Consider the following 71,465-nt stretch of genomic DNA (forward strand, 5'->3'; position numbering starts at 1 on the left):
CACTCCTGCAGAACAAAACTCCCATGCAGGAGCTGTTTCTCATTCTTTCCATTTTTCTTCCTTTATGTACCAATAAGAGTACTGAGAACAGGTCTGTACTTCACAAAAGGATAAACCCTGCTAATCTACTGATTTGTCTGCCAGCATTGTGCTTATCGCAGCACTGTGTGCTGGCTGGGGCTGACGCAGTCCCAATGTGCACAGCTGTGCAATGAAAACCCTATCACGTCCCATGGGGCTGCGGGCAGGACCTGCCACTTTGTGGGGGGTGACAGTCCAAGGCACAGACTGCTGTGTTTGTGACCAGGCTGCCCACATCTACCTCTGACACCAGAAAATGCCATAGAATCATAGAATGGTTTAGGTTGGAAGGGACCTTGAAGATCATTGAGTTCCAACCCCCCTGCCATAATAATCAATCTCAGAATCAAAGTGTTAATCAACACTTCCAAAATCAATCGTGAAGATTAAACTTGGAGAATCAAGCCAACTTCAAATTAAACAAATCTGGTTTTGGTGACCCAGCTCGGAGCAGCCCTCCGTGGCTTTTCAAGCACAGCAAGTACCCAGACCTTTCAGTGGCATCAGCAGGAGCTGATGTATCCACCACCTCTCTCAAGCCAGGACTGCTACGAGGTGGGCCTGCTTGAAGACAAACACCATCAGACAGCCATGCTGAAGAACGTGTGAGCCAGAGCCAATGGTGGCAGGTGGCATGGAGCAGAGGAAAAGAAACAATAAGATGGTTTTGGTCAGGTTGACAGGCAGTGATGGCAGATGACCGTCTGATGGGGCATGAGCATGCTGTGACTGTCAGAGAGCTGTGACTGGCACAAAGGACCCTGAATGCAAACAGGATGACCAGTCAGGAGGCCAGCAGTGATGACACGGTCTAAAACACCAGAGAAGGGTGATAGAAGCCTAAAGGGAACACAAGGAACGAGAATAATTGAGGCAGATGGAGGAGAAAGGAATGCCATGGAAGGAAGGAGCATCATGGAGAGGCGGGCAGCGGGCCACCGAGTACTGGAGGTAAACGGGAGGAGGCAGAGACCTTGTGAGGGGTGACCAGCGGGTGCGGGGTGATGGCACTGACGCCTGAAGACAAAAATGAGACGGAGGAAGGTGGCCAGAGCCACCAGCTGTCACTTGAACATGACCACCCAGCAAAGTCCAGCTCCTACAGACAGCAAACATCCAGACACTTTAAAATGAAAAACCTGCAGCTGTTAATGTCCTCCTGAACATTTTTCCTTTTCAGAAAGCGCCCCTTTCTTCACTCAGACAGGGCGGAGCAGCTCAGCACAGACCTGCGCTGGGCAGGCCGATGGCACCCGCTCCCGCTGCAGAGGGGACGCTGCCCACCGGGGCGGGCTCCGGGACACGGGCACCGGGGGCGGACCGGGGACAAGCGCCCACCCGCGGCGTGCCGGAGGGGCGAGGCCCGGGGCGGGCAGAGAGCGGGGCAGGGCCGCGGAGCGGGCGGCGGGCTCGGCCCGGGCCTTCTCCAGGAGGCGGCCGCCGGCCCGCCTCGGGCGGCCCTGACCTCCCGGGCCCGGCACCCGCGGCCTCGGGGCAGCGCGGGACCCGCCGCCGCCGGCCCGGGCGCAGGCACCGATCCGCGGCAGGGCCCGGCCCGGACCCGCCGCGCCATCCTGCGCCGCGGCCGGTGGGGCTCAGCAGATCCATCCCCCGCCCCACACGGAGGAGAGCCCCCCCAGACACACTGCATGGAGCAGATTCCCCCCCCCACACACACACACCGCATGGAGCAGATTCCCCCCCCCACACACACACCGCATGGAGCAGATTCCCCCCAGCCCCCACCCCCCGCACGGAGCAGATGTCCGTGTGTCCCCCCCGCTGCATGGAGGTGGAGTAGGTCCCTACAGAAGACTCTCTCCGGTCCCCACAGCGCTGCCCGGGGGGGCTGCAGGGGCGGGGGAACAGGGCAGCTCCTCGCAGGCATTGTTGCAGCCTTACGGGGGCGGGGGGGGGGATCCTTTCTGTGTTTTTCCTACTTAACTCTTAGCTTCTCTCAAGCAGGAACTCTGAAACGGTGGAGTACAGCTGAGGAGCATGTTTCCACTGCCCTGGGACCCCTTTTCTCTGCACGGGACACATCCTGGACTTTGGGAAGCGGTGCCGTACCTGATAGACCCATTCACAGATGCTCACTGTCCATCTCATAACAAACTGATAGTCCTTACAGTCACCAGAGCGTTGCCCAGATTTATTTTTATTTCTCACAGCTTCTACTTAGGCTTGGCTAAATATGACCAGGTCAAAGACCAGTTATATGCACACCTAGTTACTTGAAGCAAGTCACAAATATATCTGTTGGATGCATAGAAGTCTATATTGTAAGAGAGCCTGCCGCAGCTCTGGTCAGGGACTTCATTCCTCTGATTTCTAAATATTAAAGAAAGGAAGATAATGTAGAAGTTATTGGAGCAGTTGAATTATTTGTGGTGTTGCTTCAGGTCTGTGGCTATTGCAAATGTTCTACCATATTACTGGCAAAGAACCAGTATCTCCCAGACCTGGATTCTTACAGTTGATCATATCTGGTCTGTCTCTTGAGATGCACCAAAAGGACTTTCAAAACTCACTGGTTTTGAATAAGTGCTGATTTTTGGCCTCCCTTTATGAGGGACACTCCAGTGCAAGAGTGAGAGGAATACAGCTGTGACTGCCAGGTGTTTCTCTGCAGCCCTCAAACTCACCTGTCCTCCAATGTCACGACTTTTGGCTCGCAACTTGTTAACCTGGCATTCAGCTATATCAGCTCGTTCTTCAGCCTCTTCCAGCTCGTGCTGGGTCTTGCGGCATCGTGAGAGATTGGCATTTGCCTGTTCTTCCTGAAAGTCACGCAGTGTTGTCAGTGACACAGGCACGAACGACATTGCCCTGTTACAATTAACTGAACACCGTACGGCTGCGCCGCAGTGACATCACATACTACAGTTAGCATCGCAGCTGCATCCCTGCATTGCCAGCACTCCAAGTGCTTCTATCTACTATTGTCAACAACAGGAGCACTCTGCTGGGGACAGAACAATTAGTCCTGCCCAGTTCCAGCTGGCAAAATTGGCTAGTGTGGCTCCAAAAGTGCAATGACTCCAGGGTAATTACAGCTGTGTCCGCTCTGTTTTGAGCCATAAGTCTTCACGAGGTAAGGACTCACGCCAAGGAGTTATGCCCAAAGGCAATGGCCATAGTTTCCCTATCAAACTGAGGGTTCAATTATTTTAATAAACTTGGGAGCCCAGATCTTTCGGAAATCTCCACCCTATGCCCACAAAGATTTAAAGAGGGTCCTGCACTCACAGCTTCCTCAGCCTGTTTCTTGTATCCTTTCACTTTTAGCTGCAGCTTGTCCACCAGGTCCTGGAGCCGGAGAATATTTTTCTTATCCTCTTCAGACTGTGGGAAGCGAAAATCAAGTCAGCCTTGGAAAATGGACTGAGGTGATACGCGTAAGAGGGCAGAGGATTTGAAATACCTGGTAAGAGAGCTCCTTTAGCCTTCGTTCATACTTGCGAGCACCTTTCAGTGACTCTATTCCCCGTTTCTGCTCAGCGTCAAGCTCGTTTTCTAACTCATTGATCTGAAACAGAGTATGATGGTGAAGACTGCAAGCTGATCCTGGCTGTAGGACCCAGGGGACTGAGGTTCTGTGGACTAAGGCTGCAGAGAAAGCGACAGCGCAGGGCAGGTTCCCGCAGCTGCTTCTTGGGGCTAGACTAGCTAAAAACTGCTCTCCATGCTATATTAGTAGTGACATAGTGTGTGAATCCATGGTTATATATAGAAGGAACATAGCTGTGCCTACCTGGGGCATTTATAACCAAAATTAGGTTTAAATCTGTCAGAGCAGAAGAAATTGACAGAGCCCTCCTTTCCCTGTTTCAATGTTCACCAGGTACATAGGGAAAATCTGTTTCATTTGTAATCTTTGAGTCCAGCTCACCCTCATTGATAGTCCTTAACAAGCTCCCATAGCTCCCTGCCTCTTCTGCAGTGGGTGTAAGTCAAACCTGGGCACCAGTGTTTTTATTTCTGCATAGATAGTTCCTTTCAAAACCAAGAGCACCCGTGTTCCAAAACACAGTTGTGCTGCGTTTTGGAAGAAGAACAGCTGAAGAGTGCAGTAAGCGGGTCAGGCTGGTCCACGTAAGCTGAATGCTCTGCCTCCGAGAGTGGCAGCAGCATATACTGTTTAGGGACAGCAGGTGGAACATCTGTGCCTGCTCCCTTAGGTATGTCTATAAACCTGCTGATTTCTGATCCCTTTTTGAACCTTCTACCAGCTGCCTCTACAGCCTCCCACTGCAGCAGGTTCCAGAATTTCAGTGCCCACTCTGTAAAGTACTTATTTTTATTTCTTTTAAGCTGATCTTCAGGTGAAGATGTCCTGATCTGCATTGTGTGTCCTTACTTCTCACATTGTGTGTCTTGATCAATAACCATTCAGAAAACCTCTCGGTTACTGCTCTCATGCTTCTATAAACTCTGATCACCTCCCTCTCAGCCATCTCCTCTCCAAATTAAAAGAGTCCTAGCCTTTTTTGTCTCTCCTCATAAGGCTCCAGCCTGGATGCCATTCCCTGGATGCGTCTCTAACTGTCAGGTCCTTCTTGAGTTGCAGAGACCTGAACTGTGCGTGGTACATTTAATATAGTCGCAAGTGATGCTCTCTGTCTGCTTCTCAGTGCCCTTCCTAATGAAGCCCAAATGTTTTCCTCTTTTGGGTTTTTGCTTCTACTGAACATTGAACAGTTTCTGAGGCCTGTCATGGATGAGACTGAGATCTCCTGACTGAGCTGTAATTGCCAGTTCCAAGTTCATCCCCAAGTAAGTACGTTTTAAATTATTTTTCCCTAGATAAGTTACATATATGCCTACCCTGATGTTTATCTGCCACCATTTTTGCCCACTCATTTTTTATAAGGTCATTCTTAAGTTCCTTACTCACAGTGCAACGTACAACTAGTCATCTAACCTGCTGGAGATACCTGGGGTTGTCCCTGTTGTAACCTTCTCAAGAGGTTCCAGCAAGCAAGGGCCCACTCAGGAACTTAACCTTAGCCTACCCTCGTCTTCACCATACCCTCGCCTCTAGTTTCTGGAGTTGCTTCTTTCCACCCTTCAGGGCCAGCTGCTCAGCTTCATCCAGACGAAGCTGCAGGTCCTTCACCGTCTGTTCCAGATTCCTCTTCATCCTCTCCAGGTGGGCGCTGGTGTCCTGCTCCTTCTTCAGCTCTTCTGCCATCATGGCTGCCTGGTTGTAGTGCACAGTTATGTTACAAATAGGCCTCCCTGTCCCTGGCAGTTCTGTGCTCTCGCTGGGAGCAATGCCCAGCTGCACGTTGGTGTATGGCTCTCCACGTTCTCAGTCAGTGCCCATGGCTGTGCTAAGGGTCTGTCATATAAAAAGGATCACTGTTTCTCAATATCTGTGTTTCTAAAACTACTCTGCCTTGGTGAACGGGCAGGGTTGATGACAAGAAAAAAGTAATTAAGGCATGCAAATGACTCAGTAGCAAAGTTTCATTTTTTAAGAGTCAGTGGAAGTTAGGGGCACCTTGAAGTATCACCAGCTAGCACTCTGCATCTCTGGGCTTCCAAATGATTTTGAATATCTGGCGATTTGGTGCCTAAATTTGCCGAAGGGTCAGACTCCTAAGCAGTTTTTGCCAATGAAATGACCCCCAGTATCTCGAACTACAATGAAAAGCTTGTGCCTGTTGGGGTCTTCAGAACCCAGGATGGATAGCTGTCACCACTGTGACAGGGCAGCGGGGAACCTGCAGTGCTGCTGCTGGTGGGCAACCAGAATTGGACACAGCACGTCAGGCCCGGGTGCACCATGACTTGATGCAGTAGTGTGACCATTTTCTGTTTCATTTTCATGTACACTTCCTAGATAGTTCTAAGATTTGTTTCTTCTGATGCTGTGGAACTCTAGCCTTGTTTAAATGAAACATTTCTATTCTCTCTTTATTTCTTACATGCCTAGTGTTTGTAAGATGTATGATTTTAGTCTCAATTTCTGTTTTTCTGGGGTGTGTCTAAACAGGACGTCGTTCAGACTACTCTTTTCCTATTACAATTTTGCCACCATCTGTTCTATCCTGTCTGTTACATTTATCCTGAAAGCAAAAGCGAATGTGTGAATGAGGAAGGAGAGATAGGATGCCTCTTCAATACAGACTGCTAGCAGAACATGAGTAGAGGACCTCGACTGAAGGGGTCTTCTGTGGCAAGCAGTAGGGCAGAGGCTCTGTGAGGCCCGTATGGGAGGGACTGTGTGTCACTGATATTTTCTGGTCCTATGTTGAAGACTTGTTTTTTCTCAACCTGATTGCTCCTTTCTAAAGTGTAAAAGGGACTGCAGTGGTATAAAGTGGAAGGGAGGCAAGCGAGAGGCATGCAAGAGGACTCACATCTGTGATCGCTTTCTTTGCTTTCTCCTCTGCGTTTCTGGCTTCCTGAATGCTGTCTTCAACTTCACTCTGTAAATGGGTCATGTCCGCTTCCATTCTCTTCTTGGTGTTGAGGAGGCTTGTGTTCTGTTGGGACAGCCAGAAGACCGGTCATTCCCACCCCATTTCATGCCACTCCTACATGCCTATTGTAAAGGAGATACCATATACCTGTGAATGGAGGAGCTGCACTCGCTCACTGGCATCTGTCAGCTCCTGCTCAGAAACCTTCCGGGCTCGCTCTGTCTGCTCCATAGCAGCTCGCATCTCCTCCATTTCTGTTGTCATCAGATTGTTCCTGCGCTCTACCATAGCAAGCTGCTCCTTCAGGTCCTCATTCTCTCTCAAAGCATCATCCAAATGGAGCTGGGAATCCTTTGAAGGTGAAAGCACCATGAGACTCAGAGGCAAGCAGAGTGAGTGGCAAAGACCTGCAGGACAGTAGCCCTCGTGGTCCCTACCTTGAGTTGCCCTTGCACAGCTTTGAGGTGCTTCTGTGTCTCTGCTACCTGGCAGTTGGCATGGCTCAGCTGTATTTCCATGTCATTCAGGTCTCCCTCCATCTTCTTTTTCAGCCTCAAAGCATCATTTCGGCTTCTGATCTCAGCATCCAGCGTGGTCTGCATAGACTCTAATAGCCTCTGGTGATTTCTCTTCAGCTGCTGAATTTCCTCATCTTTCTCTGCACTCCTTCTGTCAACATCTGACTTCACCTGGTTCAGCTCCAGCTGAACACGTAAGATTTTTCCCTCTTCATGTTCTAAAGAGCCCTGGCAGGGTTGAAATAATATCATTTGTCTCTGTAGTGTCTGTTATTGGGAAATGCCTATGCAGAGTTTCGACAGTTTTCAGTCAGTAATGCAGATATATTTGCCTTACTGTAGACCTTTAGAAAAGGCCTAGCACTGAAAAAACCAGCTGCTGTTCCCATACACAGGAGTCATTACACCTTAGCTGGATATTAATCAGTAATTTAGGAATAAGACTCCTTAGGAAAATGCCTCCAATCACAAGGTCTGTGCACTGAGGGCTATGTTGACACTGCAGAGATAACAAAACATGGGAAGACATGAAATAGGACAGCCAAGTCTCATGCGCAGAAGCAGCTTACCTTCTCTTGCATCTCCATGCTGAATTCTGCTAAGGGCCTCTACACTTAGTCCCACCCCAGTGGCTGTATGGGCATCTTCCTATTCCATACAGCCTTTTCCCTCTGATACTCATACCATCTGGCTTCTGATGTCTAGCAGTTAGGAGCCTGAGGATGGGTCTTTACAACAGGTGGACAGAAATGAGCACATCAAGGGAATAAAACAGTTGATGTAGCCTTGGCATCCCTTTTAAGAACAGACCCTCCAGAGATGCCCCTTTCTCCTTTTTGATTCCAGAATGAGCCTATGGTGACTAATTCAGGATTAGACTGATGACATTTAGATGCATAAATTAGAGCAGATGGATTTGCGCGGTCACTATAACTCTTGCTTCTACTGTCCACCCATCTAGTGACATCTAAAGATTAGAGATGTGTCAGTAATTTTTTACTTCTTTTCCTATCTAAGGGGAGTTACAGAGAAAATGAGGTGAGGCTCTTCTTGGTGGTGGACAGCAAAAAGACAAAAGGCAACAGCCAAAAGTTGATACAGGGGAAATCCTGACTGCATATAAGGATAAAAATATTTTCCAATGAGAATGATGCCTCACTGGAAAAAGTTGTCCAGCAGTACTGTGAAATCTCCATCCTTGGAAGTTAAAAAGAACAATTAGACAAGGCTTCAAGCAACCTCATGTAACTTTGAAGTCATAGCAGGAGGTTGGACTAAAGACCTCCAGAGATCCTTTCCAACCTAAGTTAATTCTGTGTCTCTGTGTTTGAGCTATGTCCTAGGTATACCATGGGCAGCTCCATGAAATGCTTTCAAAGGTGTTTTGTGGAGAATCAGATATGGTCATATGGAAGTACCAAAAGCTATTGCAAGAGACAGTCAGGGCAGATAGGGAAGACAAAGCAGAACCTAGACAAGAGGGAACTGAAAGACCTACAGTCTGGCATGGATTGGGAAAAAAGTAACATTTAAAGTTATGAAGAGCTGAGGGATAGCCAAAGGCAGTAAGGAAGACTGAGAGACCATGGAACTGTGGGATCTGGTATGCAGCCTGTGTCAGCAAAGCATGTCAGTGGACCAATGGCACCTCCAAGATTCAGCTGATCCCCAGCAACCTCTCCATGTTCATCAGAACCCATGTCCTGTGAACTGACTCAGCTTTGAATGTATTACTGACTCCCATTCATTGAAAGTGGAGGAACTGAAGAAATATAATCTTAATTCTCTTCAACATTCAGCTTTCTTTGAATAGGAGGTGATATCAAGAATATTTTTAAGCATAGATTGGACATGGTCTTCAAACATCATCAATTAATTTGACTAGAAAACAGAAATTGTCAGAGTTTTGAAACACAAATGACCTTTCTTTAGCCTTTCAGAGGAGCAAATTCAAACAGGTGGTGCAAAATGAGCTCAATTTTAGTCTGGGACTGAATTTTTTTGGGCATGATAGCACAGCAAGGAATGCCACGTTGGTATGTGAGAGGAACTGTCCCTATGCTATTTAGTCTGCTTGTGCTCTTATACTGCATTTTTGTGACAGTATCTGGATAACCAGGATTCTATAATCTCCAAATTTTCTCCATTCGTGACCTCTCTAAAAGCAAGCCCCCTTATTGAGGACACTTGCCTCTGCTTCTTCTAATGCTGCTTGGAGGTCACACTTTTCTTGCTCAATTTGCTTCTTTGCTTTCTCCAGTCCATGATTAGCTTTTCCACATTCAGCAATCTGCTCAGTCAGATCAGAAATTTCCTCTGCAACACACAAAAAACACACTCAACTCATCTTAGATAATGTTGTCAATGGACCTGCAATTGCTGTTTGACAGTGGGAGTGACGGAAGAGATAATGACGTAGTGTGATGCAGCAGTGAGAAGAAATAATAGGTCTTGTCTCGTGTGCAAATTTTATTCCTGATTACCTGCTATTTCCAGTTCAGCGTGCAATTTGAAAATGAGAGGGACCAACTGGCATGAGCTCAGAGAATAATGTCAACTGCCTCTGGACAGTGAAATTACATCTCCAGAGACAGTCCTGTCTGATTGCTCTCTTTATCCTCAGATACTCCCCAGGGATCATTCAGCTCACAAAAACGAATTGAGTTGTGTTTCCTTTATACAGTTAGTTGGCTTATTAAATGCCAATCCACTGTGCCACAGCTGCATGGTCCTCCAATAATCAGGAGATAGTCAACAGCCCTCCAGATTTTTTCTAATGGCAGTGACTGAAGTGATCTGAAAAAAATGACTATCTAGTTTCATCATAATTTTTGTCCATTCAGTTAAGTTGGTCCTTATCCATGAATGGGACTATGATGGTGCAAAGGAAGGGGAATACCATGAGGAAGCAGGATGCTGTAATGAGCTGTAGGCCTGTGCTTACAGGTAGCCCAGAAACATGGAAGCATCTTAGGATTTATGGTGGATTCTGATGGAGCTGATGGTGGATCGTGGTGGATCTTGAACTTACGCTGGAGGTTCTTGTTCTCCCGTCTGACAGTCTCAGCCTGGTCAAGCATTTCTTCATAGGCATTCTTCATCCGGAAGATCTCCGTGCTAAGAGAGCGAGACTCCTTCTGGGCAGCTTCCAGTTCAGCCTGACTCTCCTGGTACTTCTGCCTCCACTCAGCCAGGACCTGGAGTGACAGGAGCTATCAGAGCATAAGAATGACCCATTCTGCAACACTCCTCTTTCTGCATGTTTAAAGGACAAGAACCCAAGAGGCATGGCCTGTTTTACAGTCTTTGGCTTTGGACTGTTCTCTGCCTGTGACAATCAATTCACTGTGATACATACTCTTGTCTATTTTGGTGGAAGCTACTTAAATGATCCTCTTCAGCCAACACTAGTGCATACCCTAAGCTCTCAGGCAGGAGAGCTGGGCCAAGGCACAGGTCTGTGCAACATCTTTTGGGCAAACAGTGTTGATTCTGTTAAATGTTAAATGTTATTGAAGGTAGGGAAGGCTGGGACTGTGCAAAGGAGTCTGAGGCTCTGCCTAACCCAAATACAAGGCTGGCAGACTTACACCAAGCGAAAATCAGGGCTTGTTAGCTTGCATGTGAATACTTACTCAGTCTGCTTGATCAAAGACTAGATATGGATCCTTCTAATCTCCCTTGTGAATACTTCATGCTTTTTAAAACTGTCAGAAAGGTACTTTAGTGTTTGCTATGGTCATCTGGGATTACTCACACTGTGACATTATCATTACTGTATGTCACATTATGTCCTCCTTACCATAGCTTTGCTTTGGACAAAATGTAATTTATCTTACTGTGAGTGCAGAACTTTCATAATTTAAGAATTTGGCCTGGCCTATCTGGCAGGCTCTTTGAATGAACCTTGTCAAAATTCTTCTGTTTTTTGTCAAATGCTGCACAGGCTGCGTTTGACCTCTCCACGTCAATCATGAGGTCATCCACTTCCCCCTGCAGCCTCTGCTTTGTCTTCTCCAGTGAAGCACACTTTGAGTTGACAGCCTCGATCTGCTCCTCTGACTCCTGCAGGCGCTGAGCAAGCTTCTTTCTGCAGGATGAGACAATCAGCGCTGAGAGAAGGAAAATTCTGGTGTTCTCAGGCAAAAGACAGGAAGGGCGTTTGGCATGGGAGAAATGGGCAGAGAGAGCAACATAGAAATGTGTGATGGTGTGACCAGAGAGCATTGATGGGAGCCTGGGATGACACAGCACTCCAGAGTGATGCATAGGCTGGGAGAATACTTACCCAACAGGTAGACTATACCAACATGGAGAGGAACCAGAAACACACTTTCAATATTGGCAAAGAATGTGATTTCTCAACTACTGTGATTAACTCTGTAGTTAATGCACTGGAATTCTCCTTTCTGTAGACACACCCAAGCCTCTACTTCTCCTTTAAACCTCCACCCGCTCCCCTTTTCAATCCTAAAACATTACAAAGCACACTGCTCTGCATGTTCTTACTACAAGCATATTCTGGTTTCCTCCAGTTCCTTCTCACATTTATATTTAAATATCCTTCTACTTGCTCCAGACCATCCCTACACCTACTTGGCCTCCTCCAGCTCCTCTGTGCGCTGAATCGCGTCCGCCTCGTATTTGGTTCTCCACTGGGCCACTTCGCTGTTGGCCTTGGACAGGGCACGCTGCAGCTCCCCCTTGGCTTCCTGCTCCTCCTCATACTGCTCCCGGAGCAAGTCACAGTCGTGGCGAGCAGACTGCAAGGCGTGGGCCAGGGCATTCTTGGCCTGGGTAATTAAAAGTATTCAAACTGTCAAAACATTAACAATTTGTGACTGGATTTTTTTTCTGTATTTCGATCAAACCTCCACATCTCACTGCCCATGTGCAGCCGTTGCCAGAGCAACAGAAGGAGCAAAATGAATAACATCAGGGACTTTGTGTTTCAGACTTGAAGTTGTTAAACAAGATCAGGCGCTTGTCCATCTTATCTGGGATACAGCCTCTCAAATCATCTGCACCCAATGCTTCAGGCAAAGACACAAGAAACCCAGCAACAGTCAAGGTGGGAATTATCTCTGAGGAAGTTTCCCCACAAGCTTTTCAGGTAGAATTTGGTGTTTATCTGGAGGTGGAAGGAATTTTAAACTGTGTTGTCATATCTAACCCTGGGTATACCTGCATTTCTGCTGTCATTCTCTTTTTGGCTGTTGCTGTATTCTTTACCTCAGGAATTTCCCATAGTGGTAAAGTAAGCATACAGAGCTATTTCCATTCACTGCTCTCATAATTCTGAACTTCAGAAGACACGATAACAAGGGCTTAAACTGTCTTCTTTATTTAATTTCTAATGTCTCTTCTTTGTGTTTTACTCCAAGGCAATGTTCAAAAGTTTCACTGTTCTTATGTCTCCACCTTTCTCTGAGAAGAAATCTCATTGTTTTAGCTCACTGATTTATTTTAGAATTTATCGGTCCAAATTAAATCAAGTCACCTTATTTTCTTCCTCTAGTTGCCTTTTCAGCTCTTCAGTCTGCTGAGTGAAAGCGTGTTTGCCTCGAATCAACTGAGAAATCAAGGACTCCTTCTCCTCCAGTTGCCGAGTAAGTTCACCTAACAAGAAAATGTTTTTTTTTTTTTTTTTTTTTAAACAGGGATATGAGCCATAAAACATACAAATGAGAAGAGCTAGCCATATGGAAAGAGATTACAGGACATAATGTAGTAAAATGAAGGGAGAGGAGCAATTTCATTCCCACCAGTAGGACAAAGCTATCAAAGATAAATGTTGTGCTAGCCTCAAAGGGAAGGGGATGAACTGACCACAAACTCACGCATTCATTTTGATTGACAGAGCTGCTTTTGGTTTGGTTTTATGTTTCCTTGGGTGGAGTTTCTCTGACTGCCACCAGGAGGGAATTCTACAGTCAGAGTTTAGTTCAGATCACCCAGTGATGAATACGTTACAAAATACACAGGCATTCAGACAGCATATTTAAGTGGTTGGCACAGGACAATTGCATTTCATCTAGGGACACACCATTCTCAGTCTGTAGACGTGTTTTCTGCATGTTCAGTTCATTAATTAGTCGCATATGTTCATCATCTTTGGTTCTGACTTCACTGAACTGGTCTTCGAGAGCTCGGCACATCTTTTCCAAATTGCTCTGTTAAGAGATAAAAAGCATATCCTTCAGCTCATCAGAAGAACATTGTTCAGAAGAACATGGGTAGTGATGAGAAATGTTTCTTCCTGTGCGGTAACCTTGGCTTTGGAGACAGACTCCATGTTACTGGCCAAGTCGTCAATCTCCATCTTCAGCTCACTCTTCTCCTTCTCCAGCTTCTGCTTCACTCGTTGCAGGTTGTCGATCTGCTCCCCAAGCTCAGCCGTGCTGTCCGCGTGCTTCTTCCGCAGGGCGGCAGCCGTGGCTTCGTGCTGCAGCGTGGCCTCTTCGAGGTCGCGACGCATCTTCTGAAATTCTGCCTCACGCTTCTTGTTCATCTCAATCTGAGCTGCGGTAGCCCCTCCTGCTTCTTCCAGGCGCTCGCTGATCTCCTCAAGCTCTCTCGTGAGGTCAACGCGCTGCTTTTCAGTCTTTGCACGGATTGCACGTTCAGCCTCAATTTCTTCCTCCAGTTCCTCTATTCGAGCCTATGAAAGTTAATTGGCTAAATGAAGACTTCTGAATAGAGAGATTTGAAATTATCATCGAGGAATAAAAAACAAACTTTCACATCCATTTATATCAGTAGAGACAGTGAAGCACCACTAGAAAATTCACTGAATTGTGTCCTAGGACATGCAATATTTAGTTTTGGAACACTAGTAAAAGCAAAATCTGATATTTCATTTTATGTTATAGCTCAGAATGGATTTATTATGTTATAAAGGATATAGTATTGCACTTTTCTGAAGAAATAGGGGATGTGTCACTGGAAAATGTAAAGTTTCTTCAAAATTTCCCAAAGGTCAGGCCAAAACAAAGCAGTGTCCTCTCTCCATCAGCAAACAAGTTGGAAGGAACCTTGAGATGAGCAACCATGGGATAACAGCATTGAAAAGAACTGTCTTCCTGGCTCTGTATTTAAAAGGTGATCTCTGTCCTGCTCATGACAGATTATGTCACATCCTGTTGTTTTCTTAGAAAAGTAATTCTCAGTGGCTTCACTATTGTTGTAACTCAGTATCTGATACAATTTCAAAGCCTGCCACAAGCTTCGCTTAAGAAATTTCTTATGTAGTTATGTATAATTAGCGGCCAGAGCTTCTGTAAAAGCACCCTGAGATGGGAACAGCACCCAGAGTCCATTTTAATAGTTTTATTCATGTGTAGGAGAATTTTTTGTAGAACAGTCTAAGAATAAATATTATTTAATTATAAAGAAATTGTGCTTGGCTACTAAAAATATCAATAACTCTTAGACTTTACCTGAAGTTCCTTAATTTTCTTTTGCAGCTGAGAACTTTGAGCCTGCTCATCTTCAATTTTACTTTGCAACTGGCTAATTTCAAAATCCTTTCTGTTAAAAAACAAGAATGCAAATTCAATGTGGTTAAGATAAAATGTGAATTTTAGAATGCAGAGCATAAAAAGTCGGTGCAATACTTTTTTAGCCTGTCATCCATCTGTTGCTTATCATTTTCCAGATCCATGATGGAATCCTGAGACATTTTCAGATCACCCTCCAATTTTCTCTTTGCTCTCTCAAGGTCCATCCGCAGTTTCTTCTCTTGTTCCAGAGATCCTTCAAGCTAAAACACATAAAACATACTTTAAAACACATAAATTATACTTTAAAACACATAAATTATACTTTGAAAGTAACTATTATTGATTAAAAAACCTAACTAGAATTGGAAATTGATGAATAGAGAAAACAATCAGATCCTGTATATACTTCTCATCTCTATCTGTGCTATACTCTTGCTGCAAGATCAAAGCTGACATTATGATTTGGTTTCAGATATTAAGCTGTCCACAGCTTGGCCATGCACAGTTGAAATGCAAGTCTTTCTTTGAAAAGAAATAAAAATTTTCCAGTGGCGGCAGTTGCTAGCAGATAGACTGCTAAATATTGACAAATTCCCCATGTTCATAACTTCCTGGAGTATGTCTACACTGCACAATAAGAGACCACAAATAACTCTGCATCAAACTTCAAACTGCCACAGATATACTGCTCCAGCTAATTGGTTAAAACAGTGCACAAAAGTCTCCAATGATGAAATAACTAACGATGAACATACTTTAAATGGGCTGAGAAAGATGAAAGATGTACTGGACTCCAGAATATACTGTCAACTGGCAATGATTTATTAGCTGAAATATTGGAGCTGCCTTCGCTGCTTTACATGTTGCTTATACTTCCAACTACAGATTTCTATTCTTTTCTAATCCGTCAGAGCACCCACCTACACAGCCCCAAAACTTTTTCTTACATCGTCTACTTGCTGCTCCAATTTGGTCTTGGTTTTGGTGAGTGTGCTGACTTTGTCTTCCTCAACTTGCAAGTCATCCAGCGTCTGCTGGTGGGCTTCCTGGAGAGCCTTCTTCTCCTTAGTGAGTTTAGAAATATTTTCATCCAGAGCTGCCATCTCTTCAGTAAGATTCTTAACCTGTTAGACAGCCAGCATCCATACTATGAGAGGGTGCCTTGAGAAGTGACAGACTGAGAACACAGTGAGTGCACCCTTGCAAAATCTTGCATGGTTGTAGCCAAAATGCTCTCCACAGAAGGTCTATATTGATCATGATGAAAGTAGCAACAAGTGGCATGTCTGGCAATCAGACCTCTCTAGTCCTGCAGTGGTAGGAATTCTTGCTTTAGTTGTTTTTGACTACCAGCCCTATCCTGCTGAATTCTATAATGAAACATGTGCTAGATCTTCACTTCCCTCTGCAAGTTTTTCCCACTGGGATTTACAAAAGGCGTCTGAGTTGTTCTTGCTCAAAAGATTATTTCCTGTATGTGATGTATTTGCTAGGCAAACAGCTGTAATTTCTCAGCAAGTGAGTTTCTTTAAAAAGATATTATCAAATGCCAAGCAAAGCCTAAGATGTGTTAATTTTTCCACAAGTGAAAGAAATACAATAACATGACAAACAACCTTACGCCCGTGGAACAGGTGATCACAAATTTAGGGCAGGAACTTCTAAGTGGGCTGCTGGACATACCAGGTCTGCTAGCTTTATCTTGGAAACTTATTCCATGTACTTCAATGGAGCACTGCACACCAGCAACCGTATCTCAAACATATCGGGCGCTGTGCATTAGCCTGCCTCACCCTTGCTTCCCATTTGTCTTATTTGGATGGGAAAGCCTGACAGTAAGGATAAGGAAAGTTGATTCTGCTAAGTGCTTTAGCTATATGGCCCTGATATCTGATAGGGCACTCCATCATCCTAGTACCCAGCGCCAGCTAGATTTCCTCTAAGCATTGATATAGAAATGTCTAACATATCTGTAGTTGCAAACTTAGGATCCAGTACTGTTGTCAGTGATGGCAGTGAAGGGAACCTCAGGGTTGTAATTACATCTCTGCTAATATGGTTTCCGCAGTAAGACTGAACACTATCACCATAGATGTGGGCTTTTGAACTCTAACATATATATCTCCGTTCTGTCTCTTCACATAGATTGTTGAGATGTATGTGAAGAGACCTGGGCTTTTACTGGGAGATAAATGAGTTAATGACCACCTGATATATACTCTCCCTGCTACACTGACAGTCTGCACCTTAGAAGTCAGGAAGAACTCTCATCGTGTTGTCAAGTCAATGGAGGGAAAGGACGTCCATCCTAGTTGGGACCTGGGCTTCCTAAATATAAGAGAATTACAAGAAAATATTTGACATCTGCAAAATCAGTTCTCCTCAATGCATGTGAGAAAGGACCAGCAGAGCCATTCTGTGCGGAGCTACTCACAAGGATACTAGTCCTCCATTATCCACAGGAGACAGAAACATACTGGATCGTTATGACTCCAAATAGCCAAATATGGAAATTCTCTATCAAGAACCATAACAACCTCTTAACTCTTTTTGAACTGTTACAGGAAATATATTTTTCTGTAGAGAAAGTTATAATTTTAACAAAAAATTTTCTCTCACAGGTGATTAGGTGGCAATACCTCTCTCCCATGCCTTGGGCACATATTACTTCCTTTCAGAGTACTGCGGAATGACTGCAACTTTCCACAACAGTGAAAACTGTCTGGGAAAACTGTCTGGGGAAGAATAATACCCCGATTCCTCTGTCACCTTATTCTCTGTTGCATGCTTCTCCTTTTCTACTTTGGCCAGAGTCAGTTCAAGGTCATCAATATCTTTCTTCAGCTCGGAGCACTCATCTTCAAGTTTCCTCTTCTTTGCTGTCAGTTCAGCATTCATCTCCTCTTCATCCTCAATTCTTTCACTTAGTTCTTTAATTTTAGCTTCCAGCTGGATTTTACTTTTGATGAGTCCTTCACATCTCTCTTCAGCATCAGCTAGGTTTTCACTCTCCTGTCAGAACATATTGAAGGCATGTTATGTTTGTCATAATAATGACAAAGGCAACATATGTTGTTCAAGCGCCATCTTCAGGAAGTTGATTGCACAAGTCAGGGCAGAATTTGCTATGCAAATCACAGTAATGCACACGATTCAATCATGAGGAAATTGTCCTGCTCAGCCATAGCTTAGGAAAGGGAACCCTAATCCCATGGTAGAGACAGTTCCTTTCAGCTGGTCAGATGGTTTGACTACAATACCATGCAATAGACTCACAGGGTTTAGTCATAACAAGAAGCCTGCAAGCAGACAGTGAGATAAATAGGTGGGTGGCAAACTGGATTTCATGGAAGCATGAGCTTAGATGGGGATTTGTAAAATATATAGAATTTCAGAGTCATCTTTCATAGAGTGTTGGGTGAGTCTAACTTAATACGCTCCTCCAACAATAATGACACAGGTCAGACTGTCTCCCCAGGCTTCCTTTCCTACTTCATTCTCATGGGGCTAACCTTGCTCTGATCATTCCCTAACTCTGTCTCTCAGCCAAGATGGGGTCAGGCTTGACCTAAAGTTTAACCTACAACTTTTACTATAACTAACATTTTAAGACACATAAATTTTGTCTAAAGTAATGCTACTATGATGTGTTCTAGGCAGAATACCAGAAAAGGTATCTGTTGCGTCCGAGAAGATGCTGAAAACCATCACTGCAGTAACAGAAGATGGTATGTTTAATTCTGTCTCAGATTCTGACTGACACACATAGTGCACTGAAAATCACGGGTAGTATGCGTGCATCTTTCAGGACAAACTTGGAGAAGATGGTGCTTGAGAACTCTTTCAAGCAGGGTTGATAGAAATTCCCTCTGGAAAATGGGACTTAGTGAGAAGACAGAAAGGACTCTTCCAGTACTGAAACAGTGAGAAAATGGGAGTTGAGAAATAGTAAGACAGCACACTTAAGGGCAATGGTCATACCTTAGGAGTTCTTTTATGTTCTGAAACCTGAAATCTAAGTGCTTTGAAAGGCACCCTAACCTGGAAGTTAGTTAACCTAGTTAAACCTGGGCTTCTTGGATTTGTTGGCTTACCACCCACAAAAGTGAAGCCCCCAATGCTTGTAACTGGGTGAGTTCTGGAGAACAGAGCATTAAAGTACCAAGAAGCGTACGAAGAAACTCAGAAAACTGGGTGAAGTTAAGTTCTGAAGAAGGATTCAGGTAATTAATCTGACCTCCAGAATGCACAGTTACAGCCTTGGTGCTTGAAACAATACAGGACTCTTGTTGAAACTCAACTGATTTGAAAGCACATGGAAACAAGTGACAGGTCCACTTGCACCAGACTGCCCTTGGCCACATAATATCTTATCGCCTTAATACCTGACAATATTCCTGTCTTGTGCAATTTCAGTCTCTGCTCAACAGTATTCCAGTGAAGAGCATCCGTCTTTGTTCCACAGAAAAGCACCCCTGCCCTGGCTCCATATAATAACCATCGGCACACGCGGAAACAGCCTGTATTTCATCCAGAATCAGATACCATTGTTTGGACAACATTGTGTATACTGTGGAAAATCTGATTCTTCCACTGGTGATTGCTTAATAGAGAAGTGGGTTTACATGGGAGCCCAGTCAGAATTTCCTGTGTTCATACTGGTGGTAATGTTTTATATGTGGTTTGTGCTCACTTTGCTTAGGTGTAAATGACAAGACCAGATACAAAATGGTGGAGACAAGGACAATGGAAAAGAGAAGGGAAAGAGTACCAGAATAAGAGGACGTGAGGTTAATCCGAAAATGGGGGTTACTCACAGATTGAACCTGAAGCTGCAAGTCATTTTTCTCTTGCAGCAAGGTCACCATTTTCTCCTCCAGCTCTTTCGTTTTTGCCTCAGACTTTGCAAGCTCTTCCTTGGTTTTCTCAAACTCCTCCTTCATGTTGGCCATCTCCTTCTCAGATTCTGCACTCTTCAGCAAGGGCTTCATCTTGAAGTACAGCTTCATCCAGGGCCAGTGCTTGACATTCATGAATGCACGAATGTTGTACTGGATGATATAAATGGATTCCCTGAAAACATACGAAAACACAGTTTATGAGACTGGTGAGACTTGGGTTAGAAACAGACTCTGATTTTTGGCCATATGGCATCGGCATTTTCCTCAAAGAACGTCTGCTTTAGACTTTTTTTCCTCACCTCCCTTGCTTTTATTAAAGAGACATTTCTAGGCCCTTGATTGCAGAATGGCGGGTTCAGTAGCATGAACAAAAACTACATCTGGATATAAGAGGGGGAAACACTCCAAAACAGACAAACTCATCTAGCACGTTGCCTGGGAATCTCTGAGACTTTCCTCAGTCTCAAAGAAAGTGCAAGTGCTCAGGTGAATACCAGAGTGAAAACTGACATCCTTGAAGTACTGCTGCTGAGATTACAAATCTGGGAGTTACTGTCAGTTGTGGAAACACCAGCTTGATGCTTTTTGGGTCATTCCAAATAGCATATTAGAAATTATTAAGACAGAAACTGAAAACAAAAATTAAATATTTTTATGGTGCTGAATGCAAAAGGGTGTTGTTTATTCCCATAGTTCAAGAGGAGACCAAACAGTTCCTTGCAGAGAAATCCAGTAAGAGTTATTGAATTCTTAGAAACTATCCCTGGCTCAGGAAGCCTGAACTAAATATATACCACAGAGTATTACAAATAAAAGCAGCTGGTTGGCAGATCATCTTATACATTTATGCGATCCTTGCTCCCCCTAAAGCTTTCACTTGTCAACAACATTTGAGAAAGTTTTCTTGGCTCGCCCAGTGCTGCCACTCCTACACTCTAAATTTTGCATGATTCACCCCATCTCAAAGGGAGAGGGCTGAAATAGGAAGGGTATCTGAGATGGTCGAAAGTATGGAGAACCTTCTCTGTACAAGCTGGAATTGTTCATCTTAGGTGGTGGAGCCATGAAAGAAAATCAAAGAGGAAGTGAGCAGAGAGTGATTATATGGCTTTCCTTACAAAATTGATGTGATCCAATGAAATTATCAGACAACATGTTCAACACAGACAAACCTTAGCACTTGTTCAGTTGCCTGTCTCCATCACAGGGTTCTTTAAAGTTTGAAAATGGTAAGTGCATTCCTGGAGAAAAGGTTCACTGTTAAATACTAAATATCATGGTTCAGCTGCATGGTCCAATTGCTAAATAGCTATTGCCAGAATTTGGGAGGCTGTATCAAGGAAACTATTAGTTTGTGTTTGCTCTGTTTCCCCATAATCTTTCTGAGGGTCTTTCCCGAGGACAGTTTTTTGCCTGAGACAGTACACTACATTACTGCCTTTTGGTCTGACACAGTATGATTTTTCTTATATTTTATATATAAAGTATATATATTTATATATGTTTTCTTATATTACCTTCTTTCATTCATCTTTTTAAATTCAGTTCTCATGAGGAACCCTCTGCACATAGCTTGTGTATGAGTGATGAGGCTCACAAGCTTCTCATCTCTCATCTCTTCTAGGAGTCCCAGGAGACCTGCCTTGAAGAACACCTACAAAATAAAAGAGGGTGAAATAGTTAGAGGCTTAGGCAGATACACAACCATTGGCAGCTGATGCAGGGTAGTACAAGGCAGCCTTGGAAAAAAGCCTGCAGACTAAATGTTTAACAGCTAGAGAAATTTTGTGTCAGTATTCATACCTTCACTGTCCCTGTGATTCATGACAAGTTACTCGATGTATGATATAATCACATTATTGCAGTTTTACTTGATGCCTGCTCCAGAGTAGGTTGTGGAAGGTCTTAGCTCATCGGTAGTTATTAAAACAAAGAGTTAACTTTCAACTTAGTCCTATATCCTACTCTGTCTCTTCTCTGTACCCTTCTATGTCAGGCTCAAGATTTGCCCTGTGAACTGACTTAGAGATGGCCTCAGAAGTGTACATGCTGATGGCTGTTCAGTAGTGTACGTGACTGGGCTTTTGTCTAGAGATAATACTGCCTTGGTTGTGATGATCAGAGAATCAGTGTCCCACCTAATACTGCTTTGGATATGGAAGGCAGACTTGTGGGTATGCCTAAATCCCCCGAAAAGTCTGACTGTCCAAACTTGTCTGAGCCTGTCTAATATGCACTGATATACATGAGTTCACCTGGCAAGAGAAAGGGGCAGCACTAGTTCAAGTTGCAGCCACACTGGGTCATTCTGGCAGCGTGGTGTTCCCAGGGCTGCCAGTGTTACCCCTCACACATACCTCCAGAACCAGACAAGCTTTCTGTACTCCTTCTTGCTAGTGGTGTACTTCGTTTCTAGTCATTGAGAAGGCTGATTTCATATGCAAGAAATACTTCCAATGAACAATATTCTTTGCCATTAATTATACCCACTCTTCCACAAGGACATACCTTGGTGTGGCCAAATCTGTATTGGTTGTGGTCCACATCAATGGAGGAAAGAAGCTTTTCAGAAGCCTTTTTGCTGTCAATGAATTGGCCTTCTGGAATGGCTGAGGCATTAAGAATCTTATACCTGTGGTAAGACGGGTTGCAAGAACTGGTTGCAAACAGGGTGAGGAAAATAAGGTCCATTGTATATCATAAAATATATGGAAGCTGAGCTATCTGAAAGCAGCTGAATATACCATCTGAAATCTAGACAGTCTTGGCTCAACAGAGTGTGGTGACAAGGGGACACGTCTACTCTTCAGAGGAATTTGTTGGTTGTGTAACAACACAGTATGTTGTTACACATAAAATTAATGTGCATACTTAAGAGTGTCTGCAGGTCCAGGAATTAGGAAGAACATAGTGAGAACATGCCAACCTCTTCTCATCTCGTTTCATTGATCAGAGGAATACTACTCAAAATAAACTTGAAGATGAATTAAAACTACTAACAAAAATCAGCTATATTCTAAAGGGAATACAGTTCTTGCCCAGCTCACAGTCTCTACAAGTTGTACCACTGAATCCTTGAGTTTGGACTAAAAATGGCATGGTATTATTCTGTAAATGCTAAAAGCAGCCTTATCATTTTGCAAGGTAAATTAATGATTAAGGTAATCCTGTATGATGGACAGGACCACCTAATCCTTCTAAAGGGGTTTCTTCAGATACATCAATAAGGATGTGTGACTGTACCCTGAGCACTTATTCTCAAGTCTACCTTGAAAGAGAATATGTAAAATCAAGACAGTGATAAGGGTGCAGTGAATTTATTCTCTATTTTAGGCTTCCATTGTAGCTCCTCCTGAACTGCAGCACACTTCATTGGAACTATAAAGCAGTTTTTGGTTCTGGACCATGGCCATTATGGATGGATTCCTTCTTCTGTTACATCAAATTGTGATTTGACAAGTGAGACCAGCTAATGCCTTACTGAACATCAGGTTGCAGGGCATTTTCAGAGAGGTCTTGGGTCCTTTTCACACCAGTTCAGCACGGAAGATGCTACAGTCACATTTAGTTATAACTGCAGCCAGTTCTGATCCAGCACTTTATAGCAACTGAGCTCACATGAACCGGTTTAATTGTCTCTGTTTTAAAGATGAGGAAAACAAGGTACAGCATCCAGGCCAGTAACAGAGCACCAGAAAAGCCCGGGATTTCTGAATGCTTAGTCCGTGCACTGTAAGGAGACTGTGCTGACATGTATTGTTTTTCTATGTATACTCTGGAAGACTTACAAAGAGCAGCCTTTAATGCCACTTGATTCATTACACTACAAGTATTTTGCATCTCTTTGAATCATCGGGCATTGATTACAGTTTAGAAATGATACTGGTTCTGATGAATCAAGAAATCTCTGGTCTGATCAAAGAGGGAAAAGACTGGAGTGACCTAAGACAGTATTAATGAATTAGTTCCCTCAAATGCCACTAATCTAGTCTGATTCAGAGGGTGTATTTCCACGATGTCACCTGAGCGGTCGGTTTACTGAGCTTTTAACAGATAGTAATAACTGAAGACCTACCGTTGCTTAAAGTCTGCATAAATGATTCTGCTTGGAAACCCCTTCCTGCAAATTCGGATGCCTTCTAGAACCCCATTGCACCGCAGCTGATGCATCACCAAGTAATGGTCCATTTCACCTTAAACAAAATACATCCATCGTGTATGACTCTACTTTTCTTTCAAAGAATCTCCATAAAAGTATTAGCATTCCAGAATGACCTCCTTTTTTTTTTTTTTTTTTTTTTAATATAAAATTCAACCAGCTCTTGATTAAAGATGCAGGAAGTGAAGACAGAACATGCCTTCAATTCCTACAAGTTGCAGAGAGCTGTTTCAGTGGGCTGAGCCTTACTAAGAATGCTAGGGCTGGCAGTGCTTGTGAATCACCAATGGCCAAAAGACATAAGGCTACATTACTCAAAAATGGCAAGAGAGTGCTTAAGGAGACCAGCTGAAAAGTCTTCAATAGGATCAACATCACCATTGGATGTAGGTAGAGGCGACACAATGTAGAGTGTAGTAAGATCTAGACAAGCTGCTCTTCACGTTATGTAAGTTTTTACCTTGGATCTGCCATGCAAGTACTGACTGTACTTAAACTTGATTAGATTTGATAGTTAGATAGATTCCAACACAGGAGTGGATAAGCATATTGCTTAAAGCTCTCAATCTGCCTGTAGAGGACAGTTGATTAACACTGGAAGAATTATCTTTCTCCTCCTAAAATATCTATTGGATATAATAATCAACTGTATTACTAGGTCTTAATCTCAAGTATTACAGACAACCTACAACTGGTGGAACAAAACCCTCCTGGGTTTTATTGACCCACTTTGTCATGTAGAAATTTCCATCAGCTGCTAGAGGCATTAATTAGTGCAGAATGGTCCATACCCTTAACTTTATCTTTTCAGTGTAATCCATAAAGGTGTAACCAAATGAACTGTTAGAAAAGTCAAGCATAAGCAGCCTAAAACCAGCTAAAAATCAGAAAATGCCCAGTTTCTCTTCCTTCACTTCACCGTCCTTAATTTTGCTCACACAGTACTACTTTTCTTTTCTTAAAAGGCAAAAGTCAAGATTCCCTCTGAGTCACCTCTGTCAAAACAACCAACTGAACATTAAAATGACAGCCATATCTGGCTTTTCTATTTTAGTAGGTTTTCCTTAATTCCCCCCTTACACCTTCTCTACTGTCAAGACCCCAGTGGGATTCCTCTTTCTTCACCTTAGGATATGAAGTGTGGACATTTCCATTTGGGCTTCATTTATAGTCAGTGGGGTAAAACAGTTTCTTCTAGGACGTGACTCATCTCATCCTAAGATAGATGTATAAAAGGGGCCAGATGAGTCATACCTTAAAATGCCAGCTTCTCTCCACTGAATATAAAAGGAGTTTAGATGAATAGTTGAAATGTGAATGTCATACATGTGTGTTGCTTAAATCCTGCTTGTGGTCTTCAGGGTTACACAGAGAGACATAAACAAGAAAGGTAAGAAACGCTCTGAAATTGGTCTTTTGTTTCCCGAACAAATTAAACAGATGCTAACCTCCTATTTCCTGGTACGCCTGTTGCATCCACTACTTTCTACCAGTATCTACCTTATCATTCTACCATGACCTCATAATGATTAGATTCCTAAAACCCACACAGGCAAGTCTCTCCCCAGGTAGTTTAATTTAATGGCCACATGAAAATACTCTCAAACTTGACTGTTCTCAGAGACTAAACTCTTTGTGAGAGTTTAATATTTAATTAAATAAAGGGGAAAAAAAAAGTAACTTTATATCAAAATGCTTTCCAAGTGCTAGCAGCACCCAGCAGCTTGTACGCGGAATTCTGCAAATGAGATATGATTTCTTTGACAGTCCTCCAGCTCAGTGAATCAGATCCTGACACTGAATATATAGAAATTGGTAAGTGGTCTTGGGCTGAACCCAACAGTTCTGAATGACACAGTGGTCCTTAAAACTAGGCATCTGTTAGGGATTTGCTAATGCTGTTACCGACAGCAGACAATTTCATCAGCTGTAATCAATCCCATCTTTTTCATCTTCGGCTCCGTACACACATTAAGCAAAGATGGGTAAGTATTGTAGATCATGTAGTGCTCAAAAGTTTACAGTCATGGTAAATAATACAAGGTTTACTTGGGCACTGTCCCGCAGGCCAACACCCACAAGAACTTCACGTGCAATGGTAACTGTTCTGGAAGAAGTGCGTGTGGAAGATGAGCAGGCCAATTCCCGTCAGTCTCGTGTCTTCAGAGTAAAATGACGGACTTACCAGGTGTCTTGGTCTCATTAGGAATCAGGCAACGCACAAAGTGAGGATGGGTACTTCTCAGGTTAGTCATCAACTTGTTTAGATTTTCCTGTGATAGAACAAAACATGGTCTTGAGCTTTGGGCTACAAAGCCTTTGCATTTTTTTTCAAATGTCAAGGAGTTGTAGAATCACAGAATGATTTGGGTTGGAAGGGGCCTTTGAAGATCATTGAGTCCAACACCCCTGCCATGGGAAGGGATATCTTTCACTAGATCAGGTTGCTCAAAGGCCTGCCTAACTTGACCTTGAAAGCTTTGATGATGGAGCATCCACAACTTCTCTGGGCAACTTGTTCACATGTCTCACCACCCTCATCATAAATAAATTTCTTCCTTATATCCAATCCAAATCTACCCTCTTTCAGTTTAAAACCATTGCCCCTTGTCCGCTCACTACAGCCCCTGGTAATAAGTCTTTCTCCATCTTCTTGATATGACCTCTTTAAGTATTAACAGGCTGCAATAAGGTCTCCCCAGAGCCTTCTCTCTTCCAGGTTGAACAAGCCCAACTCTCTCAGCCTGTCCTCACAGCAGAGGTGTTTGAGCCCTCAGATCATTTTTGTGGAAGCATGGCTCATTTAAAAGGAAAGTCACATACCCTGAACACAGCAGACACCGTCTGGAAAGAGCCCCCCTTCTTCTTAGCACCTTTCTTGCCACCACCACTATCACCTTGGAAGAAGTAGATAGGGGGTGAATGGTTAGAGTAAGCAGTATGTTTTTTAGGCCTCACCTTCCTTTATTTGGTCACGGGCCAATAAAATAATTAACTTTTAGTTTTAAACACTGACCGACTGGTGCACGACAATTTTAATGAACTGCTGATAGCTGGTTGTTCATCAGTTTATGGTATATTTGGTCTCAGATGCATCATTTAGGTTGCATCATAATGTATATGTCTTTGGTAGTATGGAACACTGTGGCCTGACGTGAGTTTCATAGCAGTGTACTCTGCGACTAGTCACATTGCTTTTACTTATAGACATACCCCCCCCCTTTTTTTTTTTAACTTAGGTGAAAGGCCACAAGAATGTGGATATTCATTTATAAGTGCAGTGAAGTCTTCTTTAGAAAAATCTCCTAATCCAATGTTCCAGGTGAAGAATAGGGATCTATTCCAAGTTATGGCAGCCCCAAGTCAGGAAGAAAATTATAGTTTCAGAAATGCAAGTCCAAGCAGCTCAATGCCTTTTCATATTTGCTGCACTGTTGAAGCCAATTAAATTGAGACTTAAATGGAGACTTTGTGCTCCAAACTTCACACCCTATACAAAAGTTTATCCCCACAACCTTTTCTTCTCGCCTTCCTTATACTGATGATACCTGCAAGGACCACAGCTGACTCATCCCCAGTATTTCCTAGGAGCTTGCTCAGACGCATGGTTATGATAGCCAGACTGAACTGCAGGAAAGTCCCCATGCAGTACTCGCTTGAGCCTCTGTCCCTGCTGTCCATATGCCTGATGGCTGAGTTGAGTACTACTGTATACTGCCTCTCATTTTTGCCCAGCATCCAGGCTGCCAGAATATTGTGGTTTTTTGTAGAAATCTGTGTGGCCATTTTTGGTAAGGTCGACCTATTGACGGTCCAACTTGATGGTCTTCAGCCACAAAAAAGGGCAAGAGATTGGACTGCTCTTTGATGCCCTGAGAGGAGTTCTAAATTATATTCTCTCTCTCATTTTCCCTTGCAACAGCAGGACTGCTCAGCTGGACATGAAATAGTTCCATGTTCTCTTTTTAGTTCTTCTAGTTCACCTCAAGAAACAAAATTCTGTCCCCAAAGACTATAAAGTGCTGCACTTTGGATGTATATTTGGCACCTGTCTAGAGGATGAGTAAGCATGCACATAATTAACAACTCAGTAAATCAGGAAACATACACCTCCTTTCACTTTGTTTTGAACTTGCTGAGTTTTACTTCTCTGCACCACATGAATGTGGTGTTTTCAGCAGTTCTGCATGTTGGTATCTTAGTTTTGCAATATCTAGGTCCACACAAGAACAGGGTCACATTAGGGGATGATAGAGTCTAGAGTATACCACAGAGAGGAGAAGCAGAAATAGACTTTAGTTGATTCTTGTCTTATCAATTATCACTGAAAAAGCACTTACTTGTTTCTGCACCAGCATAGTTAGAGAAAAGGAAGGACAGCAGCTTCAGGGATGATTTCTGGTACAGCCCCACAACAGTTTCATTCAGGGGGTCCTTGTTCTTGTCAAGCCAGCCAGTGATGTTGTAGTCCACCGTGCCAGCATAGTGCACCAGGGAGAAGTGGGCCTCAGCCTTGCCTTTGGCAGGCTTGGGCTTCTGGAAGTTGTTGGACTTGCCCAGATGCTGGTCGTAGAGCTTGTTCTTGAAAGAGGTGTCAGTTGCCTTGGGGAACATGCACTCCTCTTCCAGGATGGAGAAGATGCCCATGGGCTGGGAGAAATACGAATACATGAAGAAGGTAAGTGGCAGGGAGAGAAAAAGTAAATAAAATGTCACCCTGCACATGATTTGTGGCTTGTTTCAGTGACTGTAATTTGTACTGCACAAGTTCTTAATAGATCACTAGTTACTATAATGATCAGGCAAACTATAACTAGTCCGTATTAATCAAGCTACTATCCTTAAACTACCCAACGCGACAGTACTGTTTACTTCCATCTTTGAATGACGGGCTAACTGCACATATTATAATAAATGGTTTCAATCATCTTTACCTTATATTGTTAGGAAGTAGGTTTGAGAGTCCTGTTTGCAGGACTGATGCTGTTGTGTATGTCTGTTACAAGCAAGGTTGCAATTGTCAACATGAACTTAATTTGATGGCTCCTCAGGAATGTGCATAGATAACTTAACCAATAACAACTCCTGCTCTGTCTCCAGTGAATGTGCATGATGGACCAGATTTTCCTCGCCTTATATGAAGTGCAAACAGCAATAATCTGGCACTTTAGAATACCCATAGACTTTTAATTTGTCTCAGAATTGTATTTAAAATTAGAAGTATTTCAATACATAGATGTAGGCACATTCTCAGTGACATCAGAGCTTTCACCTGAGCTACATTAAGTATCTTCTCATAGTGCAGATAAGCACATGTCCTCTGATTTTGCTGGAGACACTGACGTGACCTGCACTTTATTGGCCTAGGGAGAATTCTAGGAGTTCCTTCTTCGTATGAACCTTTTTTTAAATTTAATAAGATGCCATTAGATGCTTACAACTGATTTCAGCTAGGTAGCCACCAGAACTAGAATCAGGGATCCTCCAGAGCAGCAGCCATCACAGGAGGTCGATGCTGGGCCGCAGGAGGTGGATGCTGGGCAGGAATGTCGTGTTTTGAATTAAGATTTTGCCATCTAGGTGTGAACGCTGTGTGAGGGTTAGCATTCACCTTGCTTAACTGTAGGTGTTTCTAAAACAGAATCTAGATCTGAGTTAGCTATACAGATTGCTCTTCTATAATGGAAGCATAATAAAGATGTTTCACAGAATCACCAGTAGAACATACTTTATAAGGAGATGATTTGCATCGTTTTTTCCTGTCATTACAGAAGAGATTACAGTGTTAGATCAGTGTAGGCGTTCTGGTTCCCCTGGCTCTAATATTCTGTATTGCAAAGATATGGGACACAAAATGTGTGGACACTGCACAGCAAGTGTGGATTTTGGGTGTTAGATATAGAGATATGCAACAGGCACTAGCTGTGAATGGTAGCACTGGCTGTAGATGCTGCTTTGTGGTGGGAAGTATGGGAGGTTAGCAGGAAAGGTGAGGCTCATGTGTGCAAAGGCATGTCCCATGGGTATGAAAATCAGGCAGTGAACATGCGTGTGGGATGGCTGAATGAGTCACGGGGCACTGGGCATGAATGATAGTGCTGGGAGCAGATACCTGTATGCTCCTGAGGAGGAGGATGCTGTTTGGGTATGTGCATACTGGATTTGCACATGATGTGTAAGTGCTGTGCACAACCACTGGACACTGGTTTGTAACATAGCAGTGAGGGGTTAATCCCCCTTCAGATGTCCAGTGCAGTAGCAGTGGGCAGTGACAGAGGGGCCAGAAGGAGTTGTGTTGCTAGAACTAAGAACTTAATTCTATCCATTACTGCAAGGAGTAAGACTTGAGATTCACCTTACTGTTAAAGGCAGTCTTGTTAAAGGCACAAAATTAACATCATGTACTCCCTGTCCCTTCCACCCCAGCCATGTTGTTCAGTAAATCATTGTTTGTGCAGAGGCAGCCTGTCATTCCAAAAGCTTCTGTTTTATAAACTGACTCTTCTTCTGTGAGAGGGTCATTCAACAGTAATGTGTCAATTTATTAAAAGTGACTGGCCTAAAATAAACAACCATGGAAGTAATGTGCTCTTCTAAAATGAAAAGATTTCCTCTACCTTCTCAATGAGCTCAATGCAGGCAGCCAGGTCCATCCCAAAGTCAATGAACTCCCATTCAATGCCTTCCTTCTTGTACTCCTCCTGCTCCAGCACGAACATGTGGTGGTTGAAGAACTGTTGCAGTTTCTCATTGGTGAAGTTGATGCACAGCTGCTCCAGGCTGTTGAACTGCAAATTCAAATTATGAAAAAAAAAGCCATTTAGTTTGGAAAAGTTATCAATGGGCAAGCATACCTACTGTAACTCACATCAAAAATTTCAAAGCCAGCAATGTCCAGGACACCGATGAAATGCTGTCTGGGCTGCTTTGTATCCAGCTGTTGGTTGATTCGAGTAACCATCCACAGGAACATCTTTTCATAGACTGATTTAGCCAATGCACCCACTGAATTGTATACCTGTAAGAAACACAGCCATGAATGAAAGTTGAGTTAGCTTTAAAGTTGAAAGAAATGCCTGAACAAAATGAAAAGCTGATCAGCTGTCTAGGTACCTGTTGGACATTTTGTCCTTTAGTTACGTATTCATTCCCAACTTTCACCCTGGGATAGCATAAAGCCTTGAGCAAATCAGCAGAATTCAGACCCATCAGGTAGCCAGCTTTGTCAGCCACTAGGATCAGAGACAGCAAACAAGTTCAAAAGATGCAAATAAATGTTTCCTGGTCCTCTAGGATGTTTCTGTTACAAGGAGCCTACTTTTGGTGCTACTTAAATGCACCTATCATCAAGGGAAGCTCTTCTCCAGTCCGATGGAGAATGTTTTCCCACCAACACAGGTGGTATTTCAGCTGCAGCACACTCCTGTTGCATACCCGGAGGGCTGCAGCAATACTTTGTCTTTGTGTGTCTCTGTTTCCTTGTGGAGCATAAATTAAATCATCGACTTTGTGGAACTTGCAGCAAATTTAAAACATTTATTTTCTGGAAGGGAAAATCATTGTCAAAGTGTTGGACACTTTATGGGATGGGGTTGTTAACTTGTCTCCTGGTGCAGTTCACAAGCAAACTCTGCAGCAAACACTACCTTCTGTGCTGTCTGGCTCTGCCTGCTCCTCCCGCTGCTTCTGCTTGAACTTCATGTTCCCGTAGTGCATGACAGCTCCTGTCAGTTTGTACATCCCTACCTTCTCATCGGGGCTGAAGCCCAGGATGTCCACGGCGCTCTGCAGAGGCAAGCCAGGGAAAGTCAGAGAAGCACAAGGTGCTGTTGACAGGAGGTGTGCTGCGACTGGATGGTGGGGTTTCTCCCCCTGCCTCCCTCCCGCACCCAGCGTGTGGAGCTCCGGCGGCCCTGCGGTCAGCGGCAGAGCAGGTGCTTGGTGGGGTCCCCGGTTGCCCCTGGCCTATTGGCGGGGCACCTGCGGCCACTCAGCTGCACTCACATCAGTTGCAAGCAGCTCCTCGCTGTCATCAATGCTGGCAACAGTGACTTCTCCTTGGCTCACGTAGGGGAAGTCGTAGGGATTGGTGGAGATGAGGAGGAGATCTGCAGGTAATACAGGGCACCTTTGGTGGCACTGCGGCAGGTCACAGTGGAAAGAGAAAGCACTCGCGGAGCCAAGCCCAGCACCTCTGGCACTCACCAATCAGCTCTGGCTTCTTGTTGGACATTATCTGGTAAAAAATATGATAGCTCCTTTCACTGGCCAGCTGGAAGGTCACTCTTGATTTCTCCAGAAGATCTAAGCATAAGAAAGATGCCGTTAGTCTCCTGATAAACTTGAGATCTTAAATGTCCAAATTCTGCCTGCACTGACTTGCTGCAACTCACAGGTTTCGATATCTGCAGAGGCCAGCTTGCCAGTTGCTCCAAAGTGAATCCGGATGAATTTTCCCTATCAAGCAGTACAGAACAGCCTATTGGTTATAGCGATCAACAAATGAGACGTGTATTAGATGTCTGTATTCCAACAAATCTGAAATGAACTCACAAAGCGTGAGGAGTTGTCATTCCTCACAGTCTTGGCATTGCCAAAGGCCTCCAGCAGTGGGTTGGCTTGGATGATCTGATCCTCCAGAGTTCCCTAGTTACAGGAGAAAAAGCTTCTTACCAAACTTCACTACTGGTTAATAGCAGATATTGCAAAGGAGGTATTACAAACGAATCATTTTTACACTTCATATGGTTTTTTAACCTAGAATTTAGCAGAGTTTTTAAGCACTCATCAGCCGTCACGCGTGAATGTTGCCATTCGTTTCAAAGGGCAGAATGCTGAAAAGCATGTATGTATTTTGTTTCCTTGTACCTGCTATCATATATTGGGTATCTTATACAGAGTCACTACAGTAGAGCTCAGGGAGTTTGAAATCTGTATGGGAGAGGTGCTTCCCATTCACAAAGACCATGACAGCTAAAGAAAATGTGAAAATTCTGGGATTTTTTGTGGAGGTTACTCAAGCCCAGGACACACAGAAAGAGGTACAGCCTTTAGTAGGAGGCAAGGGAGAATGTAACGTTTTGCAATGGCATTCAAACAACCAGCAGCCTTTCAGAATGCAGAAATACATCTCCAGACATGTTTTGAAAAGAAGAGTGGGACACAGACAAAGCCTGAGACTCAAATACCAAATGTAAAAAAGCAGAGAACAGAAACTGAGTTTCTTTGCTGCATGAGTGCAGAAGGAATGATCAACATGTAAAGTTTTGATATTGTATTGAATCACTCTTTTTTAACTGTTATGGGAGGAAAGAAGCTTCTGTGACATTATGTCTCTTCTTTTCTGTGCAACACAGTCCAGGAAGCAGAGTCACTGTGTGCTTTTCTGGAGTGATATAGCAAAGCTTTTCTCAAGGTTTCTAGCAAAGTTATGATTGATCCCTACATACTCAGGGCATGATTGGCAGGGATAATTTCCAAGACAGAGATGGAAAACAAAGAATGAGAAAAAAGATGTCAGTTTTTCTCTAGATGAAAGATCAACGACACAGCTCAAGTTGCTGCATATGTGTATGTGGTGTTCAGTGCAGCCTTTAACGTCTTGCAGTGGCGAGGGAGCGCTATTCCCAACACTGTCTGCAGATGGCACAATGGGTTTAAATTAGTTTTTATTAGTCTATGGTGAAGGTGGACCCTATAAAATTAAGGCAACACAGTAGCATATGAAGCTCTGTATAATTTTTAAAAATCAAAAGTCCCAAGTCCTTAGAGTAATGCCCTCTCACGTGTATCTTTCAGATTTCTAAATGAACTTCCTTGTTAGAGAAGAGAAGAGAAGAGAAGAGAAGAGAAGAGAAGAGAAGAGAAGAGAAGAGAAGAGAAGAGAAGAGAAGAGAAGAGAAGAGAAGAGAAGAGAAGAGAAGAGAAGAGAAGAGAAGAGAAGAGGTGTGTCAGTGCAGCTGACTAGACCAACACCAAACTTCCTTTTAGTGTTCAACTCTGACCAGGGAACTCACAAGGGAGCATCGTGCATGAAGAACAACGTGGAAGAAGACATGGCAATTCTTTACACAAGTTCATTCTGGAATCCTGTCTACAGGCTTGGTGACAAAGTGATGGAGGCTGAGACAGTATTCTGGGGAAATGCTGGTCTAGACAGAACTATAACCTGAGTGTTTTATTTAATGTTCTTATGAAGAGGCACGTACTACTGTTACAGACATTGTGAATAATAAAAAAAATAGAGTATTCTGTGAATGAGCTCAAAAGAGGAAAGAACAGGTTGCTTCCCATCTGAGAGCTAGGTGACTTTCATTATATCAGACATGGTCAATACATCTCTCAGCTGTCTCAGTGTTTTTCTGAGATCAGTCCCAGCATAGTGAGCAGCTGGTGAAAGCTGAGCCCAGCAGATTCTGAAATGGTGCTGATGGAAAGAGTGTGATGAACTTGCCTTGGCCATAATAACCCATCAGTCACAGCCACCTGCCTCTGAGTGTGAAAAGTATATTCAACCTTGGAATCTCCTTAGGTTCTGCCATGTCCTTGGGTACTCAAATAACATGCTGACACGTGTCACCCACTTTGATGCACATACCATCTCACAGACTGGTGACACACGCTTGTGCCACAAGGATGTTTGTGGCTTGGTCTGTGCTAGGGAATGAAGCCCACGCCTTGCAAATGCACTAGTGGGCTCAGATTGCAGCAGCTGGGCAGCTCAGCAGAAAGGAGCATCAGAGCATGTGCTTTCTTCCCTGGAAGGACTCTTTTTGAGGTTACTTTCTAATGGCCAGGCAGGTGGTCCCAGCTGTCCCAAATCTACCCCTTTTCTTATGCTGGCCCTCAGGGCTGTTATGTTACCACAGGCAGGAGAACAAGTCAGTGGAAACTACTCCCTGATGCAATTTAAATGACTCTTAACTTCAGCACAACTGTTCTGGAGTTCAGAGTTCCTGCACTTCCCATGTCAATAGGAATGAAACAAGGAATAGGAATGGCACAATCTCGTGCAAGTGGGAATCAACTGCTGTCTTTGCGCTTGCAGCCACTCAGGTGCTATGGATGTGGCTGATCTCATAGAATACTAATGGATAGATACATGGACAGACAGTCAGAACAGAGAAAAATGCTCTTCTACATTATCTTCCTCTCCCTGGGGCAGACTTCCCCTGTGTAAATGGAGACTAGAGAGAATCATAGAATCATAGAATCATAGAATCAGTGAGGTTGGAAGGGACCTTTAAGATCATCAAGTCCAACCATTAACCTACCCTGATAAAAACACCACCACTTCTAAACCATGTCCCTAAGCACCTCATCTACCCTTTTCTTAAACACCTCCAGGGATGGTGAATCCACCACCTCTCTGGGCAGCTTATTCCCTTTCAGTGAAAAAATGCTTCCTAATATCCAATCTAAACCTGCCCTGACATAACTTGAACCCGTTTTCTCTTGTCCTATCACTTGTCACCAGGGAAAAGAGGTCAGCTCCCATCTCTCTAAAACCTCCTTTCAGGTAGTTGTAGAGGGTGATAAGGTCTCCCCTCAGCCTCCTCTTCTCCAGGCTAAACAACCCCAGATCCCTCAGTCGTTCCTCATAAGGTTTGTCCTCCAGACCCTTCACCAGCTTTGTAGCCCTTCTCTGGACACGCTCCAACACCTCAATGTCCTTCTTGTAGTGAGGGGCCCAAAACTGAACACAGTACTCGAGGTGAGGCCTCACCAGTGCCGAGTACAGGGGGATGATTACTTCCCTAGTCCGGCTCACCACACTATTCCTGATGCAGGCCAGGATGGTGTTGGCCTTCTTGGCTGCCTGGGCACACTGCTGGCTCATGCTCAGCCGGCTGTCCACCAACACCCCCAGGTCCTTTTCTGCCGGGCAGCTTTCGAGCCACTCCGCCCCCAGTCTGTAGCGCTGCATGGGGTTGTTGTGACCCAAGTGCAGGACCCGACACTTGGCCTTGTTGAACCTCATACCATTGGCCTCAGCCCATCTGTCCAGCCTGTCCAGATCCCTCTGCAGAGCCAATCTACCCTCAAGCAGATCAACACGCCCCCCTAGTTTAGTGTCGTCTGCGAACTTACTGAGGGTGCATTCGATCCCCTCATCCAGATCATTGATAAAGATATTAAAGAGAATGGGCCCCAGCACCGATCCCTGGGGGACACCACTCGTCACTGGACACCAACTGGATTTAACTCCATTTACCACCACTCTCTGGGCACAGCTATCCAGCCAGTTTTTTACCCAGTGAAGAGTATACCTGTCCAGGCCATGAGCAGCCAGTTTCTCCAGGAGAATGCTGTGGGAAACGGTGTCAAAAGCCTTGCAAACTGAGTCTTGGGCCTTTCCTACATTAAGAAAATGTTTCTTTAAGGAGAGTTCCACTAGCGTTCAGAGGGATGGAGGCCGGGTAGCAGGGGTAAATGAGCGTAGGCGTGCTCGACTGTCCTGAGAGACATCCTGACTGCCTCCTCAGTTGTGCTACACTTTCTGCCTTTTGATAGTCCTGAAACTCAAAAATATTCATTGGTAGTTTCTGCTCTGCAGGCACAGTCATGGGCAAACACTGGAAGGGAGAGGAAATGACATACCTGCATTTTGCCGGGCTGTTGGTCTTTCTTCTTCTCACCAGTAACTGCAATTGTTGCAAAGTACTGGATGACACGCTTTGTATTCACAGTCTTCCCTGCACCAGATTCTCCACTGTTGAAATGAAAATATTAATTCTTACAGGAAAGAGAAAACATTTCTACTTCTCTGTCAGCTTTGTCACACATATCAAAATGTACTCACGTGATAAGGATTGACTGATTGGTACGATCTGAAAACAAAGTCACAGAAAGAGCGGTTCAAATGAGATGTGAAGGGCTTCTGTTCCTCAGACATAACTAACTGACTTCAAGGGAAAGAACTGTGTTGTAACTGCATTTATCACTTTGTAACCAGATAAGGTAAAGTCTGCATTTGGATTTTTCTGTGCGCAGAGGGCTGGAGCAGCCCAAAATCTAACTCCAAGCCATGGTTCTTTGTAAAGCTTCCCACTTCATATTTGTTTACTTTTATGTATAAATCTTGGCTTAAATATTGTTTAATCAGAATCAGATTCTCTGCTGTGTTCCTTCCTTACTGTTTCTTTAAATTCCTTATTTGGAGAGTGGGCACAAAGCCGTATAGATAGCTACAGCCTTTCCTTCATTACTTGACAGCACGGAGGTCATTAAGGTGCCACAGGCAGTCTAATCTTGAGTTGTGCCTTAGGTCGGTGCCTCAGGCACTAAGTAGAAGAGTACCTGAGATGCCTGAACTGTCAAGTGTTCCTTGACTAACCAGCCAGCCCTGCATATATCAGGGTTTCCCATTCTTGCCAAATGACTCACCAGTCAGCATGGACTGATAGGCATTGTCAGAGATGGAGAAGATGTGTGGAGGGGCCTCCTGGCGCTTCTTGCCTCGGTAGCCAGCCACCACCTCCGGGTTGTACACCGGCAGCCACTTGTAGGGGTTGACAGTGACGCAGAAGAGACCCGAGTAGGTCTGCGAGGAAGGGAGACAGCACGTTGGCTTCCACTTAGCCTGGCACAGCAGTTCCTCCTCGCTACCCAACGGAAGACTGCTGCCGGTACTTACGTAGATCATCCAGGCTGCATAACGCTCTTTGAGGTTGTACAGCACAGCGGGTTCGTGGAGGTGGGTCATCATGGCCATGTCCTCAATTTTATCAAATTTGGGAGGATTCATGGGAAACACTTCATCATCCTTTACAGTCACAGTCTGACAAAACCAGAAGGGAACAGGAGAAGAAATCTAAGCCAGGGAACTGCCTCAACTGGGTGATCATGTATGAGTAACAGTTGGTATCACTTACTGTATCATCATGTGTTTTAACTGTGACTTTGCCACCTTCTCTACTCTGTATGGTACCTTTCACATACATTTGCTTTTCATCCACTACAAAACAGGCTGCCTTAGCATCAAATGGACGATTCTGGGCTTCAATTCTCTCTTTCTCAGGCTTTCGTAAATAGGGAGCAGCCTCTCCAAAGATTGCCATCTCTGCATCTGAACTCATGGCTGGACTTGCTCTGGAGGAATTCAGAAAAGTTTCAGAGAGAAAGTGGTCATGCTGAATGACTAAGAGGAAGAGGACTAATTGACATCAGGCACTTAACCTCTGCCTCAATTTTAAGTATCCACTGAAGAAGTGCTAATAAATTTCCTTTTTTACACTGAGATGTATTGTCTTTGAAGACATCCACCTTCAACAGGGTGCCTGCGTGCCCAAGTGAGGGCAGAGAGAATATCAAGCTACAAGTCTTCAAAAGCCTCTCCTGCTGTGTCTTCACCTGCTATTCACACAGCTGTACAGCCACATACTTCACAAAGACACATACACCTACCCACTCAGATAGATTGTTTCATTAGACATCCAAAAACGTAGACACAAATAAGATCCATAAATTAAGCAGATTGGCTCTCTCACATAATTTCTGAGTGGAGGTATACTCCGCACCCTTCTGTTTTCTATGTTTTAAAACTAAGCAGGGATAGTTCAGCTAGTCTCTGTCTGTACCAAGCACTGGAACAAATTGTGAGGGTCATTAACCTAGCTAAAGCCAAACCTGTTTATCGTATCTTATCGTATAAAAAGATCTTTTTAGATCTGTGGAAAAATTAGCTAATAAAGGAGTATAATGTATATTGAAGGTAATAATTAATAGCATAGTATTATCTGGCTAAATAAGTACTTGATATATCAAAAAATTTTAATTGCAAATTTGAATTATCTAGCTAAATAAGTACTTGATATTTCAAATAATTTTAATTGCAAAGTACCTTTTACCTTTAACATATTATATAGAGAAACATTGGTTATAAAACATTAAAAGACAATTAATGTGTACGAATATGTACCGGTCAGTTAGGGATTCGTCTAGTAGAAATATTTCAGAAAACTGTTTTATGCTTAGTTTTATTTTACATTTTTATCAATATCTAGTAAGAATTTTTCAACACAGACAGAATCTATTGGTTGCTACAGTTGGAAGGATGGATGTGGATAATTCAAGAGCATCTGGAGATAACACAAGCAGAAATAAGGTAGGCAGGAACTAGCACAAACAGGATGTTCTTCCCCAGTCAAGCTAACATACAGGCTAGCAAAAAAACGGCCAACCAATCAACATTCTGAACTCCCGCTACTTCACAGGCTGTCTGATGTGCTGTGGTACTAAAAAAGACAAAGGGACAGAACTGAACAACTCAGATGTATGCTTCCAAGGCATCACAATACTGAAACAGTCAACACGGAGTAATTCTATATGCAAGAAAATGATTAAAGGAGTCTGAAGGTATTTGTAATGCTGCTTTTGAACACATTGCCGTAGAAGTGCTGATCTCTCTCAGCAAAACCTTTCTGCTATGGGATATGCACCTTGCAGGACTCTGAGGGACTGCATCTCTCAAGAGACTTTAATACCCAGGAATTTCAAAGCACAAAATCCAGAATCTTTAACTTACTTTGGAAGTATTATTCTATGTATATAGAGCCCAGCATTTTTGCCTATGTCATCCTGCCTCTGAGCAACTCAAGGGAAGCAACATGAAAGAAAGAGAGAAATTATTTCACAGTGTCCATGGAAAGGTTAAGCAGAGCATCAGAAAATGCCAAGAGGTTATCAGAAAATTTCTCGAGAGGCATAGCCTGTTAAACTACTGAATGTCTTTGGTAGGAAATAGTGTAAAATTTAGATCTTTATGCATTCATGCACAAAGAAGAAGACATTCTCTGGGAGAATAACAGGTGCTTCCATCCCTTTCAGCTCCAATTTCAGTGAGCGTTTTTTGGTATTAGGATGGAAGGCACGTATGTGGAGGGTTCCTTCTGTTGCTCTGGTGAACTCTTACAGTCACTCAATCACTAACCTTCCCCAGCAAACTGAGAAAGGAAGGGTGCATATTAAGTTCTCCATGAAGGTGACTCTTTGGACATAAACAGATCTGTCTATCAGACAGGAGACAAGATTGCCCTGAACTTTGTTCTGGTTTCAGGACCTGTGTGATAATCCAAAGTCAGTTTATAAAGTTCTAGACTTTACCCCAGAGGAAACTAGCTCAAGGCAGGGTAAGCTTAGAACTTTCTTGAATTGTACCTTGAGCCTCCTCTCTGAACACAACCTCAGTTTCAGGCCTCCAGCAGTTGTGCAGATGGCAGGGAGGATTCCCTGCCAAGAACTGTGAATATGCTCATATTGATTAAAATAGCATAAATCCTTTTCAGTGAACCTCGTTCTACAACACAGTCTTTTGCCACCTGCCCTTGCCATTGTCTGGGTGAGCTTCAATCATTGCTCAGAATCAATCAGTAAAACTACATGTTATTTGTTAAACTCTTACCTTCAGAGAGCCCAGGAGGAAATCTGCTTTCAGTATCTGTGTGGAATGGTTAAAGGAAGGACAGAGAGAGTTAAATCAAAGACAGTCCACTGTTTTGAGCATATGCTCTATCAAACACGTTCTGTAGTATCTATACACCTTGTGTAGTCTCTCCAACAGCTGAACTGTACACAGAACCTTACAACTCTTGGCCTAGAGCCAAATCCCACAGAAAATCTTGTGTTCCTCCCCACATTGCCATGATCTGCAGAAAATAAATCTAATGCCTAGGAAAAGATCAGCTACATTACATATATTTTCCCAGTCAGTTTCAACTGCCTTCAGAGTCAGTTTTCCTGTGCCTTTCATAGGGCTTGGAGGCAGCAAAGTTTGTAGAAGGCCCCTCTGAGGAAGGGCATGGCACGGCTCTTCTGCTTCTGCTTGTGCCACCACACTGGAGTGGTTTGGGTCATATAACCTTGACACTACATGTAAAGCATGACCTGGAATGTTAAGAAGTGAGGAATGAGAGGAAAATGCCCTTACATATTCCACCTCTTTGCAGAGCTGTGGAGATACCATGGTCAGGATATGAAGCAAGCAGATGCGACTTACCGTGAGATGCTGAGGTAACAAAGAATAAGGTAGCCTTCAGCTGTGGCTCTTTATATGTAACCTCCTGCCCACACAGCATTCAAGCGCTCTATTTTTGGTCAATAATAATTTACTCTTTAGTTGTAAACGTGTTGAAGCTCTGATCTCTCTGCTAATTACTCAGAGACAGGACTGGTTTAAGGTTGTATGGAGTCAGCTGTACTGACCTCTTCTTATCACATTGGTCTGTGCCAGGATGGAGGAACCCAAAGACAGCTCTGATAAGGCCAAATAAGGCAACACTTGGCTCCTGAATTCAAGAACTTTCTTTAACCATCAAGATGTTTTTTTTCTAATTTTGCACAATTATTTTTTTATGGACTATGATTTTAGTAGATCCCATTCTATCCTCTCTGTCTATCTACACATGCTGATAGAGAAGACTTAGAGAGGCAGAATTTTTCTCATTAAATTTCTACATGTGCTGCTGGCAAGTCTGAAACCAGCCTCAAGCTTGGTACAGAGTAAGGCAATTGCCAGTTGGACCACAAGGCAGACTTGCAGTTCTGGCCTGTAGGTTTACAGTACCTGAGGCCTGCAGGCGTACTCAAGGTCTCAGCCTTGGGGAAGAAGCCTGGCTTCTGTGCCACTCCATTATCCTGCAGAGGATGTCATGGAGCAGGCTGAATGTTGAACGAGAATAACTTTGACTTGCTCTGTAAGGGTATGTGGAAGGACAGTGTCTACTCCTTGAAAAGTATCTGGTTAATGACCTTTTTCTACACCACAGAGGGCAGTAAGAAAGGGAGAAAGCCATAAACAAGAACATACCAGGACACAAACCTGACTGACAAATGTTAAGGGAGAAGGTGATGGGAACCAAACCTGGTCAGTCGCACTACTTGATGAAGGCATGTGAGAGTGTGAAAATGTTTCTTCCAGCAAGGTTACCAGATCAGGGACCTTGTCGGCTGGAAAACTAAGGTAAAAGGGAGAATCAGAAACAATATATACAGAGACACAGACCTGACAAAACAAACATGGAGACAATGAGAAGAAACCAACCTTGCCAGTCACACTAATTGATGGGCTATCAAGAAACTACAGGCACCACTTCCAGGAAGATCAACCTGGACTTCCCAACTGATAAGACTGTGAAGCAAGGGAGATCCCAGGCAGGGTTGGGGTGGGTGCAGGAACCAACAGAGCTGAACAAACCTGTGAAGGGACATGCAGGGGAAGGGGGACCAGGGAGGAATAAAGAGGGGGGTAAACAGAAAAAGGTATAAAGGGCTGGTCACATGTGAAACGGGGCCAGTCAGTGTGCTCGTCTGGCTGAGCCCTTTGCCTAATCACCACAGTGTTTCTTCTCTGCTTACATCATCTTATTAAATCTTTTCTTGACTATCTCATTGTGTAATCTCTATCCCGTGTATGCGTGTGCATGCATGGACTAAGTGCCAGCTACTGGTGAGGCCTCTGTGTGTGTGTGTGTGTGAGTAAAAATTGGTGCTGGCTACTGGAATCAGGCTGGGGACACCCCCGGCCTGTGGTGTCAGCATCAGCTACTGGAACGAGTGGGTGTCTGTAGCTTCCCGTCACTTGGGTGGGAATGGTGTGTGCTCCCAAAACCAGCTACTGGGGGACAGCAGGGTGAAGGAGGTGAGTGAGGGGCTCAGTGCCAGCGGCTGGAGTGGGACCAGAATTAACAGTCTGTGTGCCTGGTGCCAGCTGCTGGGGGGACCTGAGCATCTGTGTCTTCCCCTGTCCTGGTGTGGCGTGCGTGGTGTGTGCATGTGCATTCACCAGCAAACTTGAAGCTGGCCCAGCCAGTCAGCAGGGGACCTCATTCACAAAAAAAAGCTCTAGTTGGATGTAGTGAGGGCTTTTGAGTGCTACCTGCCAAGTCATGAGCATAGAGGAGGAAATTCCAGTCAGGAATGGAGGAATGTCCCCAGATAAGCACTAGAGGTGCTGTCCTCACAGCCACTCAGAGGTGGCTGTCCACAACTGACACTGTCACTACTGGGGGAACTTCTCACTTTACCACCTGTATGAGTAAGGTGTCACCAGTGGGAGCTCACTGTCATGCTTCCACTGCATCCTTGACCTCTTGAACCGCTATAACCATTTTTCACTGCAGCACACAGCGTTATCACCTCTGCCATCTCCCTCAGTGGGGATGTCTCACTGAGGTGGAACGCAAAAGTGTGAATGCTTGTTTTTTTCTTGTTGTTTCTGAAGTTTTGGTTCCTATATTGACTAAAAGTCCCTTTTCATCTTTTGCACAGACTTCCTATCCATACTGCACCTTCCAAAGACAGTCCACCATTGAACTCCCTGTTTGATGGCAGTCATTAGTAAGCCATGTGGCAAACAAGTGGTTACCAGTGTGATGGCAGCAGAGCCAACTCATATTTGAGGGAAATGGTGACACTGCATACTATGAACTGAGCCTGTCACAGGTGCAGAGGTATTGCATGGCAGTACCTGATCATAAATGCAACGCTGATTTGTTTGAAGAAGCTGTGGGGGCATAGAACATTATGGTAGAATGGTGTTCTCCAGTCCTCTCTTCACCCTCTCTAGTCATGGATGTACAATTCTCCAAACATGTTAGGATTTTTGCTATGCATAACTATCTGCAGCCACAGTCCTAGTTCATGTCCCTCCCCATGTTCACCTGCAGTCCTTCCATGCTTCCTAGCACAAGTCTGTCTCTAACTGTCTTTGGGTCCTTGACCCTGACCTATTTCTAACCCAAACTATCCATGTCTATGTGCTGCCCCTGATGTTCCTCAGGTTCTTAGTGCTGGGTACTATGTAGTTTCCAGCCTGGAGTCCCTACTTAATCTAGCCTATTTATTGCCCTAGATTAGCTTAAGGTTATGATTATAAATTACTATAAATATATAATGATTATAAATCATTATCTTAGCTTATGATTTATCAGTCATAAAGTTTGCTTGCTTTTTATCTCCTGTTGTCTCTGCTTAAACTATTGATTCCCAAGTCTGTGCGGGCTTGCCATCTGTGCAACAGCCTAATCACTCTCCCAAGATCTCTTGCTGGAGGTGTTCACTAGACTCATCCTTAACCTGGCAGGACTAGCGACAGTGACAGCTACTGGATATTAGTTATGAAGGTGGTGGTCAGTAGAAGTAACAGTGTCTTCTAAGTGTAGATATCTAAGTGGTGTTATGTTGGGTGTATAAATGTTGACACATGGAGGTGAAATTCAGCATTTCCTAAGAGCTTAGACTGGAGATGTTGTTGAGAGTAATTGTTGTCAAATACAGGGCTGTCTAAAATGGTGTCAGATGGCTACTTTTAATCACGTGAACTGTACCCATATTTCTGTTCTCTGTTCCTTTGTCTCAGTATATGAGCTATTAATCTGAAAAAAGACAAAATTGCCTTATACACCAAAGTGGGTGGGACTGAAAACTCCTAAAATCAGCTACTTTCTTCCTCCCACCTTCCTCTTCTTCATTGAGAGACCTAGATATAATTCCTTCCTCTGCCATGGGCCACTTCAACCCATAAAACCTTCAGACAAAAACATAAGAACAGCCATATTTTGTCCCTCAAACCCATTGTTCTGTTCCCAGCCATGGCCAAGACAAATGTACAGAAAAGAACATAAGAACATGGCACACATTTAGTGCTGCTTACACAAAGTGCTCTCCCAGCCTGGAAAAGCTAATAGTTCAAGGAATCCCTGATCCTGATGTTATGCCTTTAGATTAAGTAGTTCTTAATGGATTTTTTCTATGAAATTATTCACTCTTTTTTTGTACTTCTGTAAGCATTTAGCATTTACAACATCCTGTGTCAGTAAGTTAATCGCATGTATGAAGAGCAACCACTTTTATTTGTTCTGAGCCATCTGTCTGAAAAAGTAATTGGTGTCATACACAGTGAAACATTATTTCCTGTTTACTCTCTCTTTCCATCCATGCTTTTATACTCCTTAATAATTCCTAATTCAGAAGTGATCACGTTGCATTGTTCATATTATTGTCCTTCCCTGAGCCTTCCCCAGTTCATTCATTTCCTTTTGGGGTATGTGTATCTAGAACTGCATGCAGTATTCAAGCTGTGAATACATTGTGTATTTATACGCTCATGTACTGGTTTCTCTTTGTGCTCTGTACCTTTCCTAATAGTGTAAAACAATTGATTTGCCTTTTTGAACCATTACCAAGCATAGAAGCTAATGTTTTCAGAGGAATAGCTGTTGTGTCTGTGTGATCTGTTCTGAGTAGTGATAGTCATCTTCGAACCCATTTCTGTGTGTAAAAATGGGATTAATTTTTTCTCATGGGCACCATTTCACATTTATTATTATTAATTTAGTTTACAGATTTATCACTCAATTACAACATAGTTACAATGAGGAAAGCAAGGAATAAAACTCTCCATCCTTTCTCTTGAAGCTGCTCTGAAATGAAGAAAAAATTTGAAGTGTTATGAGTTCGAACAAATACGAGAGCCAGAGATAACTACAGCTCTGTAGGATCACCAGCAAGGAGGTGTCCATTTATACTATTGAATCAGTGGTTGCTTGCTATAAAATATATGGAGGTCTTTGAAGAAGAGTTAGCATGTAGAGCTAAACAGATGGATTTCATCTGGAAAGCATGGAAGTCATCCATGCTTTTCTGCCTGTGTCCCAAGCATTCCTGTAGACCTTTTTTTTTTTCTTGGAGAGTAGAACTTCAGAAGGAATGTTGAGAATGTTAATCCATCCCCACATGGGCCTATGCACATGCTGAGAGATTGCTGAGAGCCATATAGCTACAGGAATGTGAGCTTGGGATCCGAATTCCTCAAGTGACAGTAAGAGTTGATTTCAGGTCGCTCACAGTTTGGGTAAATGCTCTTACAATTAGATTATTTTGTACAGAAGATGAGGTGGCAAAGTATATTTGTCACCATTACCTCACCTTTTCATTATTTTAAAGGCAGAAGAAACATTTATCAGAAAATGATTTAAACTTAAGAGGCCATGAAATCTTATCACCTCTTTATAGAATTGACCCGGGTCCCTATCCGGAAAGAGATGGATTTTCAGATGCATTGTTGTCATCGCTTCATGTTGGCTCGATCTAGGGAACGTCCTTGGTGCATTTACACAGTTCTCATTGGCTGTTTGTTTTGGATTATGTTCATGATGCCTACTATTTGGGTACACTGTATAGGAAGTAAAGGCGTCTAAGAGGGTATATTGGATTTGGTTACAAAAAATAGACTCCTTCAAGTCTGGCACTGCAACATGCAATGTTGAGATGTGTCCTATTTAGGCCTTTTCTCTTGCTTCTTGAGTCTTTTTTAGTATGTTTTTCAATGCTTTTATTACTTTTTTTTTTTTTTTTTTTAAATCAGAGTTGTTGGCAGTCTGTCACAGTCTGGCCTGAAGTCTGAGAGCAGACACTGCGTGAAACGACAAGGATAGGTGCTCAGATGTGGAGACAATACTATTACTGTATTTTTCTTTGACCAGTTGCTGTGTAACAAAGATTCAAATTAGCTGTGCCAGTTGCAGCACCAAACTTGCACGCACTTTTTACATTTTAGCAGTCTCAAGACTTGATTTTGGTACCTTCCCACCCCACGCATCTGTATTACAGATTGCATTCTTCATTATTTGCTATATGCTCTTACATTTGCATTTTAATTGTGTGCATCTTTGGCTTAACCATAGGGATAATGGAACCATGACTACTTTTTGTCAGAGACTATCTTGTGTTTTATATCTGACTTATCTAATTATTTTGTAGTAAAAGTTTGCATTTTCTCCTTGATCATTTTTTTATTAAACCAGTATATGGTGAAGCACCAATCCTTTCCAAAGGCACACCCACCCACTGGGGACACCTGTCAACTGTGCAATTTTTAATCTGTGCATTGTGTATTGCTCTGGTTTTGTGGCGTTCTAGCTTACCAAAATATATACAAATGGAAACCAGTAAAAGACTTATGTGCTATTAGTATTACTACTTTTAACAAGAAATTATATAGACTCATAAATATCAACACAGTTTAAGCTACCTTAAATAGACAGTGCAAATTACTGCATTTATTTTGGCATATCAAGTATTCCAGTGTTTGCCTCAAATAAATGTCAATATGATTAGCCTATTATTTACAACACTGTTGTAAGTGTTACAAACATAATATTTACTGAATTTAAAATTACTACTTGCCCTCTGGGGGTTCTTCAATATTTCAAGAACTATTGAAAATCAGTATTAGTGATTCTTTTGGAATATAGTGTGTGCTTGCCCGATTGTCAGAACAAGTTACTTCAGAAGAGGCGTGCAGAAGAAAAGAGGAAAATGACTGGTATGGAATAAACTTTGCCTGAGGAATGGCTAAGTAGACTTTGATTCCCCAGCTTGAAATAGATTCAGTGGAGAAGTTAATATATCTATATTATCTAAAAAATCATGAGTGTCATGGATGTATTCAATGTCTCTTATGTAAGAACTATGCAATAGTATATGAAAATAGCAGGATGACAGTTCAGAACAGATGAAAGGAGATGTAATTCTTTGCCAGAAGGCATAAGGGATGGCACCTATGCAGGGCATCTGACTACAAGGGTCAATGAGAATGACTACCCCAAAGGACGACCTCTAGAATGAAGGAGAAGCAACAAGGATAATGCTCCAGCATGGCTCAGAATTCACAAGTAGGACCCACGCTCATGAGAAATAAGGGGCTGCAGGTGGTGCAGATCATGATTTTCAGGAATACTAGCAAACCATCTCCAGACTGTGCATATTTCCCCCAGCCAAAAGGAATTACCCTTATAGGTGGTGACAGTCCCAGATTAGAGATTGCTGCCAGAGATACAAAGAACTTTTAACCAGAACCTCTCTTTTATTTTGACAAAAATTCATTCTCTTTTCTTCACAGGTAATGATATCTGAAACTACTTCCCTCAGGAAACCTCAAATATCTATAAAGCAGCCTTAACCCTCTACACACCATTTATCATATGTCTGGAATACTGAAAATGAGACATCATTGCTTCCACCAAACTGGAATCACAGAATCACAGAATCACAGAATTATCAGAGTTGGAAGGGACCTCTAGAGATCATCTAGTCCAACTCCCCTGCTAGAGCAGGATTGCCTAGAGCACATTACTCAGGACTGCATCCAGGTGGGTCTTGAAAATCTCCAGAGAAGGGGACTCCACAACCTCCCTGGGCAGCCTGTGCCAGTGCTCTGTCACCCTCACCGTAAAGAAGTGTTTCCGTGTATTTGAACGGAACTTCCTGTGTTCTAACTTGTACCCATTGCCCCTCGTCCTGTCACTTGGAACCATTGAAAAGAGCCTGGCTCCATCCTCCTTCAACCCACCCTTTAGATACTTGTACGCCATAGTAAGGTCTCCCCTCAGCCTTCTCTTCTCCAGGCTAAAGAGTCCCAGCTCTCTCAGCCTTTCCTCATAAGACAGATGCTCCAAGCCTTTAATCATCTTAGTTGCTCTTCGCTGGACTTGCTCCAGCAGTCCCCTGTCCCTCTTGAACTGGGGAGCCCAAAACTGGACACAGTATTCCAGTTGTGGCCTCACCAGTGCCGAGTAGAGGGGGAGAATGACCTCCCTCGACCTACTGGCCACGCTCTTCCCTATGCAGCCCAGGATTCCATTGGCCTTTTTGGCAACAAGGGCACATTGCTGGGCCATGGATAATTTACTGTCTACCACGACCCCCACATCCTTTCCTCCAAGCTACTTCCCAGCAGGTCCGCCCCTAACCTGTACTGGTGCCCAGCATTCTTCCTCCCCAGGTGCAGGACCTTGCACTTGCTTTTGTTGAACCTCATTAGGTTCTTCTCTGCCCGGCTCTCCAGCCTGTCCAGGTCACGCTGGATGGCAGCGTGGCCCTCTGGGGTGTCAGCCACCCCACCCAGTTTGGTATCATCAGCAAACTTGCTGAGGATACACTCTGTCTCCTCATCCAGGTCATTAATGAATATATTAAACAAAATCGGACCGAGTATTGACCCCTGGGGGACACCACTGGTTACAGGCCTCCAACTAGACTCTGTGCCGCTGATCACAACCCTCTGAGTTCTGTCCCGCAGCCAACTCTCAATCCACCTCACTGTCACTTCAGTGACAGTGGAATGGTGGAGACAAGTCCATACTATCTTCAAGGCACATTTTATCTTCTCTATCTTTGTCTTAGGTACAGTATTCTCTAAAAACCTGCATGAGGAGCAGGGAAACCAGAAGAGCCCCTCTAGGAGAGAGAGAAGCAGCCAGAGTTGCAGAGGCATTTGTCCAAAATGGCCACAAGAGGGTAAGCTGTGATCTGGAGGCATTGTAGGTTACAGCGTCTGGAGAGTAGCGCTATGAAGTTCAGCAATGGAATTGCATGCGGTGCCCCAGAAAACGATTGGCAGCCCCAGTGCTCTTGTGACTCTTCTTGTGAGGGACTGTGTGATGGGACTGGTTTGCAGAGCATAAGCAGGGGTTCACAGCATTTCTCAATATCTGTAGTGACCCAAGTTTAGAGTTGTTGAGGTCCTACAGGAACTCTAATATGGTGATGCTGAGATGATGTGGGGAGGGAATGTACGTTTTGGGGGGTACCCTCCTTATACAGGACATTAGGAAGCAATAAAAAAATTCAGGAGCAGTCTGAGGAGTAACAATATCTTCTAGATAAGACACACAGATCCACAATTGCTGCTTCTTTTTGTTTTCCAGAGGATATAGTTGTCCCTTATGAGGGCTTACAAATTCCTGGATATATGTGGACATCTCCCAAAGGAGAGTGTCCCCTGATGATAACCATCCAATAGGCCTGCTTGCCTGTGATTGCAGGGCCATTACATTGAAAGAACAAGAGTATACAAAGATTAGGAAAGGTTGCATGCCTGTCCTTGAGCACGCTGACTTTCTGGGGCATCCCAGTGAGACACTGAGGAGCTAAATTACTCACGAGTCTCAACATCTACCTTGCTTCCCATTGTGTGAGTCAGAGAATAACGTCTCCTTGGGGCAAAAGAAATATAAAAGACTCCTTGTGGCCAAGTAAAAATTTCCAATTCTAGTTAGACAAACTGAACCTTCAAAGTTAATTTAAGTTGAAAAAAAAAATCAAAAAAACAGGTTGCATGTAAAGACTCAGAAAACATCATGTACCAGGAAAATTCGTTGAAAATACATTTTAAGTCAATTCAGGTAAACATATCAGCTAAGTTCCAGAAGTACCGTATATATCTATGTAGATATAGATATGATATACATGTGATGAGTCTGTTGTCCATATTGACTGACGTGTTGTTCAAACTGCTTATTTTCACATGATATATGCAGATGTGAATTTGTCAAAAGCATAAGCATGGCTGGAGACTTTTACAGCAATCTATTTGTCAAGAAAAGTGCCACATATTTATTGTGTCAATTTCTAAACATATATTGTACCAGCTGATTCACCTGCATGGTTTTTGTAAATTCTGCTATTCATGCAATTCTGTAAATTCTTCTGTTTACATGGGTTGATCAATCAAGACATCATCGTGCAAACAACATCTTCATGAGTTCTCATAATTCTGGCTTTGTCAAACAGTATATAAAATGTAAATGTAAGACTGTCTTGCTAGCTGAAAGGTTAAGTTGTCACACAAAGCACAACCTGCAAAATTTGTGCATGCCATTATCTTATAAATCCTTTGCTCTTTGTGGATAAAAGATTATTTGTTTTCTGCGTTCCTGTGCTTCTGGCAGGACTCTTCAGTTCCTTGCGTTTAGAGCGGGGTGCAACACCACACCTGTTCATAGCACTAGATAGCTTTGATCCTATTACAGTTACCCAGTATCTTTTCCATTGGATGCTCAAGAAGAGATAATTTTCCTAGGACAAGTGGCCAGTGAAGTAAGCCTGCCTATACTAAGTCCCCAAACCACTGATTCATAAGTTGCTATATCTGCAACTGTCTGACATGGTTGGGACAGATGGACGTTTTGGTCTGAACTAGTGCAGCTATTCTCCTGTTTCATACCCGACCCTCTTTTCCTAGGCCTTTAAACAGATATATATTTGTTCCTCATACCATCCACCTTTCAGACTTTTTCTCACTGCATCTGAACAGGTTGTTGTGTTGCTGTTATTGCAGTACATGGGGAAGAATGAAAGGGGAAGAGAGGCAACTAACTTCTTGTTGTCACACATCAATTTAAATGGCTTCTGAAAATACATTTTCTTGTGGCTTTAGCCTTCATGTAGGATTCTTCCATTACATCTCCAGTGACGCAAAGTTGCCTGGCCTTTAACATCATTAATCTGCACTAGTAATTCTGAGTTTGGACTATATCCTTAACTGTTCATGCAGGACTCTGAAAGCCACAAAGATACTCTATCATATACATTATTAGTGTTTATCATGGGATTAAGCCTGTGCTTTAAATTGTGTTTGCAAAGTTGGCACTGGTTCTGGGAAAAAGGAGAGAAAGAAATACCATCCACAAGACACAGGACTGGGACATGACTCACTGCAGTTAATGCCATGGTAAATTTAATGCCATTGATACCAGCACCCCCACTACCAATACAGGCTGGGGATGAAAGGATTGAGAGCAGCCCTGCTGGGAAGGACTTGGGCGTACTGGTGGATGAAAAGCTGCCCATGATCTGGCAATGTGCGCTGGCAGCCCAGAAAGCCCCCGGCAGCCCAGAAAGCACCCCCCCGGGCTGCATCCCCCGCAGCGTGGCCAGCAGGGCGAGGGGGGGATTGTGCCCTTCTGCTCCGCTCTGCTCTGGGGATACCCCCCTGCAGTGCTGTCTCCAGCTTGGAGGGTCCACACAGCAGAAGCATATAGACCTGTTGGAGTGGGGGCAGAGGAGGCCACGGAGATGATCAGAGGGATAGAACGCCTCTCCTGTGAGGACAGGCTGGGAGAGCTGGGCTTGTTCAGCTGGAGAGGAGAAGGCTGCAGGGGGGTGCAGAGGGGGCTTATAAGAAAGATGGGGATAAACTTTTTAGCAAGGCCTGTTCCAACAGGACAAGGGGTAATGGTTTTAAACTAAAAGAAGGAAGATTTAGACTAGATATAGGGAAGAAATTTTTTACAATGAGGGTGTTGAGACACTGGCCCAGGTTGCCCACAGAGGTAGGGGATGCCGCATCCCTGGAAACATTCAAGGTCAGGTTGGACGGGGCTCTGAGTCACCTGATCGAGTTGAAGATGTCCCTGCGCATGGCAGGGGGGGTGGATTAGATGACCTTTAAAGTTCCTTCCAACCCAGACTGTTCTATGATTCTAACCCCTCAGTTTCATTTGGTAATGTCCTGTTTGTTGAAAGATTTTTCGCATACAGTCTCCTATTCCATGGGCAGAAGAGTGAGAATTCCTCCATAGCTCTTAGATTAGACAGAATGATTTTTAGGCTCAAATGATCTGTGATGGCAGAATAAATGCATATTCGTGGAAAGATGTATCTTCAAGTACTTTTTTGAACTCAGCAAGGGTTCCTGCATTTAATAGAAACAAATGTATTGAGCTTTGAAAATATGTACTAAAAGATCATCTTCTCAGCCTAAGTTTACAAGACATTATTTGCTAATGAAAGTTGTGAGATAATTTATGTAAAGGGAAAAGAAAGTTAATCTAAACTTGTCAAAAGTGTATGATACTGCATGTTGATTTTCTGTATCACTGAGCATGATTTTGACACTGCACCAAGGCCAAATAGAATTAATGATAATCTTTGAGGAATTCCTTTCTAAAAATATACTTGCTAGGTTTTTTCACAGCTGTCAACAACCCCCAGTCTAGAAGAGCTTCTGTTGTAATACTGGAACATGGGCATTGAAGATGTCTTTCAGCAAACTACTGAACACTGCAAAATGGTCAATGATACACTTTGTGTATTTTGGGGGAAAGGTGATACATATCCTAAATTTACCTTTCCATCTTTTTTCCAGTGTAAAGCAGTGATATGATCATACCTTCAGGTTGTTTCAGTAGTTGTAAAGTTGCAACAATCTGTGCAAGTTACTGCCAAGAACCATTTATTACCCTGTGGACTGTGGGGCTTTTTCACCTTCAGCCCTTTCTGAGGCAACCAAACTAGAAAGCAATTAATTACCAGGCCATGATTTGTACCTTGGCATTGTGAAGGCAACAAAACACTTTTTTTTTTTTTTTTCCAGGCAATTCTGGCAGCAAAAGCATCAGAGGCAGGAGCAATTGAAACAATACAGATTGTTTGCTCCCACTTAGAGCTGGTCTCACACCTGTACCATCTCCTTGTACAAGAGCAACTTATATTGCTTATTTGGGTTGTTATCTAGTAGCAGCAGAGGAAAAAAAAAAAGGTGTTGGGAAAAAAATGGCTCAACTTCCATGCCAGAATTGTTCAACTAATAAAATGATGATGACTGTAAGTTCTGCCTGTTGCCAAATGGGCAAAATGAATAGACAAGTGGCCAAGACTAGATAGGATTTACACAAGATTTCCAAAAAGGTGTAGGGATAAAACAGCTGAACTATTGGCTGTGGTGTGTGAACTCTTACTAAAACTGCCTTGTTTTCGGAGATCTGGAAGTTGTCTAGTAGAATATTAATTTTTAAAAAGTGTGTCAGGGAACTGTGGCCCAGTAAATCTGGCCCCTCTACTGGGAAAAGAGTAGAAGCTGATATTGAGTAGAATTTGAGGACACACTGGTAAATATAACATACTGAGAAACATAGCATTTGTAAAGGGAAGTAATATTCCACAAACCTAGTGGAGAACCAAAAATAGGTGGATAGGTGGGAGAACCAGCTGGTGTTGCCTTAACGAATATCTAAAAGCCATGTGAGAAGATATATCACCTTTCTTAAAGAAGCTAAGTGTGTGTCTGTGTTGTTATATGAGATAGTTCTGAGAAGTAATCCTGGACAAGGACAGGCCGATAATCATTGCTGCAGACATATGAGTGTCCCTGGGGATGGTCTCTGAGTGTCCAAAGTGGCTTGATCTGAAGCAAATCCCATGAGCAGCCTGGGGGAAAGCTCACTCCAGCAGGTCTATTTATATAAATGTATTGCATTAGAGCCCAGCGCTGCCCTCCAGTACGGCCTCAACGGGCCTTGTGTCCTTACACTCCTCATGTAACCTCCCACTCCTCCTAAGTAATGTCCCATGTACCCCTTGCTGTCCTCTGTAGAGCCTGCTAGCAGATTATGAAACAGCTATCATTATTTTAAGTCATTAATGTACTGAGTAATGATTCCCAGGATGTCAGAAGGATCTTGCCTAATGCTAAGGACTTCCGATGCTTTTTGTAAACTAGCTTCTACATTTGGGACATTAACACTGGGCTTTGTTTGAGCTGTTTCCTATTCAAAGTAGACAGCAAAGATACAGTGGAGAAGTGACCTTCTGACAGAGCCAGGCTTGGTTTTCTCAGTTGCCCTGCCCACACCTGCCTCACCTTTCTCCTGTAGTCTTGGCAGCCATCAGCTGCAGAGCTGCACAGGTCACTGGGCAGACCCCAGGGCCCTGCTCTTCTGCCACTCATCCAGTCCAAAGCTGCTCTCCAAGACATCTTTGTAGGTCCAAGCTGAATACAGCTTCCTCAAGCACTGCTGCTCTCCTTGTTATGAAAATATCTGGGAGGATGGAAATAGGAAACAGTGGCATTTGTGAAATGTACTGTAAGTCTCTAGTTTTTAAAACAGACAAACAAAACTCTGTATTGTGCTTTACTTCCATATTTAACAGGGAAAACCCTTCACCATCTCTTTTTATCTCCCTCTTCTTCCCAGCTGAAGCCATTTGGAGGAACTTCTGGATACTCTTGTGACAGCAATTCAGCAAGCCCAAGATTTTAGTGGAAAACATAACATGTTGGATCCGGTAGCTTGAGATCGGCAAGACTGCTGCAGCTCCATGCCCTCAGGTTGAACCAGTGCCAAGGCTGTAGATGTATTCCCAGTGGGCAGATGCACACAGAGCACATGGATGCACCCCATGGGGGATCACAAATCTACACTCTGCACATTATTGACAGTGTTCACATATGCACTGTCCCCATACTTACAGTACTTAGAGCTACAAATTTCACTTTAAAAAAAGAACTAAAAAGGCAGAGTGTAGGGACAAAGGAGGTAGGGAAAGAGCAAAAAGCACAAAATCCTTAGTGGGAAGGTGAGGCTGAAATTTGCACCTTTTATCCCTCCCAAAGACCCATAGTGTTCCTGTGTGAACTGGAGCCCTATTACCAGACTTTATAAAATTAAAAACTGTTCTGTAAGTTGAGGACACACATTTGCAATTGTGAATACCTCTTTGTTACTCAACTTCCAACAAGTGGTTTGCAGAGAATGTGGCCTTAGCTTTTCAGTCTCTACCTGCTTCATGGTCAGTATAGTTAGGAGGCAGTTTACACTGGCTAACAGCTTTTCAGAAGAAACCAACTTTATTTTGCAAAGTGAATTTGCACACCAGTCTTCATATACACAATATTGTGTATGTATTTCTCAGCCCATCACCCTGGTTAGTCCAGGAGTTTCCCTCACAATATTCCAAAGGTTTGGTAAATAATTCTAACAGATAGAATACATTTGCAAAAGGATCAGTTCCCTCCCCATATTGGGAGCATTGAATCTGCTATTTTGGAATACTCACAGCCCAGCTGGCTCCTGCAGACTATTCCAGATGTTAAAGGAAAAAAAACCCAAACATGCTGGATCTGACAGCCTGGGAGAGGCAAGGCTGCTGTAGCTCTGTGCCTCCATGCCCCTGGTCTGTGCCCCCTGTAGCAAGGTTGAAGATGTATTCCCAAGAGGCAAAAACACACACAGAGCAAAAGTATATGCCCTCTATATGCATTTGCATACATGAATACATATATACATATATAAATTTAGGTTTACATACTGATATACATATATACACATCTATGAGACCTGTCCGAGAGATCCCAAACAGACACTCAGAGTGCTTACACAAACACAGACAGCACCAGCAGCCTCATCCTGCCCCCTCTCTGGCTGAGCAGGATGGGGTCTGCTAGAGAGGGTACAGATACTTGTGCCCAAGGTGGGTCCCTCCAGCAGCTGGGCTCAGGCGCTCGATCTCCCCAGTTGCTGGCAACTGGACACCCATGGCCCCAAGGCCACAGCCCCACTCCAGCTGCTGGTACAGACCGTCCCGTCCCTCCCATCCCCCCCCAGCCCCTGCAGCTGACCAGGACACCCCTGGCCCCATGGTGGATCCCCCATGCTCTTGCCCCTGGAGACACAAGCGCTGTCATGTCCAGGGCTGGCCCTTGGAGAGCCACTCAGCCCTCGCTGCCAGGCCACCTCACCTGCTCGACAGCTGCTCTGGCTTGATCTGCACAAGCAAATGCACACCCATACTCGGTCCAGTGGTTGTGCCGTGGGTGCACGGGCCCTCACACCCATGGTGTGGCTGCGGGGGCTGCACTCATTTCCCCCCCCCCCCCCCCCCCCCCCCCCCTTGGAGTAGGAAGCCCTCACCCAGGACCGAGCTAGAAAGTGGTTTAATAACAAAACAGGACAGACTGCAGTGATCAGGCTCAGGCCATGGCCAAACAAGGGTACTAACCAGCCACTATTTACACGCCATCAGCCTTTTTTATCTCCTTACCCCCCTATTTTCCTACGTTTGTTCCTGCCCAGATCACCTACCCCCTCCTCTTGCACACCTTGGGTTCCTCCCTTAAACATCCCATCACGAGCCCTGTGAGATCCCGACTGCTCTTCCTCTGCATCCCGCAACTTGCCCCACACCCCCCCTGCAGCAACCCTCCTCAGTTCAACAGCAGAGCTGCTCCCTGTGGCTCATGGCGGTGGGTTTCACAGCCAGGCCCTGGGCCTTGTGCTGCATCAGGACAGCCCTGGGAGGGGCCTGGCAAAGGTGCCTGTTCCTCCGAGGTCCCCACTGCACCCTGTGCTCCCCTGGGCTGGAGGACGAGTGCCTTTGACAGTCTGATGGTTCCTGTGATGGGCCTGGGAGTAGCTGGGTTGGTTGTTATTTGGGGTCCTCCTCCTGCCATCGTCTCTCTGTGCTCTATTGTGGGGGTGCAGACAAGTTTTTATCGCATAACCTAACACAAGCCACTCAGATGTTGCCTGCATGCCAGCTGGGCTTCCTCTGTGCGAACAACGTGGCTCCTGCGATAGGAAGTGGAAGAGGCACACAAGATGTTTTGGGATTCATTCCTGTGATTGTCCTTCTCCCAGAAGTTGCTGGTGTCAGCTATTCCAGGGGTGGGATCAGCTCCTCAGTCAATCCCAGTCTCTGCAGCTGATCATAACAGTGGGGAAGAATGAGGCTCTTCAGCCTCATGTCTAAAGAGGTTCAGCAGAAGTCATCCAGGCAGAGGCAATGTGATGGCTGAACCAGACTGAAGACTTGTTTTCTTCTTTCTGTAAAAGCATGTGTAGGACTAAGCCTTTTCCTCTTACTGCTTTTGCTTTCCTTCAGACTCAGCTGAGGCGTGATGGTTGTGAGTGAATGGTTTTAGCCATTTAATGTTTGTTGTTGGAAATGCTGGAAATGCCGGAAATGCCCACACCAGAGAGATTTTTCCTTATCGCTGTTGTGTTTTAAGACTTAGCTGCATCAAGGCACTGTTTTGTAATGGGCATGGTGTGATATTGCAATGGTCTCTTCAGGGGATATTATCCAGTATCCCCCTGTCAGACCAACCCTGATGCACAAAAGGCAGAACCAGGCTGATAGGGGTGTAGAGGCTTGGTAGCACTGCTCTGTGAACACAGAGAGTGAGCAAGCACAGACAAAGGGATGAGGGCAGAGCTGGTAACACACAGCTATGCTGTGATCACATGGATTTGGGTCAGACAGGGATGGCATAAATCACAGATGCATTTGGAGGGGAAGAGTCAACTTGGTGTATTTACTGGTGTTAGCATAGTGTCTGAGGCCTCACCAGCATGTGCCATTTGTGAGTGTTGTGATGCCAGATAGGGTAGGTGACAGCTTTAAAATTTTTTCTGGTGCCAGTGGTGTCACTTGAATGGCCCAATCCTGGACAGAACCTGAGGATACCAAGTCTGTTGCAACAGTTCTGGTTGGTATAGCTCACCAGTGTCTTTGCGCAGGGTCTGCAAGGTGTGGCAGGCTAACAAAGACAGGGAGAAGCTGTTGCCCAACTTCTTCAGGGTTTGGCTACACATAGTGACCCTGTTAGTCACAGCTGAAGTGTACATATGACCTGCGTTCCACAGCCAGTACAATGCTGTACTTGCCACAGCATTGAGCAGTCCCGTGACCACACCAGCTGATGTTCATGGGTGATGAGGTGTTGTCTGTCCCACAGGAATAATGTTATCTGCTGCTGCCAGTGGGCCTACAAACTCCCCCTCATGGCTGAGCTGCCCTGTTACGTTGATAAAATGGACCCGTCAGCCTTGGGGTCTGTAATGAACTGATGCACATCCCAGCGTTCGCAGAGATTTTGCATCCCACATCTTGTAATCCAGGGTTTCATCCTATGCATACACTGCAAAGTAGGCAGGAAAGAGCCTGTGTAAAAGCAAAATCCTGTCTTTACACTGGAATGCAAGCAAAGCTATTTTCACAGAAAGTAGCTGCCATCTATAAAGTTTGTATCTGTGGACAGTAACAGTTTGGGCTACAATCTGGTTAGAAGTCCACACACTTCCTCAAAGAAAAAGATGATCGATCGGCTTGAGTCAGAGGCATGAAAAAATAATGTAATAGAAAGTAGGAAGTGGGTCTTCCAAAAGCCTGATCAGTTCTTTGGCAGGTAAGGTTTTTTTTGAGCAAGGAGGCTTTCTACTGCTTTAGTTTCTGTGGCACACGTGAAAAGAGGGGCATCCATGTGGGGTAAGGGCTGCATGCCGATTGCTCATCTTTTTTCTTCCTCCGAAAGGAGCTTGGTAGCAATACTGTTCACAGGTGGAAATCAGTCCCACAGATTTCATTTCTCAGGTGTCTGACATGTGACTCTGGGAAAGGGTTTGGAGATCTGGTGACACTCAGCGAGGACTGCTGTCAGGGGAAGCTGTCCTGTAAAGCTGTAAAACGCTTAGCAAAGCCTTGAAATTGAATGCTAAAAATAGTGACTGCTTTTGACCTTGATTACATATCAGTGATGAAACAGTAACGTGCATCTTCATATTACTAGATTGCTGATGAAATAAAATAGCTTTGGAAACTTTATAGATGTGTGTGCGTGTACATGTATATATGTATGTGTATGTATTTATACACACATAGCTATATATGTATGTATAAATTGCATACAGTACATACAGGTAATGTAAATATGTAATGTTTCACGCATGTATCTTATAACCTTGGAAAACCCATGAGGAATTTAGTATTTCCACCTTCAAGCTTGATAAGAATAATACTCATCAATCAGAAACCAAAGGGGAAAAATTACTGAAAGCTCTCAGCCACTGAATGTTGTCTTTCATGTGTCTTAAATTAAGGATCAGACCTGTGGAAAACAACCAAAGGTCATATAACCTAATACATAATTAGAAGTGACTGTGGTAGACTGCACACCAGTCATAATTCTGTTTTTTCCTAATCACTCCATGGTTAGGAAGCTTAATATCTTTATTTTGTTTTAAAAGGAAACTGGAGGGTTGTGAATGGCTGGCAAACCAAGAGAATGATGATCAGTTCTGAGACCTGCAATACTGTTTATTCCCACCTGTTTTCACTGAGAAGTACAATGTCTGTAAGACTGGGCTGACAGAGTGATGTCTCAATGCCAAATGGCTGTTGTGGGCTAGATCACTCCTCTCAGAAGAAGCCAAATGAAGAAACTGGAAACAGAAATCTACTGTGAGAAAAGTGACTACATTGTGCTGTTTATCATAGCCTTCTGCTCTGGTCTTCTTCAAAACACAACAGATGATAGTACCACAGCCTCATTCTCCAGTTAACATCGGGGTATGAAAGGAAGAAGATGATATGAGACCCGAGGAGATGGGAGAGATGAGGAAGAAAGTTTTAGGGTATGGCCCAACTCAAAATGAAGATAATTGAATTTCCTTGGTGCTTGGGAACTCTGAGAAGTCATTAGGTTCATCACACCAACCGAAAAAGGAGTTCGACAGGCTCAGGTAACACTAGTGAGTTGCCAGCAATTCAGTAGTGCTGATGACTCTATCAAATGCAGTCATCCTTTTCCCAGATGAGTATTTTCTCTATTATCCTACAGAGGCTGTTTTAACATTTTTCATTGTGGATAATTATTTTTTATTGCTGAAGGCATAGCAGTGCATCTTCAGCAGGAATGGTTGATTTGGCTTCTCCAATTGTCTTATTTCCAGGTGGAATATGACACAATCCTGAGAATGTCTCAGTGGTTCAAATCCCTTCAGACTGTGGAATAACAGGTGCGCTGAGTATTATATTATGATGGAGAAAGCGACACCTATTTGTCCTTGTTTTGAAAGAGGTGACCATGAATTCTCTGATGTGTGCTGATATCTACAAAGCATGAAAACACACATTTTGAGTGGGGCCAACCTAGGCAAAGTTATATGGATTACTCTGGATTAGTACACAGGAGCTAACTGCCTGCCTGACCAGCTCAGAAGATTCAGGGGACTTTTGGGAACAGAATATAGACTGTGAATGACTATATGAGGTAGCTGGTTGTGCTGTCCTTGGAATGTTGGTTTGCACATCACCTTCATGAGTGAAAGTTAAAAGTAGATCTCATTTCAGGTTTAAATGTCCTCTATACTGTGTTTCAAAGTGGCTTTAAGGACTGAAGAGGTTTAACCTGAGCAAAGATCTTCTTGCAAATAAGATACGTGATTTAATAGAATAATCAATGATTAGACTGGATTACTGGAAGATGCAATAAACTCTTATTCTTTGGACAGAACCTTTGAGTTAGAATCTATTATATTCCTAAAACAGAAGTTACAAGGGATAATTACATTCTGATGCAAAGAAATAATGATTTTCTCCCTTAAAGAAGTCTTAAGACGAAATTCCATGGTAAGAATGAAGGAGGATGTCTAATTAGACCACCTTAACAGTGGCCAAAACACTTTGAAAATACCTGAAGCAAGATTTTTAATTGAATGAATTTAAATGAGTAAGGAAAAATGTAAAAAAGGATAAAGATTAAAATACAACAGTGAACTCACTATTTCCATGGGAAAATCTCTACAATTTTTATTGTCTAGGCATTCATTATCTACAGGTTGATGAAGGACTAAGCAGTGATTACAAAATCAAAGTGACAGAATTTCACATTTTGTGCAATTTTCTTTCACTTCGCACCACTGGAGGCATTTACTCTTCACTTTCTGCCTTCTTGCCAATTTCACGGCTCTTTGCTCGGAGCTTGTTGACCTGTGACTCTGCAATGTCAGCCCGCTCCTCGGCTTCCTCCAGCTCGTGCTGGATCTTGCGGAACTTTGTGAGATTGACATTAGACAGCTCCTCCTGGAGATAGGAAGAGAGATAAAATAGGTTTTAAAATGTTTAATAATGTTTCTGCTGTAGCACTGCACTGGACATGCTGTGGTATTCTGCCTTTACATAGTGAAAAAAAAAAAGAAAGAAAAGACTGTGAGTTAGTGTGTAATTCTTTTTAGTACTTCTAGGGGGAATCCAAAGAAATAGTTTTAATGCTGGATGGTTAATAAGATATACCAGGAATCCCTCTCTGGATTTGAAGTGCTAATGCACTTTGGATTTTTTGAATAATTATATATAATTAGACTTATTTTCATTAAATCCTTTCCCATTTATTTACTTCTTTAAAATTATGTATTACAATTTTTGAAGGTATTTTTTTTTGTGAAAGGAACCAGAAGCCTACTCCCACAATGTTGATCTGAGCCTTTGCTGCTTTTCCCAATGATGCAATAATGCTCACAGAAAATGCTGCTTTTCCCAATGATGCAATAATGCTCACAGAAAATGTATCCTACACCCTCCTAGACCCCTGAGTTATTCAGTCAGAACAGCTTTCATTCCTGAGTGCACAGTGAGAAAAAGGCAAAAAAGTTAAGGGTTTGAAAAGAGCTTTGTAGGGGAAAACACCAACACAGAATTCCGCCTTCACCTGGATGGAACCTGACTCTGCACACAGCAATACTCACAGCCTCCTCAGCTTGTCTCTTATAGGATTTCACTTTCATTTGAAGCTTGTCCACCAGATCCTGGAGCCTGAGAACGTTCTTCCTGTCTTCTTCAGACTAAATGACAAGAAAGAGAAGCACCTTTTTGCCCCTCTTCTTTAAATGTCCTCTACATGAAACAGAGAGTAATACTGCTTATATCCTATTCCTGTCCAGTAAGACAGATGTGATAAGCTGGATCTTCCTAACAAGACCAGAAAGATAATTTCTTCTGGTGTTGTCAGTCTACTCCTTTTTAACTACATGATTCAGGACAGAAAGAAATCCTTCAGGGCTACATTTTGGCTTCCTGCAAGAAAAGGTGTTTCAGGCCAAGGAGGCGTCCTGCCTTACCTGGTAGGTCAGCTCCTTCACCCTCCTCTCGTACTTGCGCACACCTTTCACGGCTTCAGCGCTGCGCTTCTGCTCAGCATCAACCTCCCCTTCCAGCTCCCGCACCTGCAACGAGAAGCCCATCTTTGGAGCTTCCCTGGTATCTCTCCAAGGGACATGCTCACTCACACACAAATACCAGCCCTACGCACTCTGGCCTCCAGCTTCTGGATTTGCTTCTTGCCTCCTTTCAGGGCCAGCTGCTCGGCCTCATCCAGACGGTGCTGCAGGTCCTTCACCGTCTGGTCCAGGTTCTTCTTCATCCTCTCCAGGTGGGCGCTGGTGTCCTGCTCCTTCTTCAGCTCTTCTGCCATCATGGCTGCCTGATGAGAGCAAAGACTCAAAGATATTTTGGCGCTGGAGATATTTTGAGGGAGAATACATCCATACTGAAAGCAGCCCCCGACTCACATCTGTGATGGCCTTCTTGGCCTTCTCTTCAGCATTGCGGGCTTCCTGGATCGTATCCTCCATTTCACTCTGAATTTGGGAAATGTCTGTTTCCAGCTTCTTCTTGGTGTTGATCAAGCTGGTGTTCTGTTGAGCAGCATCAGAGGTTTATTTTTGTTAGCCCATTATTTCAAATCCAGAACATTACAGGATTTTGAATTATTTCAGACATTATATGAAAAATCAATACCACAGATTTTTCTGTAAAATTTTTTATCACTGGGGAACAAGGCTTTTTTGTTTTTCTCTCTAAGAATTAATTTTATTAATTTGAAAAAGAGTATTTAGAATGAGAAAGAGAAAAATTTCAGCACTTGACTGACTGCTGGGTGACTGCTATGACATGTAGATCATGTCAAAGTCTGCTTGACATGGGCCAAATCAGAGCGAGGATTTCATCCCCACTTCCTTGCCAGCGTGGACAAGCACATTTCTGAAGGAATATGAGGATTCCCTAGTGCTACATTTCAACTAAGCAAGGAATGAATATTGCTGTAGTCTCAGAGTTTCAGTGTGCTCAGATGGCAGACCGTTTGGCATGTCTGACTAAAAACATCTGGTCCCTGTGACTAAGTGTCTTTCCTCTGGAGATTATGAGAGGATGAAAAGAAGGTAGAACCATGGGTTTCATCAAATGCAACCTGTGAACACAGTCAGTGTGAACACACAGCTATTTTTTCTGCAAAGATCTCCTTTAGCATTATGATGATTACTTCAGAAAAGATAAACCTTATCTTTGAAGTTGAGCCTCCAATGGTGACTGGAATAAAACATACCAGTGTTTTCCTACTTACCAAGGGTGACATTTCTCACCAAGTGACCTCACCTGGGTATGGAGCAGCTGCACACGCTCACTTGCATCCATCAGTTCCTGCTCAGCCACCTTTCTACCTCTCTCTGTTTGTTCAAGTGCTGCCCGTAGCTCCTCAATTTCAGCCTGCAAGAGGTTTGCTCTGCGCTCCACCATGGCCACCTGCTCCTTCAGGTCCTCCTGTGTCCTGAGAGCATCATCCAAATGTATCTGGGTATCCTGTAGAGCCAGTGAAAGAAATTATAAGCACATTCAGAGCTATTTGGCACTGAAAATACCAGCTAAGATATTTCTCTGTAGGGAACTTTTGTTCAATGCACCTTGAGCACTCCCTGTGTGTTTCTCAGGTTCTTTTGTGCCTCTGCAGCCTGGCGGTTGGCATGGCTCAGCTGGATCTCTATTTCATTCAGGTCTCCCTCCATCTTCTTCTTCAGCCGCAGGGCTTCATTCCTGCTCCTGATCTCAGCGTCCAGGGTGCTCTGCATGGACTCCACTACTCGCAGGTGATTTCTCTTTAGCTGGTCAATCTCCTCATCTTTCTCTGCTACCTTCCTGTCAATCTCAGACTTCACCTGGTTGAGCTCAAGCTGGAGGCGCAGGATCTTCCCCTCTTCATGTTCCAGGGAGGCCTGGAAAAGAATAAATCAGAATACTTTTTATGTGACAAATGTTGAACCTGAAGATCTAAGTAAAATAGAGTGCCATGTTTAGCTAATATTACTACACTTTTATACAAACATTATTTTCCTCTGTGTCTGGGAAGGACTTCATGGAACTTATGAGATAGAGATCCAAAATATGTGAGAGAGCAAGAAGTAATGCTAGGTACCTCAGCTTCCTCCAGGGAGGCTTGCAGTTCAGATTTCTCCTGCTCAATCTGCTTCTTGATTTTCTCCAACTCATGAATTGCCTTTCCTCCCTCGGCAATCTGCTCCGTGAGGTCGGAAATCTCCTCTGTGGGAACAAACACCAATGGCATGGTCAGGCACAGACCCATGTGGAGCAGTGGGTAGTGGTGGGTGGGGAGAAAGCCCTGCCAGGAGCAGAGGGCCAGGGACTTACGCTGCAAGTTCTTGTTCTCACGCTTGAGCGTTTCCAGGTGGTCCAAGGACTCCTCATAGGCATTCTTCATCTTAAACAGCTCCGTGCTGAGAGAGCGAGACTCCTTCTGGGAGGCTTCCAGCTCAGCCTGCGTTTCCTCATACTTCTGCTTCCACTCTGCCAGGATCTGAAGAGAAACGGGGCGTGAGTATGCATGTGGCAACCAGGAGGGGACGCTCTGCCCTGGAGCCCCTGGCCTGGAACCCAAAAGACCTTGTCAAAGTTCTTCTGCTTCTTATCCAGAGCTGCGCAGGCAGCATTTGATCGCTCCACGTCAATCATCAGGTCCTCCACTTCATTCTGCAGCCTCTGCTTTGTCTTTTCCAGGGAGGCACATTTGGCATTCACAGCTTCCACGTGTTCCTCTGCATCCTGCAGGCGCTGTGCCAGCTTCTTCCTGGGAGGTGGTAAGCACAGGTCCAGGTGAGGAAGCAAACGGGAGCCTGTGGTGTGCAGCCAGCATGTTTTTCACTAGAGCACGCTTAGCCATTTGGTCGTGTGTGATCCCCATTTACACAGAGGTGTAGGACCTCTCCCAGCCAGCCACTGTATTTCTGTGTCTGAATCGGGGGCTACAGCTATTCACTCTCTGCTGTTCACACTAACATTTCTCTCCTCTTCTGCATCTGTAGAGCTTTGCTTCTTCTGCTTTTCCCCAATGCATACATGCTCTGGCTTATATATTCTCTCTTCCTGGCACCCCACCGCAAAGCAGAACATTGGCTTCTTCCTGACAATACCACAGCGGTCTCCTCAAATTTCTGTTCTTAGTCCCTGCCAGCCTTCCCCACATTCCTCACGTACTTGGCCTCCTCCAGCTCCTCCGTGCGCTGAATAGCGTCCGTCTCGTATTTGGTTCTCCACTGGGCCACTTCGCTGTTGGCCTTGGACAGGGCACGCTGCAGCTCCCCCTTTGCTTCCTGCTCCTCCTCATACTGTTCCCGGAGCAAGTCACAGTCGTGGCGAGCAGACTGCAAGGCGTGGGCCAGGGCGTTCTTGGCCTGGGGGAAAAAGAGTAGTGTGAAAATGAATGGAAATATTGTGGGAAATCTCCTGACTGAAATTTTGGTGGATGCTGGATTGTTCTTCTTTGAGTGATGGCAAGCTACTGAAAGCAAAAGGAAGGAAGATCTGTGAACCTGCAAAAGCATTAATGCATAGGCGGTAGGGAAGGTGGAGCATAGCTAAGATGGGAAAACTTGCACTTCATTACCTAAGTGTTTTTTTTTTCTCCCTGTCATCTTGTTGATTCTGTGAATTCATATGTTTATGATAAAGTGTTCTCACCTTTATCTCTTCCTCTAAGTGCCTCTTGAGTTCCTCAATCTGTTGGGTGAATGCCTGCTTGCCTCTTGACAGCTGAGAAATTAGGGCATCTTTCTCCTCCACCTGCCGTGAATATTCACCTGGAAAAGTTCAGATTATTAAAAGTCCCTTTTTCTGACTTATTTAAAAGTGTTAACCTTGATAATTAAATGTAAATAACAGTATTTTGAGTTAAACAAAATTTCATTTCTTTCATGGAATCCTAACCACTGACACCTATCCATATCTCTGTGTATGCCAAAGTATTCATCTTAGAGGCAAGAAATGAGATACATTATGCCCTCTTGGCCAACATCTGACTAGTCTGACTGTATATTTGCACTAAGTCCAGTGATCACTTCAAGGTTTGAGCTTACAGAATGGTGTATGTGCTCAGGTATATCACTGTCCTCTCCTGGATGTCTCCTGGGAAAGAGTAGGATGAAGTCCAACCTGTGTGATTGATGAATTCTTCTTTGAAACTCCAGTCATAGAACCATAAAACAGTCCAGGCTGGAAAGGACCTTGTAAGGTCACCCAGTCCAACATTTCATGGGAAAGGGAGCCTAGATGCAATCATCTAGCACCCTGTCCAGTTGTGTCTTGGCACCTCCAGTGGTGAGGGCGATACCACAACCCTAGGGAGGTCGTTCCAGTGACCAGTTGTTCCAGTCCCTTAATCACGTTATTGGTCCTGCTCCAGTATCTCTGTATCTCTCTGGTATTACGGAGCCTAGCGCTGCACACAGCACTCCCAGTGTGGCCTCACCAATGGTGAGTAGGGGGAAGGATCAACCTCTGCTAACCTGCTGGCAACACTTCTCCAAATACAGCTCAGGATTCTGTTGGCTGCCTTTGTCATAAGAGCACATTTCTGGCTCATGTTCGACATAGTTTCCACCAACACCCCCAGGACTTTTTGACCCTTTTATTGAAGTTACATACAGTGTTGTCTAAAAAAACCACAAATGTCTTACCGGATTCTGTTTGTAGCCGAGCTCTCTGAGCACTTATGTCATTAATTGTGCGCTGTTGTTCCTCCTCCTTTGTCTTAATCTCACTGAGTTGATCTTCTAGGGAACGGCACATCTTCTCCAGATTTGCCTATTTGCATGAGGAATGAAAGATGGTCAGTGGTTCAACACATAATTACCGAGAATCTGAAGCCTTGCTAAGGCCGAGAAAAGAAGCCAATAATTTAGAAGTCAAAATGTCTCAGTTAACTGACATATCATTCTATGAAATTGGCATTCCTAATTCCAAATTTTGTATTATTTATTAATGTACACTCAATTTTTCAATAGATAGGACACTAACATGAGGAATTATTTTAAATTTGAGTTTGTCTCTTAGTGATTAGTCATTGAAGTATTTAAGGAAGGAAAAGAAAAATAGGAATATAAAGGAAAGAGTAGGGTAGGAGTAAATTCTACTTTAGAAGAAACTAAAAAACTGACAAGGTCAGTATCTTTAATTTCACTGTCGTAATATTCTGAGCCAAGCAATGAGATCCTGTAGTTCCTTAGGCTAGGTGCTTCAGGGGAAGTACTATAGATCTTACCCAAAGGACACGATATATTATTACACAGATACTGAAATATATAAACTCAAATTCAAGTTGTAAAGTGCAACTATTTATCTTAAAGTATGACTAACTTAAATTTCTATGTTAAAATATAGATACTTGATTATGTTTGAATTACTACAAAGAGATATTTCAGTACCTTGGCTTTGGAGACAGACTCCATGTTACTGGCCAAGTCGTCAATCTCCATCTTCAGCTCACTCTTCTCCTTCTCCAGCTTCTGCTTCACTCGTTGCAGGTTGTCGATCTGCTCCCCAAGCTCAGCTGTGCTGTCCGCGTGCTTCTTCCGCAGGGCGGCAGCCGTGGCTTCGTGCTGCAGCGTGGCCTCTTCGAGGTCACGACGCATCTTCTGAAATTCTGCCTCACGCTTCTTGTTCATATCGATCTGAGCTGCAGTTGCCCCTCCTGCTTCTTCCAGGCGCTCGCTGATCTCCTCCAGCTCCCTCGAGAGGTCAGCCCGATGCTTCTCGGCTTTGGCCCGAGAGGTTCGCTCTGCCTCAATTTCCTCCTCCAGTTCCTCAATACGCGCCTGGGGAATATCAGGGACCCTTCACACCTATGTCCTCCTCCTTCCTGACCTGGGACTGGGTGAGAGAGGGGAAGGGGCAGAAACTTGCCTGCAGCTCCTTGATCTTCTTCTGTAATTGCATGCCCAGGGCTTGCTCATCCTCGATTTTGCTCTGGATCTGGCTGATTTCAAAGTCTTTCCTTTGGGCAAAGCAAACCGTGGTAGAGCTCACAGAGAAAAGACAAGTGCACCAGCCCAGCACTCAGGTGCCCCACAGCCACACTTACTTCTTCAATTTCTCATCCAGCTGCTGCTTGTCATTTTCCAAATCCATTATGGATTCCTGGTTCATCTTCAGGTCTCCTTCGAGTTTCCTCTTAGCTCTCTCCAGGTCCATGCGCAGTTTCTTCTCCTGCTCCAGGGACCCTTCCAGCTAAACACAACAAGACCATCAGTGCTCCACCAGTCAGGTCTAACACCATACCTGTCCTCTTCTTGCTCTATGACCATGGGCTTACATCATCCACTTGCTGCTCCAGCTTGGTCTTAGCTTTGGTCAGCGTATTGACTTTGTCCTCTTCTGCCTGCAGGTCATCCAGTGTCTGCTGATGGGCCTCTTGGAGGGCTTTCTTCTCTTTAGTCAGCTTGGCGATGGTCTCGTCCAGGGTTGCCATCTCCTCTGTGAGGTTTTTCACCTTTGAGAAGAAGAACACAACACTGTTACAGTAATTGAAATGGATCTCTTTTCCTTGCATGTGTGTCACAAGATCTGTTGTATACCTTGTTTTCAGTGGCATGTTTTTCCTTCTCAACCTTGGCCAGTGTTAACTCAAGATCATCAATATCTTTCTTCAGCTCTGAACATTCATCTTCCAGTTTCCTCTTCTTGGCTGTCAGTTCAGCATTCATCTCTTCTTCATCTTCTGCTCTCTCTGTCAGCTCCTTAATTTTGGCTTCCAGCTGGATTTTGGTTTTGATGAGCTGGTCACATCTTTCCTCAGCATCAGCCAAACCATCAGCTTCCTACACATGATTCATGATGATAACATATTAAAATTATATGGTATATAAAGATGTATAAAGATGTGGCTGCTGTAGGTTTCCAGATAAGATTTAAAATACTATAAACTGTAGTATGTACTGACTGGAAATTGATTACCCCTCTCGATATAAAAGTGTAAGGAACAAGCTGCAATAATTCATTGTAAATTTATTAATAATTGGAGATTTCAGTGTATCTTTTCTATGTGGTTTTCCTTCCTATTTTATGAAATACATGTATGTTTTTACAATAAATACTATTTTGGGACAATGTGTCTGTTACGGAGATATTTAGGATCATTGTACACAGGGCATTTCAAGCCAAAAACATTAACAATACTCACAGCCTGCACTTGGAGCTGGAGATCATTTTTCTCCTGCAGCAAAGAAACCATTTTCTCCTCCAGCTCCTTCCTCTTGGCCTCAGACTTTGCAAGCTCTTCCTTGGTTTTCTCAAACTCTTCCTTCATGTTGGCCATCTCCTTCTCAGATTCTGCACTCTTCAGCAAGGGCTTGATCTTGAAGAACAGCTTCATCCAGGGCCAGTGCTTGACATTCATGAATGCACGAACATTGTACTGGATACAGAAGATGGACTCTCTGAAAGGTAATAAAATATAATATGTTGCTTATTTTAAAATTTATAATACATATTTAATTATATTTATTGATATGTATAACAAAATTCTACATATAATACTATATAGTTATTGTTCTATATATCTTTGCATGTATAAAATATTTATTATATATTTAATATTTTTTATTAATAATCTTTAGTATATTTAATATAAATAATATATATATGAAGAAAGCTCCCTAGTTTGATGTAGATTGTCAACCTGTATGGATAGTTTTGAAGTCCAGATATTTAGCTCACTTTCGTAGCCAAAGAAAAGGAACACCTCCAGAAGCTAGTACGGTCCATTTCATGAAAGTTATCCAAGGGAAGAGGATACTTCTCTTGTATTAGAAGTATACGTGTTTCTCACTTTATGATTATAATGGTAACCTAAAATAATTAGCTTAGAGTAGATATCTGTTTTCTGGACATACTTATAATGCAGCCATTTACTGAATTTATCAAAAATTAGAACAAATAGTGATTTAAGTTAAAAATATTTTTTTTTTTTTAAATCAGGTTTTTGTACTGCTTCATCTGCAGCCAGGGTATACTCCCAAATACATCCATATTGGTGAACTGAATTAATGAGAAATAAATGAGATTTGGAAAGAAGCACCTTTTTTTCAGTTTTGTTCACGTCATTGGTATCTGACAAGGATTGGCCCAGGAGGCCAAATAAATATAAGTATCTACCTCCTCTCCATCATTTTCTTGAACTCCACTCTCATCAGGAAGCCCCTGCACATGGCTTGTGTGCGGGTGATGAGCTGTGCCAACTTCTCATCCCTCATCTCCTCTAGGAGTCCCAGCAGCCCAGCTTTGAAAAAGACCTTGAGAAAGAGAATGTTGCAGTACGTAATTATCAGGTATTGCAAGCACGGTACCTCAGTGAACCAGCATTTTTACCTTGGTGTGGCCAAATTTGTACTGGGTGTGGTCCACATCGATTGAGCCAAGAAGCTTCTCAGAAGCCTTCTTGCTATCAATGAACTGTCCCTCTGGGATGGCACTGGCATTAAGCACCTTGTACCTACGGGAGGAAGTAGAATATGAAGAAGGTCAGATTCCTGAAGTCTCAATCAAACCTGTACCAACTGATACCATTACTAAGATTCTCTAAAGGGGGATCAAAAGTGGAAGAGAGGTGAATAAGTCTGCACTCTGTTCCATTGTTTAGAAATCACATGTTCATGCGTAAACATGTTTTTAGGAAAAACCTTGCACTTTCCTTAGCCCAGAAATTCTTTACACAGAATGGGTACTGACTTCCATGCGTAACTGCTGACATATTTCACATGCCCTGTTATGCCTTATCTCGAAATGAGAACTTTATGTACAAGAACAAAATATGTGGAGAGGAGAAGCAATTCTTCACCCAAAATAGTGGCACTATATGCTACCTGAGGTTTTTGCAGCTGATATAGAACATAAAACAAGATCTTTTTATTTTATTTGTTTTTCCAATAAGTTAGTTTAGAATATCTTGCAGTTTTTTTATTCACTTTTCTGTGCTGATGACTGCAAGTCTTCTTACTTTGCTACTCAAAAGTTAACTAAGTCTAAGCTAGTGAACTTCATTTCTGGATAGTTAATTAAAAACTGCTTTGTATAAATACCAAAATATGAATCGAGGACATGGATAAATGATTGCCCTTTGAAAATGCCTGTTATTCTAGTTAGCTATAGAAAGAAATTGGATGACTGACTTGGACAACTGACTCTTGTATGACTAAAGGTAGGTACAATGCACCGCTCCCATAACTCCCACAGTAGTTAAAACAATTAGGAAATGCAAATTTTTCAGCATTGGTGGATATGGTGTAGGGTGGATGACATGGAATCTGACCTCTGTTTAAAGTCTGCATAGAGTATTCTGCTGGGGAATCCTTTCCTGCAAATTCTAATCCCTTCCAGCACGCCATTACACCGCAGCTGATGCAGCACCAGCTCAT

General features: G+C 43.6%; 2 protein-coding genes across 3 annotated transcripts in view; both read right to left on the bottom strand.

Moving 5' to 3' along the window:
- Positions 1–994: 994 nt before the first annotated feature.
- On the bottom strand, positions 995–37,670 carry LOC309679054 (myosin-4-like; the record flags this gene model as incomplete). The annotated part of the gene is made up of 40 exons (XM_082492285.1): positions 995–1,180; positions 1,311–1,655; positions 2,727–2,861; positions 3,331–3,426; positions 3,506–3,610; positions 5,114–5,284; positions 6,450–6,575; positions 6,660–6,863; positions 6,950–7,258; positions 9,222–9,346; positions 10,062–10,227; positions 10,937–11,120; positions 11,627–11,823; positions 12,531–12,649; positions 13,077–13,203; positions 13,302–13,691; positions 14,470–14,560; positions 14,647–14,792; positions 15,480–15,656; positions 17,302–17,544; positions 19,350–19,605; positions 20,951–21,087; positions 21,942–22,065; positions 23,509–23,626; positions 25,778–25,865; positions 26,416–26,489; positions 27,933–28,242; positions 30,210–30,380; positions 30,461–30,610; positions 30,706–30,824; positions 31,239–31,377; positions 31,597–31,700; positions 31,798–31,896; positions 31,986–32,049; positions 32,146–32,238; positions 36,193–36,304; positions 36,395–36,422; positions 36,979–37,135; positions 37,229–37,372; positions 37,467–37,670. 40 exons carry the CDS (start codon positions 37,668–37,670, stop codon positions 995–997), a joined length of 6,333 nt encoding a protein of 2,110 aa, XP_082348411.1.
- Positions 37,671–60,851: 23,181 nt separating this feature from the next.
- LOC309678917 (myosin-1B) overlaps positions 60,852–71,465 on the bottom strand; it is a gene marked incomplete at its 5' end in the record, with an annotated part of 18,800 nt that continues 8,186 nt past the window's right edge. For both annotated transcript variants that reach the window (XM_082492117.1, XM_082492116.1), the window contains 22 exons: positions 60,852–61,014; positions 61,677–61,772; positions 62,049–62,153; positions 62,240–62,410; positions 62,499–62,624; positions 63,364–63,567; positions 63,669–63,977; positions 64,178–64,302; positions 64,411–64,576; positions 64,663–64,846; positions 65,254–65,450; positions 65,737–65,855; positions 66,732–66,858; positions 67,479–67,868; positions 67,957–68,047; positions 68,135–68,280; positions 68,366–68,542; positions 68,628–68,870; positions 69,233–69,488; positions 70,207–70,343; positions 70,420–70,543; positions 71,360–71,465. The exon at positions 71,360–71,465 is cut by the window's right edge and continues 12 nt beyond it. In XM_082492117.1, the coding sequence (XP_082348243.1) occupies positions 60,862–61,014; positions 61,677–61,772; positions 62,049–62,153; positions 62,240–62,410; positions 62,499–62,624; positions 63,364–63,567; positions 63,669–63,977; positions 64,178–64,302; positions 64,411–64,576; positions 64,663–64,846; positions 65,254–65,450; positions 65,737–65,855; positions 66,732–66,858; positions 67,479–67,868; positions 67,957–68,047; positions 68,135–68,280; positions 68,366–68,542; positions 68,628–68,870; positions 69,233–69,488; positions 70,207–70,343; positions 70,420–70,543; positions 71,360–71,465 (3,752 nt within the window). In that variant the 3' untranslated portion in view covers positions 60,852–60,861. The remainder of the gene's footprint in view (positions 61,015–61,676; positions 61,773–62,048; positions 62,154–62,239; positions 62,411–62,498; positions 62,625–63,363; positions 63,568–63,668; positions 63,978–64,177; positions 64,303–64,410; positions 64,577–64,662; positions 64,847–65,253; positions 65,451–65,736; positions 65,856–66,731; positions 66,859–67,478; positions 67,869–67,956; positions 68,048–68,134; positions 68,281–68,365; positions 68,543–68,627; positions 68,871–69,232; positions 69,489–70,206; positions 70,344–70,419; positions 70,544–71,359) is intronic.

The sequence above is a fragment of the Vanellus vanellus genome, assembly GCF_965231255.1.
Source record: "Vanellus vanellus genome assembly, chromosome: 17".
In the NCBI taxonomy this organism is placed as follows: domain Eukaryota; kingdom Metazoa; phylum Chordata; class Aves; order Charadriiformes; family Charadriidae; genus Vanellus; species Vanellus vanellus.